Here is a 62,189-nt window from a genome sequence, read left to right on the forward strand (position 1 = left end):
CACAAAAATGTTCATTAATAATCACAATTTAAATAAACTATTGCATCAGTTTCATGATAACACTTGAGTATATCAGCTATGGCTAGGCTAAAAGAGAACACACACACACACACACACACACACAGTGTTCTTGCCACCTCAGATACAGTCAGGTATGTGTTTAGAACAAATTTATTCCTTACATTTATATTTGGGCGGCACGGTGGTGTCGTGGTTAGCGCTGTCGCCTCACAGCAAGAAGGTCCTGGGTTCGAGCCCCGTGGCCGGCGAGGGCCTTTCTGTGTGGAGTTTGCATGTTCTCCCCGTGTCCGCGTGGGTTTCTTCCGGGTGCTCCGGTTTCCCCCACAGTCCAAAGACATGCAGGTTAGGTTAACTGGTGACTCTAAATTGAGCGTAGGTGTGAATGTGAGTGTGAATGGTTGTCTGTGTCTATGTGTCAGCCCTGTGATGACCTGGCGACTTGTCCAGGGTGAACCCCGCCTTTCACCCGTAGTCAGCTGGGATAGGATCCAGCTCGCCTGCGACCCTGTAGAACAGGATAAAGCGGCTACAGATAATGAGATGAGACATTTATATTTAGACCGTTAAAGTTATTATTAGTTATAAATGTCAGAGATCAGGATGTAATTTTTAAATTTTTTTTCCTGAACATCAATTTAATCTGTCAATCAAAACTTTATGAACTAATTAACTCCGTTTAAACTGCAGTCAGATCCACAGACTGCACACTTTTATTTACTGCACAACCACACAAGCAATAACTGAGTGATCATGCAACACTAACCACACCCATAACCCTGCCCATAACCCCGCCCATAACCACACCCAGGAAATGATTTGAGTCGATGTGTAGCTTTTGCGTTGTGATTTAAAAGCTTGTGTCGATTTGTTCAGTGATAAGACGATGACGTCACTGTAACAGATTTATTTTTATTTTCATAAAGATGAACAAAGACAGTTCACCTGTGTTAAACATCGTTTCTCTTCATTAATCGTACAGGAATAATTAATGTAGATTTTATTAATCTGTTAATCGTATCATACTGATCTGGATTTATAATGATCCTGAACTGAGTGTGTCTGTAACAGTGAGCGGTGTGTAAATGTGACCGTGTTGGAAAACTATTTATGTTTAACTTTTGGATAATTTTTTAAATAATAATAAGAAACCTTTGTCACATGCACACTTCAAGCACAGTGAAATTCATCCTCTGCATTTAACCCATCTGAAGCAGTGAACACACACACACACACACAGAGCAGTGGGCAGCCACACCAGAGCGCCCGGGGAGCAGTCAGGGGTTCGGTACCTCGCTCAAGGGCACCTCAGCCCAAGGCCGCCCCACGTCAACCTAACTGCATGTCTTTGGACTGTGGGGGAAACCGGAGCACCCGGAGGAAACCCACGCGGACACGGGGAGAACATGCAAACTCCACACAGAAAGGCCCTCGCCGGCCATGGGGCTCGAACCCGGACCTTCTTGCTGTGAGGCGACAGCGCTAACCACTACACCACCGTGCCGCCCAATCCGATCCATCCGTGTGAAAACGGTGTGAGAAAGTTCTGCTTTGACTTGCGTGTGATTATATTTGAGTTGCTGGATGTCAGGAAGCTGTGAGAGGATCCGGTTTGTGTCGCTGTGTGTTCAGACACAGTTGTGTGCAGAGACAGCGTTAGTGAGCTGAACACACTGCTGCTGTGACATCACTGAGGAAGTATGTGAAGATTTACACGAATGCATTTGGGTCACACACACACACACACACACACACACACACACGTCCATTACAGTGGTGCTTGAAAGTTTGTGAACCCTTTAGAATTTTCTATATTTCTGCATAAATATGACCTAAAACATCATCAGATTTTCACACAAGTCCTAAAAGTAGATAAAGAGAACCCAGTTAAACAAATGAGACAAAAATATTATACTTGGTCATTTATTTATTGAGGAAAATGATCCAATATTACATATCTGTGAGTGGCAAAAGTATGTGAACCTTTGCTTTCAGTATCTGGTGTGACCCCCTTGTGCAGCAATAACTGCAACTAAACGTTTGCGGTAACTGTTGATCAGTCCTGCACACCGGCTTGGAGGAATTTTAGCCCGTTCCTCCGTACAGAACAGCTTCAACTCTGGGATGTTGGTGGGTTTCCTCACATGAACTGCTCGCTTCAGGTCCTTCCACAACATTTCCATTGGATTAAGGTCAGGACTTTGACTTGGCCATTCCAAAACATTAACTTTATTCTTCTTTAACCATTCTTTGGTAGAACGACTTGTGTGCTTAGGGTCGTTGTCTTGCTGCATGACCCACCTTCTCTTGAGATTCAGTTCATGGACAGATGTCCTGACATTTTCCTTTAGAATTCGCTGGTATAATTCAGAATTCATTGTTCCATCAATGATGGCAAGCCGTCCTGGCCCAGATGCAGCAAAACAGACCCAAACCATGATACTACCACCACCATGTTTCACAGATGGGATAAGGTTCTTATGCTGGAATGCAGTGTTTTCCTTTCTCCAAACATAACGCTTCTCATTTAAACCAAAAAGTTCTATTTTAGTCTCATCCATCCACAAAACATTTTTCCAATAGCCTTCTGGCTTGTCCATGTGATCTTTAGCAAACTGCAGACCAGCACCAATGTTCTTTTTGGAGAGCAGTGGCTTTCTTCTTGCAACCCTGCCATGCACACCATTGTTGTTCAGTGTTCTCCTGATGGTGGACTCATGAACATTAACATTAGCCAAAGTGAGAGAGGCCTTCAGTTGCTTAGAAGTTACCCTGGGGTCCTTTGTGACCTCACCGACTATTACATGCCTTGCTCTTGGAGTGATCTTTGTTGGTCGACCACTCCTGGGGAGGGTAACAATGGTCTTGAATTTCCTCCATTTGTACACAATCTGTCTGACTGTGGATTGGTGGAGTCCAAACTCTTTAGAGATGGTTTTGTAACCTTTTCCAGCCTGATGAGCATCAACAACGCTTTTTCTGAGGTCCTCAGAAATCTCCTCTGTTCGTGCCATGATACACTTCCACAAACATGTGTTGTGAAGATCAGACTTTGATAGATCCCTGTTCTTTAAATAAAACAGGGTGCCCACTCACACCTGATTGTCATCCCATTGATTGAAAACACCTGACTCTAATTTCACCTTCAAATTAACTGCTAATCCTAGAGGTTCACATACTTTTGCCACTCACAGATATGTAATATTGGATCATTTTCCTCAATAAATAAATGACCAAGTATAATATTTTTGTCTCATTTGTTTAACTGGGTTCTCTTTATCTACTTTTAGGACTTGTGTGAAAATCTGATGATGTTTTCGGTCATATTTATGCAGAAATATAGAAAATTCTAAAGGGTTCACAAACTTTCAAGCACCACTGTATCTTCATTAGCTATAAGTACAGGAGTAAAGCCTTGAACACGTCACAGGAAATCCACCGGAGTGAAGAGAGAACCGAGGACCTTTTATTATTCACTGAACTGTTCACTCGGAGCCAAAACCACACACACACACACACACACACACACACCTTGCCGTCTCATCACACACTGTTTAGTAGTTGTAGAGGCGCTGAGTGGGCTGTTTGAAGTGGCCGTAGCGACGCTCGGTGTTGGAGAACCGAGTCCTGACCAGGTTCTGCCTGCTGAGGGTGCTGCGGCTCAACTTCCTGCGTTCAGAGTGCACTCGAGCTCTCTGATCTGAGAACAGCACAGAACCACACCACAACGCCAGGAGACTCGACACATCACGCCTTACCTGTACACACCTGAGACACACACACACACACACACACACACACACACACACACACACACACAGTCAGGTACATGTGCACTAAACCCCTCCTGTAGTGCGCGCTATGGACAAAGTAAAACACTCGGGCTCGTGCCGTTTCAGGAAAATAATCCATGCTGGGTGCGGCGCGGCCTGATACAAAGCTGAGGATTATTTTCCGATCACAGCACAGACGAGTGTTTTATTCCTCTGACACCACAGCAATTTATCAACAATTACAGTTTTTAATACATTAAAGAACGACATGTCACTTTTACCCGTTTACATTTAACATTGTTCAAACAAGTGAGTTCCTGCTCTCACTGACGTTACAGTAGCTACAGTCACGTCCAAAAGTCTTCGCCATGTGTAAAGAAACGCTGTTGATCAAAAAGGGCTTAAAAATAATTAAATGTTTCAACATTAAAAAATGACTATAAACAGTAATCAGTGAGCCATAATAAATGAAACAGAGTCAGTATTTGGTGTGAGTCGACCCTTTGCTTTATTAAAAAAATAAATAAATCCGTCTCAGGTCCAGTGAGGTCAGTTTTATGTGGAAATGATCTGTAGGTTTTGCTGAGCATCTTACAGAACCAGCCACAGTTCTTCTGGACACTTTGACTGTCACACTCACTTCTTCATTTTACACCAAAACCCAGCAGCCTTCATTATGCTTTCTTTTTTCATCTGAAATGTGCTCTCTGATGGAATATGCTGCTCAGATACACACTTTTTTCTGTAACATTTAATTTTGTGCTGGAACCCCCCCACGAACGTTTGAACTCTAAAATATTTTTGTACTGACTTGATAATGTAGAAGTCAGAAAATAGAAATCTATAACAAAAGTTTGGATAAAAAAAAAAGACAAGGTGCCAAGACTTTTGCACAGTACTGTACATACAGTTGATCCCTCAGCAGTGTCTCTTTATTCTCTCAAAGTTAATCAGACCAAAAAATAAAAATAAAATCGCAGCTTGTTTCATCGTGTTCCTGAGAAACTGTAGAGAAGTGTAAACTCCTCTGTGCTGAAGATCTCAGAGAACTGAGAGTTCCAGCTTCACCTCTGACTGATACACAGCACTCACACTGGAGACTCCTTACAGAGACCACACACACACACACACACACACACACACACACACACACACACACACACACTTCTCCTTACAGTAAACTTCATCCTGGGAATCAGCTGCTGTTACTATGGAAACAATAATGTATTAGACAGAATGAGCTCGTTAATGATAAAGCCGTGATGCACTCCATCAGTCAGAGCCGCTGTTCGATAGAATTAATCAATACCAACACACTGACCAATCATCATCCGGAAGGTGTTACAGTCAAACACACACACACACACACACACACACACACACACACACACAAATTGCTAATAATTTTGAAAAATTTGAGTGACCTGGAAGAATCTTCTTCATCACAAACGTCTTCCTCGTTCATCCTCTGATGGCGCGTCTGGTACACAGACATGCTGGGATGCTCGATCAGCAGATTCTCCAGAGGATCTTCTACAAGAAGACCTTGAGATGAGTTCTCTACACACACACACACACACACACACACACATGTAATCCAATCCTGATATAAACAGCTCCTCCTGCAGGTCTCTGTGTGTACGGTCTCACACCTGGGATATTTATGACGATCCAGTCCCCATCTTCAGACTCCAGCAGCTCCACACAGCTCTCGTTCTCCTCCACAACACCATCCGCTTCCTCTCCTCCGCCACCCAACAGGATCTGCATCAGGACTTTACTGATCATTTTCAGAAATTCTCTTTCTCGAGTCTGGAAGCAGAAAGAGAACATACAGGTATCGTGAGTCTTCTGGCTGTGAACATCTCCACTGTCGCTGCTGGGCTCCAGTCTGGTTTCTGATCTGATCAACACTGCTCCGACTCCTCCACCTGTACACTCGGACAAAGGAAAAGGGTTCTTTAAGAGTTTGGTGAATCGTTAAGAATAATGAACGGTTTCTCCAGACAGTGAGTGAAGTATCACACTCGCATTAATGTCTTTCACAGGAAATCAGCTGAGATGAAACACACTGATACTGTCCTCAGGGTTTCCCCAGGTTTGGCCACCATAAATTCAAGACTTTTTTAAGACCACTTAAATGAGAATTAAGACCTACATCGCACCCATTACACGGTCGTAGAACACCAGATCAAATTCCCAATAATGACAAATGTTTCAAGTAAAAATACTTTTATTATAAAAGTTATATATTTAAAAGTCATTATGTGCATTGCTTGTCAAATCTTCACATTCAAGACAAAAAAAACAAGTCTAAACCTGGAAGAAAGGAGCACAACGTAGGGTCCACGTCACGGCCTTAAAGGTACACAAAAATGCAGTAGGCATACCAACACATTAATGCCAAAGGTGTGCACTCACCAGTCAAAAAGCCAAACTGAGGGCCCAACTCGAGGCCTAAAGAACTTTCTCTGAGCTAATTATGACCGTGCACGCAGAGATGATACTTAAAATAAAAAAGTGAGGTGGGTGTATTTTTTTTTTAAATAAAATATCAAAACATTCACAACACTCTGAACAGACAAACTCTTTGTCTTAATTTCCCAGCACTCGCTTCAACCATTTTACATTTTGTACCCTTGTAAACGAGGGAGGAAGAGAGATACAGAGGGGCATAGATAGATAAGAGACGAGGGGGATAGATGGGAAGAGAGAGAGATAGAAAAGAGGTAAGACGAAAGTCTCTTAAAGGTGCACAAAAATGCAATTGGCGTACCAATACATTGGTACAATGGTGTGCACTCACCAGCCAAAAAGCCAAACTGAGGACCCAACTCAAGGCCTAAAGAACTGTCTCTGAGCTAATTATGACCAGAGATGATAAACAGACAAACTCTGTGTCTTGGTTTCCCAGCATTCGACTTGCTTCAACCATTTTACATTTTGAAGAATAAAAAGAAATGTAAATACTCCTAGTAAACAAGGGAGGGAGGGAAGACATAGATGTGGAGGTGGATAGATAAGAGACACAATGAGGTAAATAGATAGATAGGAAAGAGGTATACAGATGGATAAGAGATTGATAGGAGAGAGCGATAGACATAATATAGACAGATAACAGAGTGGTAGACAGACATAAGAGAGAGGAGAGGAAAGATAAAAAGATATAGATAGAATAGTGAGATATATAGATGGATAGGACAGACAGAGTGGTAGACAGTTAAGAGAGAGAGACAGACCGACAGATAGATAGGAGATAGACAGAAAGGAGAGAGCGAGCGAGAGACAGATATAAATGAGAGAGAGAGAGAGAGAGAGAGAGAGATAGGAGAGTGGTCCATTTGTTTACTTTTCGTTGTCTTGTTTAGACTTTCGTCGAACATTACGACGAATCCACCACTTGCCTCGTTAACGTCTTTGACCAACTCCTTCGTTATATAAGGAGCAAGACCGAATTTTGTTCTGCAAGACGTTTTGTTTTTTCCGCAGGAGAATGTTGTAGCGACTTCCGAGTCTGGGAACGCAGCCTTAAAGAGTTCGCTTATGCCCTCATTCGAGCTGTACGAGTGGTGTTCCGTAATTGTTTTTAAAATCCAGAGCACCTCTGGCCGAAGTGTCGGGGTTCCACCGACGCCCATCATGCCACTGCTCCGCCCTTGTGTTGCTGCTAGCCTTGCCGATGGTGTCTGGCTTGGCTGACGCTGTTGACGTTCGACAGCGGTGCTCGTGCCAACTCCAGCTGCATTCGGAGATTGAACCGTGCAGAACTGAGCGATGGGCTGGTGGCGGTGGAAGGCAGATGCAACGTGCTTTGAGCTCTTCATGTGAGACTCTAAAGCGAAATGACCTATAGTGGACAACTTGAAGGTCTTTCGACAAACACAGCATCTTGCTTCAACGTCGCTTCCAGGAACCTCCCTCACCCAGTCACGATATCTTTCATCTGAAAGCCACTGCTGATTAAAACGACACTTCCCCACGCTGCGATTCGCGGAGTCTCCTCTCCACCACGGACTCCGACGATTGCGCCGGCGCGAAAATGTATCAATATTGTTCCTTTCTTTGCACACACTCCAAGAAATTCACTGATGTTACACAAAACCCACGTTTTCACATTGTAGGACAGTATGAGTAAATTTAAGACCTTTGTTTAAAAAATTAAGACTTGGGCAAAGCAGTTTAAGACTTTTTAAGGCCTTAATTTTGGAATATTAAATTTAAGACTTTTAAGACCCCACGGCTACCATGGTCCTGGTTGTGAGTGTGTAAGCAGAGTGTGTACGGAGTGTGTGAACAGCTCACTGTGATACACACACTCTCCTCGCCTCGTGCTGAGTGCACTTCAGTGTTCGAGTGCTAGTGTGGAAGTCAGCAAGGGTGAAACTCAGGACAACCTTCTAATCCACAACACCGCGTTCAGTGCCAACATTCCTGAACGACTCATATACGTGTGTGTGTGTGTGTGTGTGTGTGTGTGTGAGTGAGAGAGACACACACAGAGAGGGAGGGAGGGAGAGACATCAAGAGAGACACAGACAGACAGAAAGAGACAGAGACAGAAAGAGACAGAGAGAGAGGGGGAGAGAGAGACACACACACACAAAGAAAGAGACAGACAGAGGGAGAGAGAGAGAGACACACACACAAAGAAAGAGACAGACAGAGGGAGAGAGAGAGAGAGAGAGAGAGAGAGAGACACACACACACAAAGAAAGAGACACAGACAGAGAGAGAGGGAGAGAGAGAGAGAAAGACACACACCCCCAGAGAAAAAGACAGAGAGAGAGAGAGAGAGAGAGAGAGAGAGAGACTTGTCAGCCGTTCCTGTCCTCACTGCCTCGTGTCCTTTTGCTTGTCAAGTTTATTTTGAACAGCGGCTGGATTTATTCCTAGTTTAGCTCGACTCCAGAGTGAGGCAGTGATCCGGCCGGCGCTGATCCAGTTACAGTGAACTCAAACACGATTTTACTGAAAAATGATGAAGAGCTTCGTTTCCTCGGAGCGCAGAGTGTTTAAACCTCAACACTGAGGAACTGAAGCATTCGTTCATTATAAAGCAGAAATAAAGGGTTCAGTGACATCACACCATTCACCACAAACACACAGACACAGTGCAAAAGTTTACACACCCTTGATTACGAGTTGGAAAAAACACCATTCTGTATTTAACACCTTCACAGCCTGAATATTACAGTCTCGGGCCTCTTTATTAACTTGGTTCAAAAGTTTACACCCCCCCATGAGTTCAGTGTTACTTTAATTTGTGTCTGAATAAAGTTAAGACCTGAAGAGGTGAAAGACAGGAAACAGCTGTGACACGCCCTGAAGGAGAATCCACACTGACCCTCCACAAAGCTGCAGGTACACACACACACACACACACACACCAGTGTTGATGGAGAAATTGAGATGATCAGCACTCACAAACATACAAAGAAAGAAAAAAAACAAAAACAGTGAAAACCCAACACAGAACTCTTCGAGACATTAATAAAACTCCAAATCACACTTCGGCTCTTTGAGGAACAAAAGGCAGAAAAAGTCAACACTTCTATCACAGATTACAAACTCTAACTCAAGGCTTCACTGTAGCGAGAAGAAGCCACTCCAGAGGATCTCACCACAAACACCGCTGACTGATTTCTCTTACCTGTGATAATAAACCCGGATTAAATATTCTGCCCTTTAGTTCTGTGTCAATAACTGTGTGGAAAATCTCACACTCAACTGCGTATCGACAATCTACAGAAGATTTCGGAATAAAACCATGAGCATGTGAGATGTTGGGGCGGCACGGTGGTGTAGTGGTTAGCGCTGTCGCCTCACAGCAAGAAGGTCCGGGTTCGAGCCCCGTGGCCGGCGAGGGCCTTTCTGTGCGGAGTTTGCATGTTCTCCCCGTGTCCGCGTGGGTTTCCTCCGGGTGCTCCGGTTTCCCCCACAGTCCAAAGACATGCAGGTTAGGTTAACTGGTGACTCTAAATTGAGCGTAGGTGTGAATGTGAGTGTGAATGGTTGTCTGTGTCTATGTGTCAGCCCTGTGATGACCTGGCGACTTGTCCAGGGTGAACCCCGCCTTTCACCCGTAGTCAGCTGGGATAGGATCCAGCTCGCCTGCGACCCTGTAGAACAGGATAAAGCGGCTACAGATAATGAGATGAGATGAGATGAGATGTTTGGGTTTTCCACATCATCAGGACTTCAGCTGCGGGACAGAGTCTCTCTCCGGCCGGAGGACCAGTCCAGCCCCACAGGCTGCGGGACGCACGAACCGCCGCTTTAAAGGGAAGCAGATGCTGCAACTCTCACCTGTAAATCTGAGCGCAGTCCGAGCTGAAGTCAGAATAAAACTCTGCGGGCGGAAATAAAGACCCGCCGCTGGTTTTTCTGCTGAAGCGGCTCGACTTGTTTACCAGTCCGAAGCTCCGCCTCTGCGTCATGACGTCAGTAGACTTCCATCAGCACGCGTCCGTTTTCAAATCTGTAAACAAAGACGTGCGTCATTTCCGCGTGCGTGTTCGAGTTTTGCACACTGCTGCGACCCCTGCTGGACACACCGGGCAGTCCATCTGCATCCTCTGCACAAAGTATTGGCACCCCGCAGGAACCTTCAGGATTATCTTCAGAGTCAGTGGGCAGTTTCTGAATCCCAACACCAACCCTGTACAAACAAACACACAAACAAACAAACAAACAAACAAACAAACAAACAAACAAACAAACAGTAGAGCAGAAAGGTTTATTGTCATTCTATTCATCTATAAATATGAAAACTAATGAGTGTTCTTCACGGCTTTGTCGCAATATAGTAAATCAATCAATTATTTAATGAATGACTCAACAAATAAATAATTGCTTGTACATATTTTATACAGGTTAAATTTGGATTATTTATCGTAAATCGGGGAAAAGGGGATTGGATAATGCAGTGGCAACTACCACTCTGGCAACCCCTATTCCGGTTGCCATATTGGTATTTTACGCCAAAACATCGCAACATCCCATGACCTGTTTTACAGTTGATTCTGCAACAGGGACACATCTGGCAACCTCACACTGTCCAATCCGGCAACCTCACACTGTCCAATCCGGCAACCTCACACTGTCCAATCCGGCAACCTCACACTGTCCAATCCGGCAACCTCACACTGTCCAATCTGGCAACCCAAACAGCACCAAGTGAAGCAAAGTGAAGTGTTCCGAAAACAGAAAGTGTGTTTGGTGTGAAAGGACGGAGTTGAGGTAAGATTTCTGATTAAACTGTTAAACACACACACAGTGGGATTAAAGTTTACTGGCTGAGAATCTGAAGGATTATAAGGAGAAGTGAAAATGAGGCGGTTTGTGAACTTTATCTCCGCCCTCAGTCAGGAGGTTCAGAGTTTTAGAGAATAAAAGTGAAATACAGATATTTATTAATTTGAGGAATTGTTTTGTATTTTATTTCTTTTTTCCTCTCCTGTTCTTTACTGTAACTCTGTGTTGGATTTCATTCATGATGAAGAAAAAAAAACTTTTCATGCTTTCACTTTTACTTTTACAACAAAAGAAAAGTTTCAGAACATTGTTGTGTTCAGACTTCAGTGAAACCGGAGCGGATCCGCTTTCACTCACAGACTTTAAATCTCCTGCCATGGAAACTTTCAGCTCAGCACCTGAGGAATATTTAATTCCAGCAAATTTATTTATTTCAAGTTTGAGAGAAATTGAGCTTCACTTTAATACAGTGGTATGCAAAAGTTTGGGCACCCCTGGTCAAAATTGCTGTTACTGTGAACAGTTAAGCAAGTTGAAGATGAAATGATCTCCAAAAGGCATAAAGTTAAAGATGACTCATTCCCTTTATATTTTAAGCAAAAACAATTTTTTTTTATTTTCTTCTTTTACATTTTCAAAATGACAAAAAAGGAAAAGGGCCCGAAGCAAAAGTTTGGGCACCCTGCATGGTTAGTACCTAGTAACCCCCCCTTTGGCAAGTATGACAGCTTGTAAACACTTTTTGTAGCCAGCTAATAATCTTTCAGTTCTTACCTGGGGGATTTTCACACACTCGTCTTTGCAAAAGGCTTCCAGTTCTACAAGTTTCCTGGGCTGTCTTGCATGCACTGCTCTTCTGAGATCTATCCACAGATTTTCAATGATGTTTATAGCCCAGGAGTAATAGGGTTATACCCGGAACAAATTAGTAACAAGCTGAAAATTTCAGAATATGTTCAGAATACCTTTAGGAATAACATACTAAAAGTCCCCGGAAATCCCCCTTGTGCTCTCTGAGAAATTCAAGATGGCGTCCAAAATGGCCGCCAAATGGAGATCTGCCTATATCTCAGGCCCAAAACAAAATATTAATGCAATTAAAAGGTCAGAATATATGTTTTGTAGGGTAGGAGAGTAAATTCCAACATGTGTGTATTAATTACATTGTGTATTAACATTATATAATAACAATGTACACATTATAACAGTAACAATGACTGTTATGACAAAATAATCGTTATGGTATCATGAAGATATCTCATATGTTTTTGAAATGGCTTCAGTTCTTCATGTTTAGGACTAATAATTAGAGACTTATAATTGTAAATCTATACATGTGCTATTTAATGTACACTACCGATTATAGAGTGTGGATCCATTGGTTACTCGTTCACTCCGTATCATCCTATTCTGTTCACAAAACAACAAACACAATTACTAGGGGTTGGAGCACTTATTTTCATTAATATTAATTAAAGTAAATTGGTGGTGTAAAATGAAAAATGGCATGTTAAAAGGTCATGCTGAGTTCAGTCATTTTTAAAAGGTCATGCTGAGTTTAGTCATTTTTTGTCCGAACACACTGGCGTTGCTAGTAGTAAAGACTGGCGCTAGAAACTCAAAGATTAATTTTTTTCCACCCTTAAACAAGCTTGAATAAATTCCCTACTTCATTGATGGTACAACAAAGGTCCAAGCATTACAACTGAGGCACTGAGAAGTGTTTAAGTCTACTCATTGTTTATAAGCAAGAGCTTTTATTGAGGCAGACCTTTTTGTCATGAAAGTCGGCGGAATGTTGAAGTGTACTGAAACAGCTTGCCATTGTAGTTTTAGAAGATAGAGTTCTCAAATTTAATTTCCATTTAATATTTTATCAAAGCTTAAAGATGCACTAAATATTAAGGAAATTGATGTCTAATTGTTGTCTTACATTATGTTCATGTATGTAGGTAGCCTACTAAGGTAATCTGTCAATCATGTCAACCATCAAATTCCATGTAATTTCCACATTAATGACCTTGTAATCTTGGTTAATTTTAACAGTGTGACAATGGTGAATTTGCATTGCTTGTATGAGAGAACATATAATTTAACATTTTAATTGCATTTATATTATGTTTTATCCCTGAGATATTGAAAAATCTCCAATTGGCGGCCATTTTGGACGCCATCATGAATTTCTCAGAGAGCACAAGGTGGATTCCCGGGGACTTTTAGTATGTTATTCCTAAGGGTATTCTGAACATATTCTGAAAAATTCAGCTTGTTACTAATTTGTTCCGGGTTGGACTCAATTTTGAGCTAATGCTCTTGGGCTATTAGGTCAGGGGACTGTGAGGGCCCGGGCAAAACCTTCAGCTTGCGCCTCCTGAGGTATTCCATTGTAGATTTTGAGGTATGTTTTGGATCATCGTCTTATTGTAGGACCCGTCCTCTTTTTAACTTCAACTTTTTTACAGATGGTGTGATGTTTGCTTCCAGAGTTTGCTGGTATTTATTCGAATCCATGCTTCCCTCGACCAGTGAAATGTGCCCTGTGCCACTGGCTGCAACCCAACCCCAAAGCATGATCAATCCACACCCATGCTTCAGAGTCGGAGAGGTGTTCTTTTCCTGGAATTTGGCACCCTTTTTTCTCCAAACATACCTTTGCACATTGTGGCCAAAAAGTTCTATTTTGATTTCATCAGTCCACAGGACTTGTTTCCAAAATGCATCAGGCTTATTTAGATGTTCATTTGCAAACTTCAGACGCTGAATTTTGTGGCTCGGATGCAGGAAAGGTTTTCTTCTGATGACTCTCCCATGAAGGTCATATTTGTTCAGGTGTCGCTGCATAGTAGAACAGTGCACCACCACTCCAGGGTCTGCTCAATCTTTCTGAAGGTCTTCTGCAGTCAAACAGGGGTTTTTATTTGCTTTTCTAGCAATTCAACAAGCAGTTCTTTCAGAAAGTTTTCTTCATCTTCCAGACCTCACCTTGATCTCCACTGTTTCTGTTAACTGCCATTTCTTAATAACATTATGATCTGAGGAAACGGCTACCTGAAAACACTTTGCTATGTTCTTGTAGCCTTCTCCTGCTTTGTGAGCATCAATTATTTTATTATTCAGAATGCGAGGGAGTTGCTTAGAGGAGCCCATGGCTGCTGATTTTCAGGACAAGTTTGAGGAGTCAGATAATTTATACAGCTTTGAAATCTGCATCATCTGACCTTTCCTAACGAAGAATTTGAACAAGCCACAGCTCAATAAGCTAATTAAGGTCTGGAGCCTTGGTAAAAGTTACCGGAGAACTCAAATGTATTGGGGTGCCCAAACTTTCACATGGTGTTCCTTTTCTTTTTTCACTCTACAATTGTACAAAACAAAAATAATACACAAATCCTGCAGAAAATGCTGAAAAGAAATGTGTCGTCTTTACCTTTATGCCTTTTGGTGATCAGTTCATCTTCTGCTCACTTAACTATTCACAGTCACAGACATTTTCAGTAAGGGTGCACAAACCTTTGCACGCCACTGTACACTTTTAAAATCCTGATTTTCCAGAAGTCATGGAGTGAAAAGTCTGAATGAAATGATGTTTGAATTTCTCACATTAGAAAAAGTCACTGGCTCTCAGGAGACGAGAGTTAGAACTTTTCATCCAGATCAGTGTGTGTGTGTGTGTGTGTGTGTGTGTGTGTGTAAAGCATGGTGTGTATATTTGCACATTATGGGACATTTATAAAATGATGTTGCAGGTTGTGGTGTATTTTCGTAAAACATTTTGCAGCTTTCTGAGTCCAGAGGAACGGTTCTGCTGAGGAACAGAAGTAAACAATTTCCAGGATTATAGAATTTGTCTTTTCTGAGGTGGATATAAACTGCACACTGCGTTAAATTTGTCTTAAATATAAAGCTGTCCGAGGCCATGTCTTCATATTTCTGACTTTGTGAATGAAATTATTTGAATTTCACCCAAAACTGCAGCACAGAACTGAACCCCAGCCGATAAAACACACCACATGGTGCAGCTCCGTGGAATATTAATCTTCATAATCAGAGGAAATTATCAAACCTGATTACCTTCAACACACACTTTATTAGTGTCGTACTCCAGAAGACGTCTGACTCATCACCTGCAGGGTTAGATATACATTTTAAGACTTTACTAATTAATTTTACACTAATAAACAACAACAATAATAACTTGTTCATGCTGACTCTCAGAAATAAAAGGGACTAAACTGTACTGCTCCTTGTCGCTGATTGGAACCACCAGGTTTACACCTTTACTTTTTATCTTTGATATTTTATTGTAAAATATAATTATTCTCCATTTCTGCACCGAGAGTTTTAAAGGTCGCTGTCTCCACGTTTCCAGGTGAAAGACCCCAACAGTTCAGTTTCCTTTTCCTGAGAGTCGACCAGGAGCTGGATATTAAAGTTGTGTCGAAACAGAATGGAACAGAACGTCTACACTTTATGGCCAGAAGTATGTGCCCCCTGACAATCACACCCATGTGTCCTTGTTAAATGTCTCATTCCAGATTTATTCCCCTTTACTGTAATAATGAGCTCCACTCTTCTGGGAAGGCTCTCCACTAGAGTTTGGGGCGTGGCTGTGGGCAGGGCCGCTGACAGCTTTGGCTGGGCCCGGGACAAAATGCTCTGAATGGGGCCCCCCCCAACAAACCCCCCCCCCCCCCCCTTATCCCAGTCTCTACTCACTCCAACCCTTAAATGACAGGTATTCAAAAACCATTCAACCAGTCAACAACCATTTCATTTTAGCATTTCAACATTTTTACAGTTTTAACATTTTAACATTTCCTTAGTCTGCAACTATTCAGGTGCGAAATGCAATGCGCCGGACTTTTGTTGTGCGTGCGTGCGTACTGTCCAGTGTGAAAAGCAGAGAAGAACACACCGCTCGAGAAACGGCGGGATATGATTGCGGGCTAATGTGAATATTCTTAGCTTCAATCAGATATATGAAACACAATGTTATTAAGCCGTTGTGGTTATGAAATGATTCAATGCCCTGTGCGTTTGATATGGTGTTCAGTGGGACTTGCTCTCCCCTCGTTTGGAACATGAATTGCGTGCCGCGCGTGCCTTGGTTGGGGTTACTTTACGGGGCTGGAAAAAGTTGGCTGTGTCTTAGACTACCCAGTGATGGCAATAACGGCGTTAGAAATAAACAGCATTACTAACGCCGTTACTTTTTTTAGTAACGAGTAATCTAACTCATTACTGTTTACATCGTTATAACGCTGTTCCCGTTACTTACAATAAAACACTATGCGTTACTTTATTAAAGCTGTTCTCATCTGGCACGCTGCTCGCTCAGCCTTTCTTTACTCTGCTTTCGTGTGGGGCGGGGAGACGCGAGACAACGGCACAGTAAGCCAATCAGAGTAGATTTGGACAACATACGTAGGTAGGCCACGCCTACTGCGCACTCTTTCAATCGGAAGACACAGTGATGGCGAGCGGTGAGCCCAGCACTGCGCTTTCACACTGGAAATACAGCCATTACTTTTCATTACTTGAAATAAAAGGCAAGAGTGTTTACGTGCAATGCACATTGTGTCGAGGAACAAAGCGTTTGTCCTCGTCAGTGGACAGTAATTAGTAACATAATTTTAATAACTACAAAAATATATTACATTTGATAGATGTCTTATCTCACATTGTCCCACAAAAATATTAATATAGTGTAGATAACGTTACTAATTGGTTCTGTTAAGTGTCCATTTCAGTCATTAAACACATTTAACATTCACTTTTATTATGATTACACTAATTGAATTTGATTTTTTTTGAGGGGGAAAAAAATGTAACGGAATAATTACTTTCCCTGGTAATTAGTTACTTTTATGACAAAGTAACTCCGTTACTAACTCAGTTACTTTTTGGGAAAAGTAACTAGTAACTATAACTAATTACTTTTTGAAAGTAACGTGCCCAACACTGGTCTTACCTGGCTCAGCTGCCCCACTGCCTTTGCGTGCTGCATCATCCCAATCTTCTCATCTCATTCTCATCTCATCTCATTATCTGTAGCCGCTTTATCCTTCTACAGGGTCACAGGCGAGCTGGATCCTATCCCAGCTGACTACGGGTGAAAGGCGGGGTTCACCCTGGACAAGTCGCCAGGTCATCACAGGGCTGACACATAGACACAGACAACCATTCACACTCACATTCACACCTACGCTCAATTTAGAGTCACCAGTTAACCTAACCTGCATGTCTTTGGACTGTGGGGGAAACCGGAGCACCCGGAGGAAACCCACGCGGACACGGGGAGAACATGCAAACTCCGCACAGAAAGGCCCTCGCCAGCCCCGGGGCTCGAACCCAGGACCTTCTTGCTGTGAGGCGACAGCGCTAACCACTACACCACCATGCCGCCCTCATCCCAATCTTTTTTAAAATATTTATGCAGTGAGCCCCTGAGTCTCTTGGTTTCTTCCTCTCTTTTTCTCTTTTCTTTTCTGTGCTCCTGACTTGTGCATGTTGGCAAATGGCACGCACGCTGATTGTCGAAGCGCTATGATCGAACGATGTCGTTTTTTCCCCTTAATCAAAGAGTCAGACCAAACCATTTTTGCATTAGGGGTGGTAGGGGGTTACTGACGACTTTTTCAAAGACAATAAAGGCAAAAGATCTAGAAATAATTTATTGAATGCAAATATAGCACATTTCTCCCCCAAATCAACACATTTTGAAATGAAATAAAATAATCGCAACTTCATGAGAGCCCAGTTCTGGGCCCCCCCCCCCCATTCCTGGGCCCAGGACAACATACCCGTTTGTCCCCCCCGTCGGCGGGCCTGGCTGTGGGGATGTGTGTTCATTCAGCTACAGGGGCATTAGTGAGATCAGACCCTGATGTGTGTGAGGCGATCTGGGGTGCAGTCAGTGTTCAGTGGGGTTGAGTTCAGTCAGGGCTCTGTGCAGGACACTCGAGTTCTTCACTCCAACCTTCACACACCACATCTTCATGGAGCTCGCTGTGTGCACACATGGGTGTGATGATCAGGGGGGCACATACTTTTGGCCATATTGTGTATATTTGCGTGCGTGTTTATAGGAAATGTCTGATGTGGTGGATTTCTCAGCAGGTTTATAAAGAACACATTTCACACATCACACTGTTTCTGATGTTCTCCATGAACACCAAGTTTCTCCTCAGTTATAAATGTTTAAACTTAAACACATCTGGATGTTTCCAGAGCAGAAGCTGATTAAATTCTTAAACTGACACAAAACTGAAACACAGTTTCACTCCATGGATCTGTTTCCCCCCTGTTTGGGATTGACAGACTGGGGTGTGTTTACTTTTGAAGTCGGAGCGTTCTTGTTGTGTATTTGAGTCCTGGATCCCGAGCCTTTAAACAGGAGACTGAAGTCTTCATCAGTTCTGCGTTTAATTCAGTTTATTTCAGTAAACTCAGATATTCACTGCACTTTATTCTCTGATTCCATTTAATTTTTTTCATGTTTATTATTTATTCTGAGTTTATTTTTACTGATTATTGTTGAATATCCATTTTTATTTATTTATTCAGTTTTATTTTTGTGATTTTTAAAAATGTGTTTATTCTTTACTGAAAATGTGCTGTCAATTAAGATTTCTCCTCTTAATATTATAAAACTTGACAAACTTAATAATATGATTGTAATTCTTGAGAAAAATCATTTCTTTATTTCTAAACTTTGCAGTTTGAAGAAAGGTAACTTAACAACAACTCAATAATAATAATAATAATAATAATAATAATAATAATAATGATAATAAAGCTCAGTGAGTTGTGTTAATCACGGCTGTGTTGTTGTTTTTATCTCCAGGCTGCGTGTGGTGATGGAGCAGGTTGGTGATGTCATACGGATGTGCTGTGAGGTTTCATCCAATCAGCAGATGAAGGCAGCAGTGAGGAGTTCTGGGAAAGGAGCGGTGGTGGCAGGAGGAAGTGCGTTTGTAGGAGGGCTGCTGCTCGGACCTGCTGGAATTGCTGTTGGTAAAATAAATAATAATAATAATAATACTTTATTATTATTATAAATGTTAATTTGAAGTCCAATAAAATGTAGGAAAAGGTTCAAAATTGTATCATTTTAACTTTATTGACGCTGGTAAAGGAGGAGCGCTGTGTCGGGTTCAGGGGGATCTGTGAGCAGAAATGGAATATAGTTCAGAATCTTTCTGAATGTTTTCATTCACATACGAACACATTTTGTGAGCTTAGAATGAGCTTCGTATCTCCGTAGAGAATGGCTCGTCTTCCACAGAGCCGCCATGTTGTGCTGTAGTGGTTCTACAGGAGCTCAGAACACACAAACAGCGTCTCGAGAGAACGTTTTACTTTCACTTTTTACATTGAAGTGGCAGCTTGAATCCAGCACCAGAATGAAGACAGAGAAGAAGAAAAGAGAGGAAACAGTGGTTCAAGGTGCTGGCCAACAAGTTTGAGAACCCAAGTGTTGAGAAATGGAGGATCACACATTATTTAGCAGGAGAAAAAAACAAGGGAGTGTGAATCCTCTTCAAAGAAACAAAAGCATGAAAGCAAAACAAAACCCAAATATTAACTCCATTTGCCGACCCACGTCACCTGCATCTGCTGGATTCTTCTTTGTGGAGAAGAACGGAGGGGCTTTCAGCCAAGCATGGACTACAGGGGACTGAATCAAATCACAGTGAAATATCCAGACCCCTTGCCTTTAGTCCCTCCAGCTCTGGAACAACTTCATTCAGCCAAAGTATTCACAAAGCTTGGTCTTCATGGTGCTTACAACTTGGTGCACATCTAAGAGGGTGACGAGTGGACGATGGCATTTAGCACCACCTCTGGCCTCTATGAATACTGCGTAATGCGATACAGACTATCTTGCATGCCAAGTGTCTTCCAGTGCCCCACCAACGATGTACTGAGGGACATGCTCAGCAAGTTTGTCTTTGCATACATTGAAAGTCATGACAGTCATGCCAAGAAAGTCAAAGCAAAACTTCTTGCCAGCCAACTGTTTGTTAAGGCAGAGAAATGCGAATTCCATGTCACCCAAATCTCCTTCCTGAGGTCTATCATCAGTGCAGAGGGAGTAACCATGGATCAGGAGAAAGTGTCAGCAGTTACCACGTGGCCAAATCCCACCACAGTCAAAGAGCTTCAGCGTTTGCCAATTTCTACAGAGGATTCAGCTCTATCACCGCTCCATGTACCGCCCTGCCCAGGAAGGGTCTTAAGTGCCTCCATTGGAACCCTAAGGCTGAACAGCTCTCCACACAACTCCAAACAGCCTTCTTCACATCTGCCCCATCCTCAAACACTCTGATCCCACGAAGCCATTTAGTGTGGAGGTGGATGCCTCTGAGTCCAGTGTCGCAGCGGTACTGTCTCAGCTTTTCAGAGAGCACAAGTTACATCCTGTGGTGTTTTTCTCCAAAAAACTCACTCGCACTGAATAGCATTATGACATTGGTGGTGAAATTGGCACTCGAGGAGTGGCAGCACTGGCTGGCGGGAGCAACCGACCTTTTCACCATCTTCACAGGTCACAAGAATCTGGAGTCCCTCAAATCTGCCAAAAGACTCGATCCTCACCAAGCTCGCTGGAGCTGCTTCTTCACATGGATACAGTTCACCAGAGCCTACAGACTGGACTTAAAAAACACCAAGGCTGACTCCCTGTTCTGCATCTCCCCAGCTACGGTTCCTGTTCAGGATCCAGAACCCATCCTTCCTTCAGCCTGCTTTGTGAATGTCCTGACTTAGGAGATAGACAGAGAACTCACTCAAACACTGCCATATCACGTTCCTGCCAACTTCCCCACCAATCTCACCTACGTCCCGCCATGCCTCCGAGGTCGGCTGATCACTTGGGTACACACTAGTCCTGCTACTGGGCATCCGGACAGCCAACATACCTACCAAACTACTAAAGACCAAGTACTGGTGGACAAATGTTCATGGACATCAATCAGTATATTTCCTCATGCTCAGCATGTGCACAGGCTAAAGTACCCCGGGTGCATCCAGTAGGCCGTTACCCACATGACCACACCCCTGGTCCCACATTGCCATTGATTTCATCACTGATCTTTCCAAGTCCCAGGGCCACACTGTCATCATATTGATCAGTTCTCTAAATCTTTGAGGCTTATTCCCCTCCCCAGCCTCCCTGCAGCATTGAGAACAGCAGAATTGGTTTTATTCCATGTGGTCTGGTACTTTAGCATCCCACAAGACATAGTCAGTGATCGGAGCTCCCAGTTCACCTCACGAGTTTGGCCCAAGTTCATGGACAAAATGGGGTTTCTGTGAGTCTGACTTCTGGCCATCACCTCCAGTCTAATGGCCAAGTGGAGAGGGCCAGTTCAGAGGTTGGATGCTTCCTCGGGGTGTTCTGCGCAGAGAATCTGAGGGACCGGGAGCAGTTCCTGCCAGGAGCCAAACACGCCCAAAACTCATTGTGACACTCTGCCACCCAACTTGTGCCCTTCCAATGTGTCCTCAGCTGTCAACCTTCCCTCTTCCCATGGGACGACTCTCCCACCAACACACCCACAGTCAAGGACTGGTGTAAGTGTAGTGAACAGGTGTAGGAGAGCGTTCACCAGTGACTCGAGCAAGTGGCGCAAAGTGGCTTCTGTCACGTCTGCACCTGCTCACACTCCAGACTCCACTTCCCAGAATTCACAGCAGCCTTTAAATATGGCCACCTCGGCCTCCAACAACCGTCCTGCACCTCACCGCTCTCCGGCTCCTGAATACTGACGGCACTCAGTCACTACAGCACACTATATAGCACACTTATGGTTTTACTTGAATATCTGATAAACTTTTGGAAAATATCCCAACTTTTCTGGAAATGGGGTTTGTACATGGAAGTTATAACCTGTAGTTTTACAGAATAAATAACTCGAAACAGTTTCGAAATATTTCTCTAATGTACTAGTTGACAGGCTGCTCCATGCGCTCGGAGACAATGACATCATTTTGGAAATAGGTCCTGGCCCTTGAGGGCCACCACCCGTTCTGAAACACAATAGAGATCTTGCAGTCACGTGACCGGAAAGTACACAACCGCCATCGTGTCGGTCAAAAACACCGCTGAATACTGCTGCACTCGTGTACAGAATGGATCAATTTCAACCGACGGACTACACGGCTCATTTTTCTAATGAACAGATAACTAGATATATGTCTAAAATAAGGGCGGCACGGTGGTGTAGTGGTTAGCGCTGTCGCCTCACAGCAAGAAGGTCCGGGTTCGAGCCCCGTGGCCGGCGAGGGCCTTTCTGTGTGGAGTTTGCATGTTCTCCCCGTGTCTGCGTGGGTTTCCTCCGGGTGCTCCGGTTTCCCCCACAGTCCAAAGACATGCAGGTTAGGTTAACTGGTGACTCTAAATTGAGCGTAGGTGTGAATGTGAGTGTGAATGGTTGTCTGTGTCTATGTGTCAGCCCTGTGATGACCTGGCGACTTGTCCAGGGTGAACCCCGCCTTTCGCCCGTAGTCAGCTGGGATAGGATCCAGCTTGCCTGCGACCCTGTAGAAGGATAAAGCGGCTAGAGATAATGAATGAATGAATGAATGAATGTCTAAAATAAACGATCTACAGATTTGTGACCCTTATGGCTTTCCGGACGGAGTTTTCACGACCGGATTTTGAACTGCCAGCGGAATACCCGGACGTGTATGATTACCTCATCAATTTTCTCTCGCTGTTCAGTGGTGAAGCACTGCGTGCTTATAAATCTCTGGACAGTTATCTTTACAGAAATTCAGGATTTGTCAGCGACTCAGATGTGGCATCTTGTAAACAAAAAAATGATCCTCACTGGATGGGTAAGTCACTTAAGTATTGAGTATAGCACTGACCAGCCGATTATAGAATAGAATAAGGTAATTCCAAATCGTCCGTGTTGTTTACATGGATCTGGCGTTGGAGAGTTAGAGGCTTGGCAGTGGAGATTTGAGTGGCTGTTTTCTGAGCTTAGTCAACAGGCCGGCTCTGCAGCCTCGCTTTTGCTTCGGCTCCCGGCGCCGCCTCCTTTGCTTTGCTTCCGATAACAATTCACGGAGACCCCGCTGGTCTCGCAATCTGGTCTCGTCCGGAATGTGTTGTTTTTTTTTTTTTTTTCTCGTCCGGAATGTTGTGCATGTGATGGAAATCGCTACAAACCGTCATTTTCTGCTGGAAACCAATGTCCAGTAAGTCCATACGGTTGTAGTGGATATTGAAGTCCGGTACAGACGAACAACACGCAAAAATACACACAAAAAACATAAAAACTGTGCACAGGTAGGGAGAGCTTGTAGCCACAGCCGTTGTAGTAGAATTGTATATAGTAGGGTTTTCCAGAAGAAAAGGTAGAAGTAAAAGCAGAAGTAGAACCAGAAGTAGAAGTAGAAGGCGGAATATGGCGTTTGACCTACAAGATGGCGTCTGTCACAATCTGGATTGGCTGTGACGTCACATGCAAGATCTCTATTGGAAAGGGCAGGCCGAGGGAGGGGCATTCAGGTGGCTGTAATCTGCAATCTCACCACTAGATGTCACTAAAATTCTGCACACGCTGCATCATGAAGAGATTTAATTATTCATCTCATCTCATCTCATTATCTGTAGCCGCTTTATCCTGTTCTACAGGGTCGCAGGCGAGCTGGAGCCTATCCCAGCTGACTACGGGCGAAAGGCGGGGTTCACCCTGGACAAGTCGCCAGGTCATCACAGGGCTGACACATAGACACAGACAACCATTCACACTCACATTCACACCTACGCTCAATTTAGAGTCACCAGTTAACCTAACCTGCATGTCTTTGGACTGTGGGGGAAACCGGAGCACCCGGAGGAAACCCACGCGGACACGGGGAGAACATGCAAACTCCACACAGAAAGGCCCTCGCCGGCCACGGGGCTCGAACCCGGACCTTCTTGCTGTGAGGCGACAGCGCTAACCACTACACCACCGTGCCACCCCAGATTTAATTATTATTTTATTTAAAAAAAAAAAGATTTTTCATGTGAATTAGAATAATTAACAGGAAGTTGATCGTGAAAAAATAATTTGTCATTTTGACCTAAAAAAACCCCTGAATAATGAATATATTAATGCACTGACTAATATATCATTTATCTTTAATTTATATCGAGGTTTAAATATGTTAATTTACAGAGTGGTTAATTTACTAACACCCTCCAATGGTTGCTCGTGGTGGAGGGCTTGCGCGATCCAGTGACTCTGCGAGCAATGCCATCGGGAGTCTTGTACTCCTGCTAGGGCCACCCTTGATGGTAAGGTCAAAGACAAGGATCCTGACCAAATGCAACCAACCCCCTTTCAAGACCCCAATAGTGGAACAATGGTGGAACAAGCAGTTGTACCAGCAGAGGAGGGCTACGCCAGATGGACTGGCTAGGAAGGCACGATGAAAAGCGGCAGTCCACTGCAGTTTCATGACCTGAACCTGCATGTCCCATACCACATGGGAATCAAGTGTGTGGATCACTTCCCGGCAAGTTGTGATCCACCTTAAACAAATTCACGCCAACGGCATTTCTTACAGATGTCTTCTTCAACCTCTTCTCTCTCTCTCTCTCTCTCTCTCTCTCTCTCCAAAAGCCCAACGGCGATGGGATAAGGATGACGGGAGCAGGTTTCTGGTGAGAGCTGGAAGCTTCTAGTCTGGACTAGGGCTGAACGATTTTAAGAAAAAATTGAATTGCGATTTTTCTGGCAGATATTGCGATTTAAATTTCAACCACGATTTTTTTCTTTAAATAGAGTTTCAGTGCAAATTAATTAATACAATGAATTCCATAAAGCTAATGCAAGAATGGGCGGCACAGTGGTGTAGTGGTTAGCACTGTCGCCTCACAGCAAGAAGGTCCGGGTTCGAGCCCCGTGGCCGGCGAGGGCCTTTCTGTGTGGAGTTTGCATGTTCTCCCCGTGTCCGCGTGGGTTTCCTCCGGGTGCTCCGGTTTCCCCCACAGTCCAAAGACATGCAGGTTAGGTTAACTGGTGACTCTAAATTGAGCGTAGGTGTGAATGTGAGTGTGAATGGTTGTCTGTGTCTATGTGTCAGCCCTGTGATGACCTGGTGACTTGTCCAGGGTGAACCCCGCCTTTCGCCCGTAGTCAGCTGGGATAGGATCCAGCTCGCCTGCGACCCTGTAGAAGGATAAAGCGGCTAGAGATAATGAGATGAGATGAGAGATAATGCAAGAATGAAAACTGAGGTCAACAGATTTCAAATGTAGGCCTGTTTATTAACATTGAGTGCCTGAGGAACAAGTTATAATAACTTAAAATAAAAATAAAGAGAGCCATCTTTCTTAAGTAAACTTTTTCTTCTTTTACTTTTCCCATCTACAACATATCAGACATAAAAAAAGGTTGATCAATGGCTCAGCAGCATCAAAATATTGCACTTTTGTAAAAGAATGTACATAAGCATTATAAATTATAACTAGAGCCAACAATTCCCCTGTGGGAAAGCCTGTGTCTCTCTGAGAGCGAGCAGCCCCTCCCTCATGTGTGTGTGTGAGAGCGAGCAGCCCCTCCCTCGTGTGTGTGTGAGAGCGAGCAGCCCCTCCCTCATGTGTGTCTCTCTGAGAGCGAGCAGCCCCTCCCTCCTGTGTGTGTGTGTGTGTGTGTGTGTGTGTGTGTGTGTGAGAGCGAGCAGCCCCTCCCTCCTGTGTCTCTCTGAGAGTGAGCAGCCCCTCCCTCCCTCCTGTGTGTGTGTGAGAGCGAGCAGCCCCTCCCTCCTGTGTCTCTCTGAGAGCGAGCAGCCCCTCCCCCACCCGCGCGCTGCGAGCAGAGACAGAGAGGCACACAGAAAGGGCAGTTTTTCCTCAGAGCGCTCCCTCCAAACAATGGGGATTTAGACGAAAACGGAAGGATATATTGACAAAATTCTTTCACATTGAGTGCCACAAGGCTCCCCTGAACACATAGATGTAATTTTTTTGTCTGCAGTGTAAAAAATAAGGACAATTTATTGATGAAACAAAACATGGGTCAGTTTAGAAGCACTGAGAAAAAACGCGGCTTTGACGATCCCAAAATCATGTTGTCTGAGATCGCGATTTTCGGTCGAAAATGATAGATCGTTCAGCCCTAGTCTGGATCTACATGTTGGCAGAAGATGTGTGATGGCTGCCTTCCTGAGACATGTGACTACTCAGGAATCCAGTCCTGCATCTGTGACTGGGCAGGCCTTTTTAGGATAACCACTGCCCACCCAAAATAGGGAAGGCCCTAGAAAATTGGTGGGCTAAAAAAACCTGGCTGGGAAGCCACACCCAGTGGGTCAACTTCTTGCGGTCAAAATATTAGAAAGAAAGAAAGCTTTATTTGTCACATGCACACTTCAAGCACAGTGAGATTCCTTATCTACATTTAACCCATCTGAAGCAGTGAACAAACACACAAACCCAGAGCAGTGGGCAGCCACACTACAGCGCCCGGGGAGCAGTCAGGGGTTAAGTACCTTGCTCAAGGGCACTTCAGCCCAAGGCCGCCCCATGTTAACCTAACCGCATGTCTTTGGACTGTGAGGGAAACCGGAGGAAACCCACACAGACACGGGGAGAACATGCAAACTCCACACAGAAAGGCCCTCGCCGGCCACTGGGCTCGAACCCAGAACCTTCTTGCTGTGAGGCGACCGTGCTAACCACTTGCACCACTGTGCCGTACAAAAGTACAAAACTCAGATTACTACTTTGATTATTGGGACCTGGAATGTTAGAACCTTCCTAGATCTGAAAGGCAAAGACAGCAGACCTGAGCGAAGAACAGCTCTTGTGACACACAAACTATCAAGAGTAAACATTGATGTTGCCACACTGAGCGAAAGCAGATTCTCTGGAGAAGGCAAGATTGAAGAATCTGGATCCAGTTATACCATTTTTTGGAAAGGGAAGACAGAAGGAGCCTGTCGCATCCATGGCGTTGGTTTTGCTGTGAAGACCAAACTGGTCAGAGAACTTCAATTGACTCCAAAAGCCATTAATGAGAGACTAATGACTATCCGTGTACCACTCTCTGGAAATAACTTCATAACCTTCATATCTGCCTATGCACCAACACTAGATGCAGATAATGACGTAAAAATCAGTTCTATAACCAGCTTAACAATACTGTCTCCTCAGTACCACTAAGAAACAAACTCATGGTTCTTGGTGATTTTAGTGCCAAAACAGGAAAAGACTACCGACTATGGAAAGACGTGATGGGAAAGCAAGGATACGGAAAATGTAACTGTAATGGATTGCTTCTTCTTGGACTATGCGCAGAGCAGGAACTTTTTATTACTAACACCCAGTTCTGTTTACCAACCCGCTATAAAACCACATGGATGCACCCTCGTTCGAAACACTGGCATGTCCTTGATTACATCCTAACTAGACAACGTGACAAGAAAGATATTCTTGTTACGAAGACAGCACGAAGTGTGGATGACTGCTGGAAACTAGTTGTCTTAAGATATCTTTACATCCTAAACCTCGTGTACGCCTACTGAATCCACCTAGGAAAAAGTTTGACATCTCAAAGCTTCAGGACAGTGCAGTAGCTGGTAAATTCTATGACACTATCCAAGAAGAATTCTCCAATCATCGACCTGTTGACACTGACAACGTAGTAGAAGAACGGAACACAATCCGAGACATTATTGCAGAAGGAGCCAAAAAGTCAGTTGGATTTATGAAAAAGCAAAACTGGTTTGATGCAAACAACAATGAAATAACTGGACTTATTGATGCGAAATGTGAAGCTTATTTATCATTACAACAAGACCCAACGTCTAACGCTAAAAAACTTTGTTTGGATAGACTTAAGAAGAAAGGCCAATCTGAGATCAGAAAGATGAAGAATAATTGGTGGCTAGAAAAAGCAAAGGAACTTCAAAGCTATGCTGATGCCCGAGATCCAAGAAACTTCTATGCTGGCACTAAGGACTTGTATGGACCAATTTGACCTTCTATAGGAACATTGTGGTCAGCTGATAATACTGCAGTTATCACTGACAGCCAAGATATCCTGAAACGATGGAAAGAACATTTTGCCACTCTCCTTAACAGAAACTCCACAGCAGCTGAAGATTTCTTACAAAATATTCCTCAACACATCATCCAGCACTGGATGTCTGATCCACCAACATTTTGCGAGTTTATTGATGCCATCAAGAAAATGAAGCAAAAGAAGTCCCCTAGACCCAACAATATTCCCTTGGAACTTATTCAATCTGGAGGCCTTCCACTGAAAACGAGAATCTTCAACCTTATTCTCAAGATATGGGGACAGCAAATAATACCAGAAGACCTGAAGAATGCTATCATTGTTACCATCTTCAAGGAAGGAGATCGCGGAGTGTGCGGAAACTATCACGGAATATCCCTGTTTTCTATGACAGGCAAGATCTTTGCCAGAATATTACTTAACCGTCTCCTAGTTGTCTCTGAAGATATTTTACCTGAATCTCAATGTGGATTTAGAGCATCCAGAGGAACTATCGACATGATACTCTGTGCAAGACAGTTACAGGAAAAGCGTAGAGAACAACAAAAACCTCTGCTATTTGTTTTTTACGATCTTGAAAAAGCATTTGATACTGTACCAAGAACTGCTATGTGGTTGGTCATTAAACGTTTTGGCTGCCCTGATCACTTTGTAGCACTTATTCGACAACTGCATGATGGGATGATTGGACAGGTATGCCATCAAAATGCCAACTCTGAAGAGTTTCCGATTACCAACGGACTCAAACAGGGGTGTGTACTTGCTCCAACACTTTTTTCCATGTACCTCGATGCAATGCTTTACGAAATCCCACCAGACAATCCGGGAGTGGAGATTAGACACCGTTTTGATGGAGGACTCTTCAACCTTTCAAGACTCCGCTTGCAAAAATTGGCCAAAGTCAACAAGATTACAGAACTTCAGTATGCTAATGACAGTGCTTCACTGGCCCATACACCAGAGGAATTACAAGAATCCATTAACTTTCGTTTAATAGATGTGTTACGTTCATTCTGTCTTCTTATTAAATCAAATCATTAGTTTTCTTTTTTCAGACATGTAAAAGTTTTTTCCTTTCCAGGTAAAGGAAAAAACTTTTACATGTCTGAAAAAAGAAAACTAATGATAAGAATCTATTAATACCTCATCTCATCTCATTCATCTCATTATCTCTAGCCGCTTTATCCTTCTACAGGGTCGCAGGCAAGCTGGAGCCTATCCCAGCTGACTACGGGCGAAAGGCGGGGTACACCCTGGACAAGTCGCCAGGTCATCACAGGGCTGACACATAGACACAGACAACCATTCACACTCACATTCACACCTACGCTCAATTTAGAGTCACCAGTTAACCTAACCTGCATGTCTTTGGACTGTGGGGGAAACCGGAGCACCCGGAGGAAACCCACGCGGACACGGGGAGAACATGCAAACTCCGCACAGAAAGGCCCTCGCCGGCCACGGGGCTCGAACCCAGGACCTTCTTGCTGTGAGGCGACAGCGCTAACCACTACACCACCGTGCCGCCCCCTATTAATACCTTTAAATATTTATATGATCGTTTTGGACTGTCCATCAATGCCCAGAAGACAAAGGTTTTAATTCAACCTGCACCTGGATCGACTATTCCAGAATTTGATGTGTATGTGTCTGACACACCACCTGAACAAGTGGACCATTTCTCATACCTGGGAAGCATGCTGTCAAATCAGTCCAGTTCCGAGCGAGATGTTGAGAACAGGATCCGTGCTGCCCATGTAGCCTTTGGCAGACTATCTAAGCGCGTTTTCTAGAACAGAGATCTAAAGCAACAAACTAAGCTCATGCTGTATCAAGCTGTTATTGTCTCAACATTACTCTACGGTTGGGAAACATTGACTCTGTACCTCTGAGATATGAAGAAGCTCGAACAATTCCATCAACGGAAGTTGAGATTAATTTTGAACGTTAAATGGGAGGACTACATGTATGTTACCAACCTTGCATTACTAGACAAAGCACAAATGACTAGCATTGAAGCAATGATAGTCAAACATAGACTCAGATGGACAGGTCACGTACTCCGCATGAGTGAATCCAGGTTACCCTGACAAGTTTTATTTAGTGAGATCAGCTCTGGGTAAAGACCTCGTGGTCGCCCCTTACGAAGATATAAAGACCAGCTCACACAAACATTGAAGAAGGCAAACATGGATCCGAAGTCCTTGGAAGACCTTGCTCAAGATCGCGAAACCTGGCGGCAGACAACTGCAACTGCTGCCGAGCTGTTTGAAGCTGACCGACGCCACAATATAGAAGAGAAACATAAGAGAAGAAAGATGAGACAGACTCTACCACGTTCACCACCAGAGATCTAGTGCAGACTGTGTGGGAGAATGTTTCATGTGAAAATTGGACTTGTTAGTCACCAGAGACATCGTCATAAGTTATCTGAAGGAATGTGAATCTCGGAAATGAGGAATAGCCGATATAATTTATCAACAATAATTTATATAAAATATGACATGAAATATGTGTTAAGATTTGTATTAAAAATAAGTTTTAAAAAAATCTCAGGTTTTAAGCTGGCTGCTGCTCGTATCTTCGATAAAAAAAAAAAAAGTTCCTCAGGGTTCTCTGAGGTTCCATAGGTTCTTAATAATTAATGAATATTTTTAAAAAGTTGTTTTGGAAATTCTCGGCAGTACGAGTTCCTCTTTGGATAGTAATTATAACGTGAATAAAAATGTTTCTTTGACTTTTCTGTGTGTGTGTGTGTGTGTGTGTGTGTGTGTGTGTGTTGGAGGTGGGGCAGTTGGGGGTCTCCTGGGCTGGGGAATGACGAGAGGCCAGTTTAAACCGGTTCCTCAAATCCTCATGGAGCTGCCCCCTCCACAGCAGAGGAAGCTTTACGGGGACGTGATGGCAGTTTTGGGTTCATTGGACTGGACCGACGCCGTGCAGCTCATCGCCCTTGTGATGGGGAACGCCAGCATGCAGGAGCGCGTCATAACCACCATCCTCACCTTCGTCACCAAGGAGCTGCACGCTGAGATCCAATATGGAGACTGAGACCACGAGCTGCACACTACACCATCAGCCTTCACTGGGTTCACCTCTGCGCACTTAATTTAATTAAATTTTATTTAGCTGCTTGAAGAATTTTAGAAACTGAAGAAAAGAATGCGTGTCATTTCACACATTTAGTTTAAAATGTCAAATTTAGTGAAAAGTTTAACTCTTGGTGTGAAAGTGTGAGAAGAAACAAAGTAACTAAATTAGGTTTACAGAAATAAAGTTTAATAAGTGCTTTTTTTAGTTTAGACTAATCTCTTGGTTACGTTACTAATTATTGGAGTTATATAGCATTTAATTTTTTAGTTTATATTTTTGTTATTTTAAACATGTCTGGAATGTAAAAATTGACAGGTTTAGGATCAAATGTAATGAGCTCTGTGCCTTATGATGTATTATTATTATTATTATTATTCCAGTGGAATTTAGTGTGAAGTTTAGAATTTAAATCTGAAGCTCAGCAGTGAGTGTTTTGCTGCTGAAAGGTTCCAGCTGAAGCAGAATAAATGTGAAACTGCAGCACAGAGAGCTGAGGAGGGTCGAGTGAGCAAAAACTACTCAAGGAAAATTATTACTCAATAATAATAATAATAATAATTACTCAAGTAGAAGTAACAGTTCTTATCAAAATAATGAATAAAAATGATCTAATAAAATGAGAACTGGAGTAAAAGTAACTCAATGATGATTTATTGCATCTATAATTTATTACATTCAGAATCAGTTCTGACTGAAAAACAGTTAAAGTGCAAATGAAATTTAATGAACAGCACGTTAACTGCACATTCAGTTTAGTTACAAAGTTAATAAATTGGCTGTGAACTCAGATCTCACTGTTTTCATTCATTGTAAACATCAGGGCCGTATTCACAAAGAATCTTAAGGCTCAAAGTAGCTCCTAACAGGCGAATTTAGGAGAAACTCCTGAAAATAATGGGCGTGTCAGTTGTAACTTTAGGACTCCTAATTTTTAAAAATAAGAGTTATTCACAAAACATTTTAGGCCTAAAAGTAGCACTTAAGTCTGGGAGAGCTTAGAAGTAGCCCAGAGGACTCCTAACTCACTAAGACCTATTCACAAAAAGCCCTAAAATGGCTGCTGTCATTCCACGACGCAATGTTTTAGAGACGTTAGATGATAGAGAATTATTAAAAAGATACCGAATGGATCATGAAGGGATAGAAGTTGTAGTTGAGTTGGTGAGGGATGCGATAACGTCCCCAACCAACCGAAACAACCCGATAACGCCAGAGTTGAAGTGTTTGTCAACACTCCGGTATTTGGCTACGGGGAAAATGCAGCTCTGCAACACGGACAATTTAGGACCATCACAGCCATCAGTAAGCCGTTCCATCAATCAAACCATCAACGCGCTCTGTAGACCCCATATAATCCGTCAGTTTATCCGGTTCCCTTTAGACCAGTGTTTCGCAAAGTGTGGTCCGCGAGGTGATCTACAAATGTCGTCGGCATTTTCAAGATAAGCGCTTTGTAACATTATTAGAAAGTTAAATTTATCCGATCTTGTTTTTAACGGCAATCAAACGGGCCTGTAATTTCATCATCATTATTATTATTTAAAAAGCGTTCTGCATCTGAATTTGCACCACATAAAACTTGTAGTGTGCACATGCTCTTATTCCGCCTCCCGTCAACAGTCACCTCACAAATCTCTGCCTCACAGGCAGGCAGACCTGAAAACAAGCAAACGAAAATTCTGAACATATAATAGGCTAATCCTAACTAGCTCGTGTTCGTGGCGATGGAGAAGTGGCTGACAGGTTCAGTTAAGAGGAAGAAACCTGACACTACCGACACGAGCATCAATAAGGAGAAAATGCAAAGAAAAGAAGATTCAGTTAGCACTGAGTCCCCAAAACAGGAAGAACAAGAAAAACAAGCTCGGCAGACTAAACCAACGGCAAAGGTGAAAAGAAAATACCACAATGAACATCTAAAGTTGGGATTTTTCTGGACTGGGGATTCTGAAGATCCCAATCCCCACTGTGTCCTGTGCTATGAGATTTTAGCCAACGAGGCAATGAAGCCAGCAAAAAAGAGAAAAGAGTCAGTTTTGAGCAGAAGACAAGTACCGTAAGTGTAATCTGTTAAATCTAAAATTTGTTTTGTTCATTTCAGTTCATTCACGTTCCTCCTAATTTTGAACAATTTTAAACTATTGATATGAAATGTTCTGATTAACTGTTTGCTGAATTTTAAACCTCCATACTTTTGCCTTTAAAAACCACGCCGGATATGGAATGGATAGGCCTTTAATGTGTTTAGTTAACCATAATTTTTTCAATTAAAAGCACCTAATAGTACACATCTCTGTATGGTCTGTGTGTGTGTTGTGTGGGGCGGGTGTTGACAGGTGGTCCCTGAAATTTTTTTTGGGGACAAAGTGGTCCTTGGTCTGAAAAAGTTTGAGAAACACTGCTTTAGACCATCGCCATCAACGAAGGATCAAAGGCAACTTTATGGAGATCGCAGGTATGCCCGGTGTGATCGGTGCCATTGATGGGACGCATATAAGAATAATTGTGCCCTCTCAGGATGAATACGTGTTTGTCAATCGCAAAAAATTCCATTCAATAAACACATGAATTGTCTTTGACTCACATTACACCATACTGGGCATTGTTGCGAAATGGCCCGGATCAACACACGATTCAAGAATATTGATGGAGAGTGGTTTGAGGCAGCTTTTTGAGGGGCCCCACGTACCAGCTGGATGTCATTTGCTGGGGGACAGTGGATATCCATACAAAAGGCGGCTACTGACTCCTTACCTCGATCCACAGCCGGGACCACAGTTAAGTTATAACAGGTAAGGTTGTCATGACTGTTCAGTATTAAGGCTATTTACAATTTATACAATTCCATATCATGACTTAAAGACTGGGGCGGCACGGTGGTGTAGTGGTTAGCGCTGTCACCTCACAGCAAGAAGGTCCGGGTTCGAGCCCCGTGGCCGGCGAGGGCCTTTCTGTGTGGAGTTTGCATGTTCTCCCCGTGTCCGCGTGGGTTTCCTCCGGGTGCTCCGGTTTCCCCCACAGTCCAAAGACATGCAGGTTAGGTTAACTGGTGACTCTAAATTGAGCGTAGGTGTGAATGTGAGTGTGAATGGTTGTCTGTGTCTATGTGTCAGCCCTGTGATGACCTGGCGACTTGTCCAGGGTGAACCCCGCCTTTCACCCGTAGTCAGCTGGGATAGGATCCAGCTCGCCTGCGACCCTGTAGAACAGGATAAAGCGGCTACAGATAATGAGATGAGATGAGAGACTTAAAGACTGCACACATATTTAACAATGTTTACTGTTTTCTTGGTGTATGTTAGAGCACACAAAAGGACACGCAGTGCTGTGGAGAGAGGAATAGGCCAAATGAAACGCAGACTGCACTACACAGTGAAATAAGACTCAGCCCAGAGAGAGCCAGCAGAGTTATCACTGTGTGCGGTATTCTTCACAACCTCTGCCGGCAAAGGAAGATCCCACAGCCGGAGGATAGTGATGATGACAATGATGACAACAGTGATGATGATGGCAATGAAAATGTGATAAACTTGGATGAAGTGGAACAAAGTGGACTGGCATACAGGGATCACTTTGTGAATACACACTGGTAAGAAAAAAATAAAACAGCAAAACATTTCATCCTGGGTCATTTATTGAGTGTCATTTTTCATTTTGTCTATTAGCAACGTGTAATATTCGCTCTTTAATTTCAAGAGCCTCGCTTTTTCCTTCAAAACCTTCCTTTGCCTTCTAAGCACGCGTATTTCCATCTTCATTTTTTTTCCATCAGGGGTGAGGAACTGGCACCTGCAGCAGGAAGGGGAGGGGTGGCAGGAGGAGACAGAGGCCCACTGGAGGGAGACGCTGCAGCTGGAAGAGGAAGAGTGCGTGGAGGAGATGGAAGAGGACATGGGAGACGAGGAAGAGGAGGATCTTCTGGGTGTTGATCCTCCTGTGCCCTAGGGAGGAGATATTGTTATTCGGATAACTTTGTGAGCATGTTTTTGGGAGCTGGGTGTTGTTTACTCTTTCATGAAATATCACTATGCATACATTTCAGTGTCTGATTATTGCACAATGCTTACGCCTCGATCTGTAACAATAACTGCATTGCTGGGTCAGCAGCACCCTCAGTCCCAGTGATGCTTGTATCTGACCGCAGCACGCTGTACGCCACTGATGTAACTGGGGACAGAGGCTTTGGTGCTGAGCCTTCTCCTAAAATATGCATAGAATATTTCAATGACATGCAAAGCGGGCTACCTCACATAAACATCTTCATATCACTATAGCACTTTGGATAAAAGAGTCTACCAAGAACATAAATATTATGTTGCATTTAGCTTTTGTAAATTGCATGGTAGGCTAAATAAGCAATGTTAATTCCTCCCTGTTTTACTGATGGCTCGTTTGCAGGCTGCAGTCTCAGTCCTCGAATGAGATTGCAGTGAATACCATCTCTTTCCACAGTCATCTGCTGTGCAGGAGACTCCGGGGAACGCAGCATTCATACTGAACGAGACACTTTCCCATGCAGCCCTCTTAGTTTTGCTTGTTACCCCGGAGCCACATTTTCCTTTTATTATTGTTTTGCGTTCAAGCAGCAACTGGGCGAGGAGCAGCAACTGGGCGAGGAGCAGCAACTGGGCGAGGAGCACCAACTGGGCTTTTGTTTCCGTCTAGGCGTTTCATCCATTATGGAAAACAAATTTGGGTTACGTGCGTGCTGACATTTAAAGTATGCAACATATTGTCCTAAATTGGATAATTGTCCTATTGAATAAGTGGCCTACGTGAACAACTAACAAGGCAAAAGGCACTTTTACTCCCTTGACAATTTACACACCGCAATCTTCTTATTTTTATTTGTCAAAAGCATCATTTTTGGGTTTGCACTTAATTCTCTTCATACATGTATTTCTCTATCCATTATCTTTTCACAGGCTTTCATCCAGCTTTGAAGACTGTTTCCTTATTTTCACTTGATGCATTACGTATGACTTTCCAGTGACCCGCCCTGTCACTCAACAACCAATCACCGTTGTCATTGCGTCTCAGCTCGTGCATGTGAATTGACGTCATCCATAGCAACAAAGAGTTACTCTTAGTTTAAGAGTTCACAGTTTTCTTAACTAAAAGTAGGTCTCAGTGGCTCTGCGAATTACTTTTAAGAAACAACTCCTACATAAAAACTTTCAGTGCGATTTCGGAGTACTCCTAACGTTCAGATGAAACTCTTTGTGAACCCGCGCGGCCCCAGGTTTCCAACACACACAAAGAATGGCAACTTTGCTTTCAGTCTGTTCTGGAGCTACTTTATTTTGCAAACCACTGCCCTTTAGCGCTCCTACAACAATAATAATAATAATACCACTGCTTGTTTTTATAATGATATTTATTCGTACTTGAATTATAAAATTAATATTAAATGATAAATAGTCATATAATCCACAGACATTTTTAAACAGTGTCACACCTCGCGCAACCACTAGAGGGCGACTCGGCACAGAGCAGTGACGTCACTGAGCGCGACTCCCTCCTGTGCTCTCTCCACCGTGTCGCACAAAATAACAATTCTCCCTTATAATGCTCATTAAATACATAAATAAAGAGAACATGATGTGACAGAGTTATTCATTTGATGAAAATGATTGTTGTTTCTGATAAAATCATGATTTACAAAAGTGCAGAACATTTCTGTTGGACCTCAGCATCAGAATTCAGACACAAACTGTTCACTGTCACGAAGACTGAGATTACAATAATATTAAAGAAGTTATGAACATGTTTCTGTTTTTATATCGTGTAGTTGTTCACATTAGTGTTGAATCCCACATTGTCCCGAGCTCCTGTGGAACCGGTTCCTCTCACTGGAACATGGAAAGGTGTGGATGAAGAGGAAGAGATGACGTGAGGGAAATAGTGTTTGGAGAAACTGATGATGATTATGAGTGTGTGTTCGTCCTCTTATTTAGTAGAGAACTATCACTGTTCACAGTGTCTTCTTCACCCTGTTTGAAGGTGTCGATGTTCTGTAGAAGTCCACACTACAGTTGTGGAGGTTTGAGGTGTTGGGGGTTAAAGTAGCAGTACAGAGCCTTGGATTCTCTGTAAGCATTGAAACGTGCAGTATGTGTGTCGTTCTCGTCCTGGTCCTCGTCACTGGACTCCTCGTATTCAGGCATCTCCTTGATCGAGTCCTTCTTCCGGAACGATCCGTTGCTAATGTTCCGTTCACACAGAGATTCAGTACACAGGCAACACACCCGGACTGGTTTGGATGAGATGTGTGTGAGGACGGCGCGACTCTTGGAGCAGGAGTTACACACCACGAAGCCGCAGTGTCTGCAGTGGTGTCTACGCTGGGTGACGTTGAAGGGTTCTGTGCAGCGCATGCACACAGTCGAGGCGGTGTCAGGGACCCAGATGGCAGCGAACGGCTTCATCGCGGTGGGCAAACCGAGCAGCTTCAGGCGTTCCACCCTGCAGCACTCGATGTGCTCCATCCACGCCTGCTTCTCCTTCAGCGACGCCGCAGAGATGTGGAAGGACTTGCGTGGTGTCCGGAGGAGCCACTGGTTCCTCATTCCCACTCCGTCCTCCAGGTTCTCCTGCTCCAGTTCCTCCAGACGCAGGATCTTCTGGTGGCTGTTCCAGCGGCCTGGGACCACGATGCTGCCGTACACCAGGATGTCATTAAACAGGAAGAAGGCTTTGGGCTGCGGTTTGCGTCTGCACAGCTTCAGCAGGCGACCTTCTCCGATCAGGACACGACCTGGCACGAGGAGAGGCTTCCCGCCTGACCTGAAGGAGTTCTCCACGGCAATGATACGCTCACGGTTGTCCTCCATCATCTCCGTCTGCAGGAAAATAAAACAATCAGATTACAGATTAACTTGAGTGATCAGTGAGTGTTAGAGCGCAGCATGAAACGTCGAGAAGATGACTGTAAATCTTTATTTTCACACTCTGTCCATTAAAAACTCAAAGCAAGGTCAAAGTCAGTCATCACACTGCCAAGGTCACATCACAGACTAAAAAGTCCAAATCACTCGAGCTAAAAACTGAAAACTGGGGAATCGAGATCAAAGTGCAGAACCAGATTAAAACTGAAATCATAAACACTACGATTTATGCTTTAGAGGAACGGCACGAGGTTCTGAGAAAGTGAATGAAAGTCATTTAAAGATTAAAGATTTAAAAATATTAAAGGTTAAAGAAGAACACAAACATTATTCACGTTTAACAGATGCTTATGATGAATTATTTACCTGATTGTTGAAGAGTTTTCTCAGTGATCAGTCTGTGTTTAAGGTTTCCTCTGGTTTCAGGTCTCCAGGCAGATAGATCATGTGTGTGAAATGTGTGTGATGAGGAAGTTGTCTCAGTTCTTTATATGTGAGGTAAACTCGTTTTTCCGGCTCATGGGGATTTCTGCTTCTTCTCAGAACCTCAGAAAAATGAGATCAGTGTCTGAAGAGAAAAGCAGAAAACCACACTGTACACACACACACACACACACACACACACACACACACACACACACACACAGCAAAACACAAACCACAGCACTGACCTTCTGCGTACTTACTGATATTTAGATGGAGATCTGTAAGCAGTAAAACACTGCGGCTCACATGATGTTTGTGAAACACTCAAGTAAATCTGTAATCGGAGTTTGTTTGATTTTCCTGGAGACAGTGGTGAAGGTGGACAATCTGAAGTTCATGACAGAGAATTCCTTCAGGTCGGGCGGGGCCGCCTTTCCTCACTCTGGATTACGTCCTGCGATTTAATCCCTGATTATTTATTTAAACTGGATTTAAACTTTTATGAGAATGAATTAATACATAAACTTTGATTGACAGCAAGTCAGGAAGAACACGACAAACACCAACCCTCTTTCAGAAAACCTACAGTTTGGCTTCACTGCTGACTGTTACACAGCACTGACACTGGAGACTCCTTCCAGAAACTACACACACACACACTTTTCTCCTGAAAGGAAACTTCACCACATCACTGATTATTTGATCCGTTGATGTGGTGCGTCTGGGACGCGTCCTGGTGGAGTGTGTTATGTTTGAGAGCTGTGTATTAGTATATGTAAATGTGTGTAACGCTGTGTTTCTGTGGTGTAAACTGTGTAATTGTCAAATGAAAGGAATCAGAAACTCAACAGGAACTCTACAGGAACTTCCACTGTGCAACACAAACAAATATCCATCCGAAGATAAAGGAGTGAGGAGAAGAGGAACGAGGGGAAAAGAGAGTGTTTAGAAATACAATATTTGTAAATACATCACAAAGCGGGGCGGCACGGTGGTGTCGTGGTTAGCGCTGTCACCTCACAGCAAGAAGGTCCGGGTTCGAGCCCCGTGGCCGGCGAGGGCCTTTCTGTGTGGAGTTTGCATGTTCTCCCCGTGTCCGCGTGGGTTTCCTCCGGGTGCTCCGGTTTCCCCCACAGTCCAAAGACATGCAGGTTAGGTTAACTGGTGACTCTAAATTGAGCGTAGGTGTGAATGTGAGTGTGAATGGTTGTCTGTGTCTATGTGTCAGCCCTGTGATGACCTGGCGACTTGTCCAGGGTGTACCCCGCCTTTCGCCCGTAGTCAGCTGGGATAGGCTCCAGCTCGCCTGCGACCCTGTAGAACAGGATAAAGCGGCTACAGATAATGAGATGAGATTGACATCACAAAGCTTGCAGACTATGAGAATGTCAGGGTCTGGGTCTGGGTCAGGGTCTGGGTTCTGTACATATGTGAAGTTAGTCTGTAAGTAAAGTGCAGATTCAAACTCAACTCTGGAATCAGTGCAGTCAGTGAGTGTGAACGAGACAAAAGGTGAATTAACTGAACTGAAGGAGACGCAGTAGTTCAGGACGTGGCGTGAGTAACGAAGGTGATCAGTATTTTATACATGCAGACACGCCGGAGTCCTGAGTCACAGTAAAGTGATAACAGCGTCCTGAGAAACACTGCAGCGTGACCACCGGGGACAGAACCATACTGAGACTGATCATGAGAGTCAGAGAGGTGAAAGACAGACAAGTGAACGAGTGGAAAGAGGAAGAGGAGAGGGAACAACTGATGATGCTGCAGTGAAGAAACTCTGGAGTTCAGTAAAGAGACATTTCGCGCTCATTTTCACAGAAATCAGTGATTTTTTTTTTTTAAATCAACAGAGTGAGATGCTGAAAACATTATTTTATCTACAACTTGCTCACAGGCTACACGTTTCACCACAGAGAGGAAGCACTGGTTGATTTTTTCAGATTTTACAATCCTTGTGGGGACTTTTGGTCCTCAGTAGTATATAAACACACACACACACCTTTTAGTTATGATGTCATAGTTAGTCTCACCAGAGTCCCTGCTTGCACTCAGTGCAAAATGTACACTGTAGTAAACCATTAGGTGACACTGGGCAAACCTAACCACCTCTCTCTCTCTCTCTCTCTCTCTCTCTCACACACACACACACACATTACATGTCACTACTGAGACCCCAGTGGCGCTGAACCTCTCCTGCTCCTCGGACCTGTCCGATCCATTCTGATGCCCTACTTCTAGCTGAGGTTCTCATCACATCGCTCCTGTGGAGGACGGCCCCATGTGGACAGTCTAAAGACACACTTAGAAGACACTCTGGACTCTTATAGTGTTGCTCCGATGGTTTTGGACTCCAATCCCCATGATAACTTTAAGACTGCAGTTGTCATGAACAGTTTTACACTCAAGTCTCCATCAATGAACAGTTTATAACTTCAACAAAACAGACTTCCTGTTAAACTATAATGCATTTCCTGGTTCCACAGTTATAGTAGTGAGTTATTTATAATCACGCTATCTGTTATCACCCAGATGAGGATGGGTTCCCTTTAGAGTCTGGTTCCTCTCAGGATTTCTTTTTCGTGTTGTCTGAGGGAGTTTTTCTGTCACCCCAGGCTTCATCATCAGGGATAAATTAGGGATAAAATTAGTTCATATTTAAAGCCTTTAATTTCCTGGAAAACTGCTTTGTGACAATGTCTGTTGTTAAAAGTGCGATAAAAAACTGACTTGACCTTGATGTTAATCAGATTCCTGAAAGTGATGGTACTCTGTACATTTCTTTTTCCGCAATGTTTGAATTCCTGGGGCTGTTAAACAGGATGTGTGTGTGTGTGTAAAACAAAAATCTCACTGGGTTTATCCAACTGCATGTCTTCATCAAGAGAAATGTGTTACAGCACCAGTCAAAAGTTTGTACACTCCTACTCTTCTCATCCACAGGTGTTTCTGTATTGTGACGATTCTCGACACTGGAGAACAAAACTGAAGACATCAGAACTATGAAATAACATCTGGAATACAGATGGAATTATGAGGTAAACAAAAAACAAAGAGTTAACCCCCCCAATCTCATCTCATCTCATTATCTGTAGCCGCTTTATCCTTCTACAGGGTCGCAGGCGAGCTGGATCCTATCCCAGCTGACTACGGGCGAAAGGCGGGGTTCACCCTGGACAAGTCGCCAGGTCATCACAGGGCTGACACATAGACACAGACAACCATTCACACTCACATTCACACCTACGCTCAATTTAGAGTCACCAGTTAACCTAACCTGCATGTCTTTGGACTGTGGGGGAAACCGGAGCACCCGGAGGAAACCCACGCAGACACGGGGAGAACATGCAAACTCCGCACAGAAAGGCCCTCGCCGGCCACGGGGCTTGAACCCAGACCTTCTTGCTGTGAGGCGACAGCGCTAACCACTACACCACCGTGCCGCCCTATTATTATTAAAGATGTTTACCAGTAAATATGTGAATGGTTAATGATCCTCTCTGATCCTAATGCTGCTCTCAGTAATAAAGTGATGACAGTTAGGTGAAGTGTGAGAATAAATCAGTTACAGAGTAAAAGATAAACTTTACACTGTCTGTGTGTGTAAAGAGTCACATTATTCAAATTTTATTTGTCACATCCAATAAAATTTGAATTTGAATAATGTGATCTTTTTTAAGTACGCAATGTAAAGTTTATTTTTACTCTATAAAGATATTATAACCTCTAATTCATGACCCCTCTGCATGTGTGAGAGAGAGAGAGAGAGAGAGAGAGAGAGAGAATGAGGTCAAACCTGTTAAACAGCACACATGAGCTCCAGAAAGAACGCTGAGCTCTGAAGCAGATGCAGATTGTTGTTGAGGGAAAACCCTGAGAGGGAAAGAAATCTGCAGCATTGAATGCAGTTTACTGATTGATGTAAATGTGTTTTCTTCAGTAAACCACCTCAGGACAGCAGTGACGATCAGATGTAGGACACGCTGTTATATTTAAAACACACACACACACACACGGCTCCATGCTGCTGTGTGACCTTCAAGCAGATACACAGAGCCATGGCCTCACTTTCATTTGTAAATGCCTTGAGACCTCAAGAATGGCACAGGAATAGTTTTAATCATTAACACATCTAATATAATGATTTATATCGGTCGCGGTCTGAGTGAATGACCTTGATGTCCGTAATGTCACAGCAGGAAGTCTATCGGTCTCATCGCCATTTCCACTATACTAAAACACAGGGCTGACTGCAACTCCGAGCCTCCATTTTGAGCTAATTTATCGCCATGCCATGTAGATGTGTTGCTGCACCCACCAGCAACATGACAGAAGGTGGATTTATGTTGCATTCATGGCCCAAGAATGTTCAAACTGCAAAGATTTGGACACGTTTTGTGAGAAGTTCACGGGCACATTGGGCGCCTATGAAGCGGTCTCTCCTCTGCTCTGCACATTTTACTGAAGACTCGTACGAGACCTCTGATCTGTTGAGGAGCGTTGGCTATAAGCCCGGACTGAAAGAGGGTGCAGTACTGACAATTAAAGAAAACTACAAGAAAAGGAAAGTATTTATTTTATTTGTTTTTTTTAAAAAGCAAAGTTCAGTTGCACCAGTCCTCCCAGAGTGAGATGAGGGTTGTTGCTAAAACCTGGCACAGAATGGGACGAGACATATCGCTCGGGCAGTGACCTCCCCGCAGTTGTTGCTAAAACTGGTGACGTCCCGTTCTGTCCTGGGTTTTCGTAATTGCCTGAGCCCAGCAGTAATGGCGGAGTACTCAGTATGGACAAAATAGAGAATGAGTGGAGCAGCTGTCTGATTTCTAAACTGGATATCGCTGCCATCTCTCCCTTTCATGGAAGAAGTGAATGAACGGAGAACTGAATAAACAACTGAAAGTCAGATTGTTTCAAAAACAATCAGCCACAAGCTCGGCCTTCAAGAAGCGAGAACACAGACGGGTAAGCTCCGACTCTCATTTGGATACAAAACCAACAAAAACTCCTCGTTGTTTACCTGCATTTAGATTAATCCATGTAACTTGTATTGTGTGTTTAAGTTAGCGGTATAAGATTATTTAATTTGCTTCAGAATGTGATTGTCTCAGTTCATCTGATTATTTAATGAGCCTTTTACGTTTTATCAGTGAAAATGCATGCATGTACATGTAAGTTGTATAAGTTATAGCACCCATCCTGTTTTAATGAGGGTCAACCCACAATCAGTGAAGTCAAATCAGTTTTAGTTGAGCGAGTCGGTAACGCTATTTCTTACTTTCACTATAAATGTTTATTTATATGACTTTGGTCAATAGCTGTAAAAGGCCTCGGCCTTAAAACCGGTTCCCGCTGTGACGTCACGCACTCAGGGCTGGCTGGCTCAGCGGGGTAGCGCCAACCACAACGTTGCGGTCAATTTTAACTCTCAAAAAAAATCTATCTACCCATTTATCAGCATACAAGAGTCAAGGCTGGAGATACTATCCACTCAGAAATTTCTTTAAAAATAAAGGTTCTGCGTATCTGCTTTCACTTCCAGCTGTGAACGTACAGGAGCTCCTTCACTGAGAGTCTCTCTGAGAACTCAACTGTGGGATGAAGTTCTCCAACATCTCCATGAGGGAGCTCAGGTTCACTCGCTTCTACAGACTGAGGCAGATGTTCAAAAATCTCCAAGCAAACATCCAATAAACACAGAATAATCACATAATAATCATGAGTGTAATAAATGAGAGTTTTTTCTGTCCTTTACACTGTGTCTCTTTATCACCGCCATCATCAGTCTGTGACATCTTCAGCTATCGTTGTTGTTAATGTGTTGATTTCTACTGAACAGTGTGTGCTTACACCACAACTCTCTGCATGACACACACACACACACACACACACACACACACACACACACACACACACACACACACACACACACACACAGAGTACTGGACTAATCATGACAGTACTCATCCTGCTGCGTTATTTTCACCCATGGCAGAAATAGTGATAAGGGAATGTGTGATGGTAAATGTGCTCGTTTACGGGAACTGTGTGTGAAGTTCAGCTTCATCTTTCATTGTTAATACAGAACTGCGTAAAAATACACTCTTGTGTAAACTTCCCCAGAATCTCACTCCTGCTGTGTGTTACACAAACTATGTGAAGAAATAAGTGTCATGGTCAGGGTGTATGGCGCAGAACTACATTACCCATCATGTCACATGACCTCACCACACACTCACTGATCATTTACGGCTGTTTCCTTTTCCACTGAATCACCGTCACAGATCTGCTCGCTCTCTCTCTCTCTGAGACAAAACTGGTCACTGCATGAAGAAAACAGTTTATCCAGCTGCATGTGTTCATGTAAAGAAGTGGGTTGCAGGACCAGTCAAAAGTTTGTACACCCCTACTCTCCTCATCTACAGGTGTTTCTGTATTGTGACGATTCTCTGCACTGTTGAACAAAAATGAAGACATCAGAACTATGAAATAACATCTGGAATTATGTGGCAAACAAAAAAGTGTCAACAAACCCAAAATGTTTAATATTTTAGATTCTTCAGTGTTTCCCTTGATGACGCTTTAGTCAAGTCAAGTCTAGTCAAGTCAACTTTATTGTCAAATATGCTCTACATGCTCGACATACAGCACAGATGAAATTTCAGTCCTCTCTGACCCACGGTGCAAACAGGCAATGCAATAAATAAACAATATAATAACTGAAATAAACAACACAAACTGTTTAAACACTCGATAAGAACTAGACATAGACTAAACATACACACACACACACACAAATTGAAGCAAATAAACAGTCAAGGGCACTTGAGGTATAGCAGGTAAACATGAAATAAGCAGAACCAACAATAAACTAATAGCTGTTAAGGTGAGGTAGTGCGGAATAGTGCAAATGAGCGAGGTAAAGTGAAATGTGCGGTCCCTGAGTTCAGTGTGTTAATGAATGTTGAGAGAGAGAGAGAGAGAGAGAGAGAGAGTGAGTGAGTGAGTGAGTGTGTGTGTGTTGGGGGGGAACTGTGAGGGTGACATGATGTCAGATGCTGAAGGGGGGGCAGGGGGGTGTGCAGCAGAATCTGTGGCAGGGGGCAGAGGGGGGAGGAGGGGCAGAACAGGGAGGGAGTTGAGCCTCCTGACCACCTGGTGAAAGAAACTGTTCTTGAGCCTGCTGGTTTTGGCCCGGAGACTCCGCAGTCTCCTCCCCGACGGCAGCAGGCTGAAGAGGCTGTGAGATGGGTGGGTGGGGTCACCTGCAATCCTGATGGCTTTGCGGGTGAGGCGGGAGTTATAAATATCCATCAGAGAAGGGAGAGGGACACCAATGATCCTCTCAGCTGCCCTCACGATGCGCTGCAGAGTCTTGCAGCAGGACACGGTGCAGGCGCCGTACCACACGGTGATGCAGCTGGTCAGGATGTTCTCGATGGTGCCTCTGTAGAATGTGTGCATGATGGGGGCCAGGGCTCTTGCTCTCCTCAGTTTGCGGAGGAAGTACAGACACTGTTGGGCTTTTTTGGCCAGTGATGCGGTGTTGTTGCTCCAGGACAGGTCTTCAGAGATGTGCACACCCAGAAACTTGGTGCTGCTCACCCTCTCCACTGCAGCACCATCGATAGTTAGTGGACCATGCTGGGTGTGCACCCTCCTGAAGTCCACAACAATCTCCTTCATCTTCTCCACGTTCAGGCGGAGATTGTTGTCCTTGCACCACATAGCCAAGCGTCTCACCTCACTCCTGTAGATTGTCTCATCGCCATTGTTGATGAGACCCACCACAGTTGTGTCATCCGCAAACTTAATGAAGAGGTTGGAGCTGGATGTTGGTGTGCAGTCATGGGTCAGCAGAGTGAAGAGGAGGGGGCTCAGCACACATCCTTGGGAGGGCCCTCGTGTTCAATGTGATGATGCTGGAGGAGTTGCTGCTGACCCGTACAGCCTGTGGTCTCCCCGTCAGGAAGTCCAGCAGCCAGTTGCACAGGGAGGTGTTGAGTCCCAGCTGGTCCAGTTTATGAATGAGCTGCTGAGGAATGATTGTGTTGAACGCTGAGCTGAAGTCTATGAACAGCATTCTGACGTACGAGTCTTTTGTCTCCAGGTGTGTGAGGGCTGAGTGGAGGGCAGTGGTGATGGCATCATTGGTCGAACGGTTGGACTGATATGCAAACTGGAAAGGGTCCAGGGCGGGAGGGAGGGCAGACTTGATATGCCGCATGACTAGCCGCTCGAAGCACTTCATGAGGATGGGAGTTAGTGTGACAGGGCGGTAGTCATTGAAGCAGGAGGGAGACGGCTTCTTCGGGACCGGGATGATGGTGGTGGCTTTGAGGCACGTGGGGACAACAGCCTGGCTCAACGAGATGTTGAAGATGTCTGTAAAGACATCTGTGAGCTCCTTGGCACAGTCTCTCAGGACACGACCAGGAATGTTATCAGGACCCAGGGCTTTCTGTACATTTGTTGTCGTGAGAGATCTCCTCACGCTGTCTGGGGACAGCGTCAACACCTGGTTGCCAGGAGGTGGTGGGGTCTTCTGTGCTGTGGTGCTATTGTCTGCCTCAAAGCGAGTGAAGAAGTCGTTCAACTGATTCAGCAGAGACGTGGAGTTGTCACAGGTCAGCGGCGAGGGCTTGTAATCTGTGATGGTCTGAATCCCCCACCACAGGTTCCTGGTATCTCTGCTGTCATTGAAATAGTCAGCAATGTACCTTGAATACTGTCTTTTGGCCACCCTGATGCCTCGAGACAGGTTGGCTCTAGCTGTCCTCAGGCCCACCTCATCCCCAGCTCTGAAGGCGGTGTTCCGAGCCCCCAGGAGCCTGTGGACTTCCCCTGTCAGCCATGGTTTCTGATTGGCCCGAATGGAGATGGTTCTGGTGACCGTAATGTCGTCCATGCACTTCCTCATGTAGGCAGTGACGGTCTCCATGTACTCTTGTAGATCTGTGGAGTTGTTGTAGGTGGCCGCCTGTCTGAACATGCTCTAGTCAGTGGTCGAAAAACAGTCCTGGAGTGCCTCTGATGACCCCTCTGGCCACACACATACCTGCTTTGTAGCTGGTTTGGTGACTTTAACCAGCGGCCTGTATGTTGGCATTAACATAACAGTGGAGTGATCTGAGGCCCCAAGGTGGGGGAGGGGTAGGGCTTTGTAGGCGTCCTTGTGCATGGTGTAAACATTGTCCAGAGTATTGTTTCCACACGTGGGAAAGTTGATATGTCCATAGAGTTTTGGAAACACGCTTTTGGGGTTTGCATGATTGAAATCCCCAGCCAGGATGAGGAAAGCATCTGGGTGGGCTGTCTGCTGCTCACTGATGTGCTGATAGAGTTCATTCAGTGCTTCACTCCTGTTGTTATTGGAGCCGGGAGGGATGTATAATGCTACCAGCAATATGGCTGTAAATTCCCTCGGCAGGTAGAATGGCCGGCACCAGGCATCACTGATGTAAAAACAGAGTCCTCCGCCATGAGTCTTCCCCCCCCTCAGCTAGCGCTCTGTCTGACCGGTAGCAGTTAGCCTGGCTAGCTGAATGGCACAGTCCGGGACGCTGTCGTTAAGCCATGTTTCCACAAAAACAAGGACACAACACTCACTCACAGACTTGGATGAGTGGAGCAGGCGAACATAATCCAGCTTGTTGTCCAGCAAGCGTACGTTGGCCAGAATGATGGTAGGGACAGCTGGCCAGTGAGGGCTAGCCACTAACCTAGCCTGGATACCTCCGCGCTTGCCCCTCTTCTGCTTCCGCATGTTCTGCCTGTGGCACTTCCACTGTGGGCTGGATGCAGGAGTGGGGGTCGGTGGTTGAGCAGGCCTCTGGAGCAAACCGTAGCCGCATAGCACTTCCGCGTCTGCTGGATTTATATCCGTGAATATAGTTCTGCGGATGTTGAGCAGAAACTCACGGGAGTATGTGCGCCTTGAGACTGATGGACGCGACAAAGACGAACAGAAACACACTGTTTTAAAACACAAAAAAAGTTCTGTTGGGACAGAGAGGAGCCGCTGTGTGTATACGCGACGCCATCTTTTTTGAAAAAAAAACCACTATCATCATTCTCTTAACCAGCTTCATGAGGGAGTCACCTGGAATACTTTTCAGTTAACAGCTGTGTCTCATCAAAAGGTCATTAGTGGATGAGTTTCTTGAGTTCTTTGTGTATTTGAGATCAAATAGGAAATTACCTAATTAGAAGGTGTAGCCAGACTGGTGACTGGTGACGTGTGTGAGTGAGTGAGTGAGTGAGTGAGTGAGTGAGAGAGAGAGAGAGAGAGAGAGAGAGAGAGAGAGAGAATAAAACAAACCCAAACTTTTATGGATTACATTTCGAGGTTAATTTAGTCATGGTCGATTCCCACCACACAGTTTTCTGAAGGATGCTTGTTGCCCCTTGAAGCTCCTCCTCACTCTTCCAACCGCCCACATCTCTGTTTCTCATTACGTGTTTTATTTTCTGTTGCTTTTCCCCTAAAACAGAAAAACAAACAACAGTATTCTGAGGATACAACCTGTTTAATGCAATCCAAACATGTCATTACTGCAGCTGGTTGTGTTGATATTTGACGTCTAAGAGATGAACCCACAATTCAAAACAATTATCGTGTTAAACTCAACCGTCTCCTGGGCCTGAACCAAAATTACAACATATCGACGAAGTGGAGGAGATGGTGGTAAATGTCATTCAACAAGCATCCAAAGAAGCAATCCCATCTGAAAAATGTGACAAAGTTAAAAAAAAAAAAAAAGAAAAACCCATGGACAAATAATTTTTATTCTAAAATGGTGGCGGTGCGTGCGGACGCAGCGGCTCCTCTCTGTCCCGATAACGTGGTGTTTACATGTTTGTCTTTGTTGGTGTGCTCGAGTGATGGTATGTTTTCGTCACGTTTGTCCGTCCTGAGGCGCACATACAGCCATGGGACTCTTTTTGACATTGGCAACACTTTCTTCTGTAAGTTAAACCTGGCACATGCTAAGGAGCTACATGACCTCGGCCTACTCCGGCGGCCCGCTTTGACATCGACCCCCACTACTGCTGCACACCCACAGAGGAAGCGCCGTAGGCGGTGCGAGAGGAAGCAGAAGCGGGGAAAACGCGGGGGTATCCGGGCCAGGCTAATGGCTAATCCACACAAGCCGGCTATACCGTCCATCATACTCGCCAATGTATGCTCCTTGGATAACAAACTGGATTATATTCACCTTTTGAGAACGACCCAGCAGGCTGTGAGAGTGTGCTGTGTTTTTGCGTTCACGGAAACATGGCTCAACGACAGCATACCGGACTCCGCCATCCAGCTCGACCGGCTAACATGCTATCGAGCAGACAGAGCCCTCATTGAAGGAGGTAAGACCCGCGGCGGTGGGGTCTGTGTTTACATCAGGGATGCTTGGTGTCAGGATGCTGTGGTAGTTTGCAGACACTGTTCACCCCTTGAGGAGTTTATGATCATCAAATGCCAGCCCTTCTATCTACTGAGGGAGTTTTCTGCCATCCTGCTTGTTGCAGTTTACATTCCTCCCAGCTGCAACAACAATGATGGGGACAAGGCACTGAGTGAACTGTACTGTGCCATCAGCGACCAACAGACAGCCCATCCAGAGGGACTTCTCATCGTAGCTGGGGATTTCAACCACGCAAATCTCAAAACAGTGTTTCGTCAGTTACATCAACACATTGACTTTGCAACACGGGGAAACAACACACTGGACCAGGTTTACACTACACTGAGAAGAGCATACAAGGCCTCACCCCTCCCCCATCTCGGTGCTTCAGACCACATCACTATTATGCTAATGCCAGCATACAGGCCGAAGGTCAAAGTCACCAGACCGGTCCAGAAGCAGGTACGGGTGTGGCCAGAGGGTGCTTCCTCAGCACTTCAGGACTGCTTTAGCATCACAGACTGGGACATGTTTAAGCAGGCAGCCACTTACAACCACCAGATCAACATCCAGGAGTATTCAGACACTGTTACAGCCTACATTAGTAAATGCACTGATGAGGTCACGGACACTAAGACCATCACAGTACGGGCCAACCAGAAACCATGGCTGATGGGGGAAGTCTATCAGTTACTGAAAGCCCGGAACACTGCTTTCAGAGCAGGTGATGAGGCTGGTCTGAGATCAGCAAGAGCCAACTTGTCCCATGGCATCAGACTAGCAAAGAAGCAGTACAGTAGCAGGATAGCCCATCATTTCACTGACAGCAGAGACACAAGGAGCCTGTGGCAGGGGATACAGACCATCACGGACTATAAACCTCAACCACAGACTTGTGACAAGGACATCACTCTGCTGAACAGTCTAAACAACTTCTTTGGATGGTTTGAAGCCAACAGCATGCCTGCACAGAAGACACCACCCTTTCCGGATGACCAGGTGCTGTCCCTGTCTCCAGCCAGTGTGAGGAGATCCCTCTCCAGGATCAACACCTGCAAAGCTGTAGGACCTGAAAACATTCCAGGTCATGTGCTAAAGGACTGTGCAGAGGAGCTCAGACATCAACACCTCCCTGAGCCAAGCTGTTGTCCCCACCTGCTTCAAGAGCACCACCATCATCCCTGTTCCAAAGAAGGCCTCTCCATCCTGGTTCAACGACTACCGCCCTGTGGCACTGACCCCCATCATTATGAAGTGCTTCAAACGGTTAGTTATGCAGCACATCAAATCCATCCTCCCTCCCTCCATGGACCCGTACCAATTTGCATATCGGGCCAATCAGTCCACTGATGATGCAATCTCCACCGCTCTCCACTCAGCTCTCACTCACCTGGACACTAAGGACTCTTACATGCTGATGCTGTTCTTAGACTTTAGTTCAGCATTTAACACAATCATCCCCCAGCAGCTGATTCAGAAACTGGACTGTCTAGGACTAAACACCTCCCTCTGCAACTGGTTGCTGGACTTCCTGACCGGAAGACCACAGGCAGTCTGGGTCGGCAGCAACACATCCAGCACCATCATACTGAACACAGGGGCCCCTCAAGGATGTGTGCTCAGCCCCCTTCTCTTCACCCTGCTGACCCACGACTGCACACCAACACACAACAGCAACCTCTTCATCAAGTTTGCGGATGACACGACTGTGGTGGGACTCATTAACAACAATGATGAGTCACACTACAGAGACGAGGTGAGCCAACTGGCCGCGTGGTGCAGAGACAACAATCTCTCTCTTAATGTGAAGAAGATGAAGGAGATGGTTGTTGACTTCTGGAGAGCCTTCACCCAGCATCCTCCACTGACCATCAATGGTGCCGCTGTGGAGAGAGTGAGCAGCACCAAGTTCCTGGGTGTGTACCTCACTGAGGATCTCTCCTGGAGCAGCAACACCGCATTGCTGGCCAGGAAAGCTCAGCAGCATCTGTACTTCCTCCGCAGACTGAAAAGAGCTAGAGCACCAGCCACTATCATGCAGACCTTCTACTGTGGAACCATCAAGAGCATCCTGACCAGCTGCATCACTGTGTGGTACGGCGGCTGTACTGCATCCTGCCGGAAAACCTTGCAGTGCATAGTGAGAGCAGCTGAGAAGATCATCGGTGTCCCCCTACCCTCCCTTTGGGATATTTACAACACATGCCTGGCCTGCAGAGCACTCGGCATTGCGGGCGACTCCACCCATCCCAACCACCACTTCTTCAGCCTTCTGGGAGGAGAATGAGAAGCCTCCGGGCGAGAACCAGCAGACTGAGAGACAGCTTCATCCACCAAGCCATCAGGATGCTGAACTCCCTCCCAGGCCAGTACCCCCTTCCCTTAATACACAAACCAAATGTCACCAGCCACTTTAATGAACTGTAACAGAATTCAATTGCACTATGTTAAAACTGTTTACAATACTGTCTACACAGGTTTTTTTTAAGTTAATTGCACTATATGAAAACTGTTTAGAACACTCTTTACACTTTATACATATCTGCCATATTTATACTTACACTGAAAATTCTGCTCATACTGCCATATTTATTTATTTATACTGATAATTACTATACTGGGGCGGCACGGTGGTGTAGTGGTTCGCGCTGTCGCCTCACAGCAAGAAGGTCCGGGTTCAAGCCCTGTGGACGGTGAGGGCCTTTCTGTGCGGAGTTTGCATGTTCTCCCCGTGTGGGTTTCCTCCGGGTGCTCCGGTTTTGCGCTATTTCCGGGTAATCTGAGTTTACCACCACTGTGTGCCTATACCGCTGTTCGCAGCTGTGGGCTTAGTGTGAGCCCACTAAGTGCGTTCGCGCGCTGGTGTGGGCCGCCGTAATACCCATGTTCTGTGTTTTTTTTTTTTACTGCTGTTGTCGCAGCCGGAAATCGTGTGAGTCTGTCAGACTGCTGTTACAGGCCACCTAGCGCTATATATACTGCTCTGGGTGTGTGTGTGTGTGCGTGCACGCGTGTTCACTGCTTCAGATGGGTTAAATGCAGAGGATGAATTTCACTGTGCTTGAAGTGTGCATGTGACATTTAAAGGTTTCTTCTTCTATTTGTTTGAATTGTCCTATATCACCATGATAAGTGGATTTGTTATTTGAGTTTCATACTGTGTTTTGGTGTGCACCTGCTATTGTGCTGTGCCTTTTTTGTTGTTGTTGTTGTTCACGGGTGTAGCCTGCTAGGTGCGTTTGCACACTGTGCAGGCCTCGGCAGTGTTCCCGTGCCACAACTGTTTTTTTTTCCTGAGCCTTACAGCTGCCAAACCATGAAATAAGGCTGTATGACAGGACAGATTCTACTGTACCTCTGTAGAAAGTAATAAGATGGGTGGTAGAAAGGCCTGCCTTTTTCAGACGGTGGAGAGAATGGAGCCGCTGGTGGGCCTTTTTAATGATGGCGGAGGTGTTGGTTGAGAAGGTCAGGTCATCTGCCAGGTGAACACCCAGGAACCTCATCTTCTCAACTCTTTCCACAACAACACCATCAATGATCAGAGGTGTGTGGTGATGTGATGTCCTCCTGAAGTCTATCACCATCTCCCGTGTTTTACTGACATTCAAATGCAGATTATGTGAGCTGCACCATGATGTTAATTCCTCCACCTCCTTCCTATATACAGACTCATCAACACCTCTGACCAGGCCTACCACGGTCATGTCATCGGCAAACTTGATGATGTGGTTGGTATCTGAACGTGCAGCACAGTCATGGATGAGCAGGCTGAACAACAGGGGGCTCAAGACACAGCCTTGAGGGGAGCCTGTGCTCATATTGATGGTTTTTGAGATGCAGCTGCCCACCCTGACCCTCTGCTCACATTGCCCTTGTAAGGAGTGCGCCAAGACAGACTGCCTGGCCACTCGCTCTTTTAATGCATCGGCATGAGCGGCTCGAATGGGTAATGCTCTAGCCATCACCCTGGCGGCTCTACGAAAGACACTGAGCCCAGATGATCAGGACGCCAGGGCCCTGGTGGACACAGCTCTTTCTTCCCACTCCCAGCTGACACAAGACGTGGGGGATGCTATGGCCTCTGCGGTGCTGTGCCGCAGACAGGTTTGGCTGGCGCAAACCTCCCTGCCAGAAGCCATCAAGCAGGAGCTGCTGAGCCTCCCCGTGGCACATGGGCATGTTTTTCACCCAGGATCCCAGGAGGTGCTTGATCGCACTGAGCGCACTGCAGCATCTAGGGAAGCTGTCCATCATGTGTGCGGTAAGTTGGCTTCAACTGCCAGCCGGGCGCCTATGGGTAGGTATAGGCTGTGGCAGCCCACCTGGCCTCCGTCGGTGGGCAACGACCTGGTGGCCCTATGGGACTGGCGATTTCGTGCACCCGACCCAAGTACAGCCCCAAATCCCCGACCCAGGGAAAGAAGAGGACTGCAGCAGGGCACAGGCAGGGGTGCAGGCCACGGTGGCGGTCCTGCATAGGAGGCTTGGGTCGCCTGTCGATTGTCCTTCCCAGCTGTCCTGGACCTCCTGGGAGGGGATTGTGCCAGACCCTTGGGTCGTGGCTATGATGGCTCGCGGCTACCTATTGCAATTTTGACGGCAACCCCCTATGCTTTCAGGGGTCAGGGTAACATCTGTAAAAGACCCGGCTTTGATGTCCGTACTCATCAAGGAGGTTCAAGAGTTACTTCTAAAAGGGGCCATCTCAGAAGTACCACCCAGCGCACAGCTCACTGGGTTCTACTCCAAGTATTTTATTGTCCCCCCAAAAAACAAACAAACAAACAAACAAACAAACAAACAAACAAACAAAAAAAACCGGCAGTCAGTCATCGGCCTGTTCTCGACCACAGGCCCTTGAACCGATATCTCAAGGTGTTGCCTTTCAAGATGGTCCACACGAGTGGTGATGCGGTCCATCCGGCAGGGGGAGTGGTTCATACCTCTGGACCTAAAGGACGCGTATTTCCACATCCCAATCTGCCCAGAACACAGGCCCTTCCTGCGCTTTGCCTTCCAGGGCAGGGTGTTCCAGTTCCAGGTCCTTCCTTTTGGCCTTTCCCTGGCCCCAAGGGTTTTTACTTGCATGGTGTCAGCCACGCTGTCCCCCCTCCAGGCTCGAGGTCTGAAAATCCTACCATACCTGGACGATTAGCTCATCTGCGCCCCCTCCTGAGAGCAGGTAGTGCGTGACACAGACACAGTTCTGGCCCACATCCTTGGGCTTTGCTGTCAACCACAAGAAGAGCAACCTGCAATCCTGCCAACAGGTGGAATTCCTTGGCATCTTCCTCAACTCAGTCGGCATGACTGCATCTCTCACTCCATGGAGAGTGGACAGCTTGATCGAAATGCTGAAGTATTTCCGCTTGGGCAGTCTTGTTACGGCTCACAGAGTCCAGAAGCTGCTGGGTTCGATGGCAGCAGCAGTAATTCCTCTTGGTCTGCTGAGGGCACGCCCCCTGCAGTGCCGGTTCAACGCTTTCCATCTCCATCCGAAAGACGACAGACAGGTGAAGCTGCGTGTGTCTCGGGCTTGCATCCAAGCTCTATGTCCTTGGAGGCAACCCCCATGGATGTTGGAGCACATAAATGCCCTCAAACTGAAGGCCATCCATCTCGCTCTTTGAAGATTCCAGCCGGTGTTGGAATACTAACATGTTCTTGTGAGAACAGACAGCACCTCGGTGGTGTATCATGTGAATCACCAAGGGGGCACGAGGTCCCGGCGGTGCCTTCAGGTGGTGGAGGAGTTGCTGACATGGGCATAGCCACGACTCTCTTCACTGAGGGCAGTGCACATCCCAAGTGTGGAGAACAGAGCAGCCAACATTCTCTCCAGGACAGGGCCACTCCCGGGAGAATGGAGACTGAACACGGACATCATCAGCCAGATCTGGATGCGGTACAGTGTTGCACAAGTGGATCTCTGTGCGTCAGCAGAGACAACACACTGCCCGGAGTGGTACTCCCTCATGGGGCAGCCATGGCAGTTACCATGCAGAGTGGATCTTCTGTCACAGGCGGACGGGCGGATCTGATATCCGAACCCAGGTGCCCTACGTCTATGGGTTTGGCCCCTGCAGAGTCCATCACTAAGTGGCTAGACGAGTCTGTTCAAGAGACACTCAATAATGCCAGGGCTCCATCTACTAGAGCTTGCTATGCACTCAGATGGAGGATCTTTTCAGATTGGTGTGCCGGCATGGGTCTTGAGCCGGCAGCTTGCCCTGTGCCACATGTTTTACGCTTCTTGCAGTCCCATTTGGATCAAGGCAAGGCAGTCAGTACAATAAAGGTCGATGCTTTGGCCATTTCAGCCTTTCACCAGGGCGCAGACAACGGACCCCTGGGTAGGCATCCGTTGATTGGCCAGTTCTTGAAGGGAGCCCGCTGGTTGCGTCCAGGTCACACCTTGCAGGCACCGAGCTAGGGATCTGCCCACAGTCTTAACATCCAGGGCTAGAAATTTGCGGTGGTCCGGTCGCCCGAGGTGACTTAATTTGTCATTTGATGGGTAATTCCTGTCACTAGCCAGCCCGGCTGGCTAGTTGAAAATAAAAAAATATATATGAAGCGAAGATTCAGACTAGGGGTGTGCGATATATCAAATATACTCAATATATCTCCAAAAATTCTGTGTGAGATACATATAATTAATATATCGTAACTATTGAGTATTTTATGGTCATCTGCCGACTTGCGTTTGTTTCATGTTTGTTGCATTTGTTTAAAGCCTTTTCCGGTGGTTTTCTCCCTGTCCCTCAGGTAGTAACGTGAGAGGCTGCCTAAGGGTAAAAAAAACAAACAAAAACAATAACGTCACACACTCGCCAACCAATCCCGGGCGACATCTCGGTGCTGAAAGGAACTTGCAGGAAGATTTCCTAGTTTCAGTTTACAGCGCTGACTCAGTTCGTGCAATCGCTGGTGTTGCATAGGCTACCGTGTAAGCTCTGTCAATTTCAGCGACAAATTAAAAATGGAAGCGGACGAACTGGTTCCTAAAAGAACTAGTAAGGGGGTCAGTCATCTGGCAGTTTTTTGGATATCGCGAGGAGGACGTGGAACAGCAAATGCCAATTTGTAAAATGTGCAAAAAAAAAAACAGTATCAAAATACTCGGGTCTTGAAATAAATGCACATTAGTCACGAACAATACCGGCTAGTGGCCTAGTGGTAGCATGTCCGCCTCTCGATCGGGAGATCATGAGTTCTATTCACGGTCGGGTCATACCAAAGACCATCATAAAAAAATGGTACCTACTACCATCTGGCAAGGCACGCTGCAATACAGACGCGAGTGGGGAGTCAAATTCTCGTGGTTACCAGAGGACCTGCCCCCCACTGTAACCCTAGCTATGTAATAGGCGAGAGGCCGAGGGCCGTGAAACGGAGATCGGCGCCACCCCCGATGCGCCACTTGGCGTGGAAAAGGGAAGGACAGTCATGAACAATGGTAACTACTCTCTTTTGTGTTATTCTTGACAGAAGTAAAATTCATACATGAACAAATTTTGGCGAGTTGATTTTCTGTTTGGCTAGTTACTTTGGAAGGTAACTAGTCCGGCTGGCTGGTGAAAAAAAATATGAATTTCGAGCCCTGACATCGCTCACTGAAGGAACATATGAACCTATTTCATATGCAGATTTGTGATCTTTGTCCCTTAAGACTGCTTTTCTCTTGGCACTCTGTTCAGCAAAGCGGGTCAGAGAGCTGTGTGCTCTCTCCATTAGTGACGACTGTCTAAGGTGGCAGGCAAGAGGCACTGGCGTGTCGCTTTGGCCAAATCCAGCTTTTCTGCCAAAGGTTCTTAATCAGCAGTCCATCAACCAGGTTCTGGAGGTGTCCCAATTCCAGCCTTCCTCTGCCTCACAGGCAGAGCAGGACAAGTTGTTCACTTTGTGTCCAGTCAGGGCCTTGAGGACTTATCTGGCCCGTACACAGTCCTTGAGGAGAACGCACTCTCAACTTTTTGTCCGTTATGGGGCGGCAAAGCGCGGGCTGCCGCTTTCCAAACAGAGCCTGTCTTATTGGCTGGTGGAGGTTATTTCCCATGCTTACAGGGCTCAGGGGATACCAGTCCCTTCAGGTACGAGGGCTCACTCTACCAGAAGTGTAGCTATGTCTTGGGCTGCCCTTAGGTGCAGCAACAGGCAATATCTGTGCAGCGGCTTCATGAGCTACGCCATGCACTTTTACCAGATTTTACAGGGTGGACGTAACTCGCCCAGCTCCGGTCGGTGCCGCCGCCCTCATGACCATGACTGAGCGAGGTTCTAATGATTAATTCTAGGTTCCTCGTGACTCTTTTGGTATGTGTCATCCCTTTTTTAGACCGTAGTGACAGTTAGAGCGAGGTCGAAACAGATTGTAAGTTATGAAGGTAACTATGGATCTGTGAGACCGAGGGATGACCATCACCATCCTTGTCGCTCGGACCATCCTGAGGCGCTCAAGGTAGGAGACTGAACTGGGAGCAATCTCTGCTATTTATAACGCGAGTCGTTCTGCTTCTGGAGGTCATGGACATGACTTTGTTGACATATGGTCTCGGTGATAGGCAGAACGAAGGTGATCATTCCTTTTTTAGACCGTAGTGACGGTCATCCCTCGGTCTCACAGATCCATAGTTACCTTCGTAACTTACGGTTTCAGTTGTTCTTGCTAAAGATGGAACCAGTAGAGGGCCATGACCTTTTTACTTCAGTAAATGAGCTTTTAAAAGGTGCACTATGTAGGAATCTGTGGTTGGTAGAAGAGAGCAACTGGACTTGCTTGAAGATTCTTGAAAACGTTTCACCTCTCATCCGAAAGGCTTCCTCAGTTCTGTCTGACTAATAGGGAGTATCAGGTATTTACCCTCTCATGGATCAATGAATGGGTAAATACCTGATACTCCCTAGACAGAACTGAGGAAGCCTTTCGGATGAGAGGTGAAACGTTTTCAAGAATCTTCAAGCAAGTCCAGTTGCTCTCTTCTACCAACCACAGATTACTATGTACCTGGATGACTGAGAATCTTCACAGACATGCACTATGTAGGATCTAGTAGCATCTAGTGGTGAGGGTGCAGAATGCAACCACTTGAATGCCCCTCCCTCAATGGACGGTGGCTCTCAGGGGCCCAGCTATGAGTGCATCAAGCAGCCTGTCAACTGGTACTTCAGGTCATAACTTCTGTGTAAGACAGTGAACATTATTGTCATGAATCATGGGTAATACCTACAAATCTAACCTGCAGCCGTTATGCACATTACAAAAAAGAGCAATAAGAATTGTCAATAATACGGGATATCTTGAGCATACAAACGCATTATTCGTAAAAGCACACACTCTGAAATTCACTGATCTGGTTAAACACAAGACTGCACAAATTATGTATAAAGCAAGACATAACCTTCTTCCGGGTGAGGTACAAAATACGTTTATGGAAAGGCAGGGTGGGTCTAACCTGAGAGGGGAAATGAATTTTAAGAGAGTAAATGTTAGAACAACTCTGAAAAGTATGTGCATAACAGTCTGTGGGGTGAAATTGTGGAATGGTCTGGATAATGAGCTCAAAAATAGCACCAACATAAAACTATTTAAAAAATTATATAAAAACATGTTAATAAAAATATATGAGAATGAGGACAGGCAGACTATATAGGTGATGATGAAATTGAGAGTAAGTCTGTGACTGGTCTTCTTGTATTTAGTGTATAGTTATAGGTATGTGTATATGTATGTACTGTATATATGTATTGTATGTGTGTCTATATGCATAACATAAGTATCTGTATATATGATTTGATTTGGTCGATATTATACCATGTCGGTATGTTTTGATATGTTGGTATGTTTTCTTTTTTGTTTATTGCTTTTGTTTATTTTGTATATATAGTTTATTGTGGTGGAAAGTGACATTTGATTAGCGGTGGTATAGAGGGTTAGGATTGGATAAGTTATTACTTCTTCCTAATCCTTTCTGAACATTATGTTATTGCCTTGTGGCTACGCTATTCTGTTTGTTTATGATGATGTTTTGATTATTGTATTTTTTATTTAAATTTTTATATCTTTCTTCTTTATTGTTCAGAATAAAGTAATCAATCAATCAATCAATCAATCAATGTGTTGCACATTATGGTAGCGTCAAAGACCAGATCGACCCCAATAACGTGAGGGAGGAGAAAAAGAGGGAGGGGAAGGTGAGGAAGAGGTGGTGGAGCAGCATTCAGGACCTCACGAGGAAGAGGAGTGACCAGAGCAGCTGGTTCAAGAGAAGAACAGGAGAGAGTGATCACCCTCCAGAGAGAGTGAAGAGAAATAACGGAGGTTTGGATTTATAAAATTATTTTATTATGATCGTCTGTACGATATGAACAATCCCAACACAACAGAAAGTGGGACTGATGTTGTCTGTCTCAGGCGGCTTCACTTCACACTTTTGCCCTGTTGAGGAGGAGTCACACTCCCTTGTTTTTCCTTGTGCTAAATAAGAAGTGTGATCCTCCAATTCTCGAAATTTAGGTTCACAAATTTGTTAAGCAACAAACACTGATTCCTCTCCTTCCTTCTGGATTCACGCTGCTACTAGTAAACTTGCAAAAGCCGCTCTCTAGAAGTTTATCTGGATACTTTATTCCATTCCTGCTAATAAATCCCCCCAAGTCTGGCACAGCGCACCTCTAAAAGCGGTTTTATTTTCCATTTTGTGTGAGGATCTGAAACCTTTCAACACAAATATTACATAGATGTATCACGTTCATTATGTCTTCTTATTAAAATCAAGTCATTAGTTTTCTTTTGTTACAGACATGTAAAAGTTTTTTTCCTTTAGCTGACATGTTTCGACGGTGTAACTTCTGTCTTCATCAGAGGGTCACCCGGATGTTGGTGTGTGACGTGCTTTTGTAATCAGCTGATGTTATGGAGGTGTGGCCTCCCTGTCAATATTGACTAAAAGCTTTACTGAAGCCTTTATTGGACACCAACAAAACTGAAAAACAGGCATACAACAACTTAATACCCACAGCCAGCATAACCCCCCGGATCGATGGTACACCAAAAATACATAAACCAGGAGCACCGTTACGTCCGATTGTGGACAGTATCGGATCAGTTACCTACAACCTGTCTAAAGCGCTTGCGGAGATAATCAAACCACTGCTGGGCCAAACAGAACAACATTGCAAAAACTCAAAACAACTAACAGAACAACTCAGTAAGATAAAAGTGGAGGAGGACGAAATTTTATCATCATCATCACACGACGTTGTCTCCCTATTCACAAAAACCCCAGTGGAAGCTACATTGCAAATCGTACAACAGCGCCTCAAAACAGATAAGACTCTCAAGAAACGCACACAGTTATCAGTAGAAGACATCAGTCAACTTCTCAATTTCATTGCCACATCCACATACTTCCAGTTCCGCGGAACAATATACAAGCAGAAGGAGGGGTTTGCGATGGGGGACCCACTCTCCGCCATAATGTGTGGCTTCTTCATGGAACACCTCGAAAGAGAGGCTATTACATCTGCCCCAGAAGAATGCAGGCCCACATTATGGAGGAGGTATGTAGATGACATCCTGGAGAAAGTAAAAGTCGGACGCACCCAACAATTGACAGATCACCTCAACTCTATAGATGACACCGGCAACATAAAATTTACACATGAAGAGGAAACAGAAAAATCAATAGCATTTTTGGACATAAAAATTCACCATACAGACGACGGAGACATCAAAATAACAATCTACAGAAAACCGACGCACACTGATCAATATCTGCTCTGGACGTCTGAACACCCCATCGCACACAAACTGTCAGTTGTCAGAACTCTCTACGAATGTGCAGCAATCATAACCGACCCCACAGAACGCGCAACAGAACAACAACACATACGGCAAGCTCTGATCACGTGTCAATATCCACCATGGGCCATACACAAAGGCGCACAACAAGTGAAAACAAAAGAAAAGACACAGACGAAAAAAGGAAGAAAACAGACAACCCCAAAACAAGAAAGTAAAGCAGTAGTGACTCTACCGTATATCAGAGGAGTTACAGAACAAATCCAAAGAGCCATGAAAAAACACAACATACAAACACCCGTGAAACCACACACCAAACTACGACAGCTACTAGTTCACCCTAAGGACAAAATCGACCAACACAGTAAATGCAATGTCATATATGAAATACCATGCCTGTCATGCAATAAAACCTACAGTGGGGAGACAGGAAGGAGTTTTAGTATACGAAAAAAGGAACATAAAAAGGAATGTGAAAAAGAAACAGAACAGAGACAAACAAG

At 44.8% G+C, this 62,189-nt stretch overlaps 3 protein-coding genes and 2 long non-coding RNA genes across 7 annotated transcripts; 2 read left to right on the top strand and 3 right to left on the bottom strand.

The window, feature by feature from the left end:
* Positions 1-3,354: 3,354 nt before the first annotated feature.
* On the bottom strand, positions 3,355-11,946 carry si:ch211-260e23.9 (uncharacterized protein LOC555795 homolog). Of its 2 annotated transcripts, XM_060911739.1 has the most exons (5): positions 11,820-11,946; positions 10,098-10,449; positions 5,444-5,603; positions 5,216-5,351; positions 3,355-3,786 (listed from the first exon to the last, which is right to left on the bottom strand). In XM_060911739.1, the coding sequence occupies exons 3-5, from the start codon at positions 5,577-5,579 to the stop codon at positions 3,573-3,575; spliced, it is 486 nt and encodes a 161-aa protein (XP_060767722.1). In that variant the 5' UTR covers positions 5,580-5,603; positions 10,098-10,449; positions 11,820-11,946; the 3' UTR covers positions 3,355-3,572. The 2 variants fall into 2 exon arrangements, with proteins under 2 accessions (XP_060767722.1, XP_060767723.1); XM_060911740.1 differs by lacking the exon at positions 11,820-11,946 and having other exon boundaries at positions 5,216-5,324.
* Positions 10,818-31,803, top strand: LOC132875118 (protein C19orf12 homolog). Its single transcript, XM_060911741.1, has 3 exons — positions 10,818-11,030; positions 18,892-19,061; positions 30,858-31,803. Exons 2-3 carry the CDS (start codon positions 18,905-18,907, stop codon positions 31,121-31,123), a joined length of 423 nt encoding a protein of 140 aa, XP_060767724.1. The 5' UTR covers positions 10,818-11,030; positions 18,892-18,904; the 3' UTR covers positions 31,124-31,803.
* LOC132875043 (uncharacterized) lies at positions 14,796-15,520 on the top strand. The gene is made up of 4 exons (XR_009651750.1): positions 14,796-14,903; positions 15,021-15,176; positions 15,261-15,312; positions 15,415-15,520. It is a non-coding gene; the product is annotated as an uncharacterized LOC132875043 (long non-coding RNA).
* On the bottom strand, positions 18,729-23,477 carry LOC132875119 (uncharacterized). Of its 2 annotated transcripts, none has more exons than XR_009651760.1 (2): positions 23,227-23,477; positions 18,729-19,055 (listed from the first exon to the last, which is right to left on the bottom strand). It is a non-coding gene; the product is annotated as an uncharacterized LOC132875119 (long non-coding RNA). The 2 variants fall into 2 exon arrangements; XR_009651759.1 differs by lacking the exon at positions 23,227-23,477 and adding an exon at positions 22,748-22,914.
* Positions 31,804-36,524: 4,721 nt separating the features above from the next.
* On the bottom strand, positions 36,525-38,614 carry plekhf1 (pleckstrin homology domain containing, family F (with FYVE domain) member 1). The gene is made up of 2 exons (XM_060911905.1): positions 38,419-38,614; positions 36,525-38,007 (listed from the first exon to the last, which is right to left on the bottom strand). The coding sequence occupies exon 2, from the start codon at positions 37,999-38,001 to the stop codon at positions 37,195-37,197; it is 807 nt and encodes a 268-aa protein (XP_060767888.1). The 5' UTR covers positions 38,002-38,007; positions 38,419-38,614; the 3' UTR covers positions 36,525-37,194.
* Positions 38,615-62,189: the final 23,575 nt, after the last annotated feature.

This window comes from Neoarius graeffei, chromosome 27 (genome assembly GCF_027579695.1).
Source record: "Neoarius graeffei isolate fNeoGra1 chromosome 27, fNeoGra1.pri, whole genome shotgun sequence".
NCBI lineage: Eukaryota > Metazoa > Chordata > Actinopteri > Siluriformes > Ariidae > Neoarius > Neoarius graeffei.

Excerpts from the sequence above, each read along its gene's own strand:
- si:ch211-260e23.9 (XM_060911739.1), bottom strand. The coding sequence starts at position 5,579 with ATGATCAGTAAAGTCCTGATGCAGATCCTGTTGGGTGGCGGAGGAGAG. Across the intron at positions 5,352-5,443 it reads GATCGTCATAAATATCCCAG|AGAACTCATCTCAAGGTCTT; the intron begins GTGTGAGACCGT and ends GTGTGTGTGTAG. Across the intron at positions 3,787-5,215 it reads GATGAAGAAGATTCTTCCAG|GTGTGTACAGGTAAGGCGTG; the intron begins GTCACTCAAATT and ends TGTGTGTCTCAG.
- LOC132875118 (XM_060911741.1), top strand. The coding sequence starts at position 18,905 with ATGGAGCAGGTTGGTGATGTCATACGGATGTGCTGTGAGGTTTCATCC. Across the intron at positions 19,062-30,857 it reads ACCTGCTGGAATTGCTGTTG|GTGGGGCAGTTGGGGGTCTC; the intron begins GTAAAATAAATA and ends TGTGTGTTGGAG.
- plekhf1 (XM_060911905.1), bottom strand. The coding sequence starts at position 38,001 with ATGATGGAGGACAACCGTGAGCGTATCATTGCCGTGGAGAACTCCTTC.